Raw genomic sequence first — 72,089 nt, 5'->3', positions numbered from 1 at the left:
ATGCGCAGTGCGCTCTGGCCGCCACGCAGGCGCAGTGCGCCTTCGCCGCCACGAATGCGCAGTACGCTCTGTCGCCACGCATGCGCAGTGCGCCTTGGCCGCCACGCATGCGATGTGCGCTCTGGCCGCCACGCATGCGCAGTGCTCTCTGGCCGCCGGGCATGCGCAGTGTGCTCTGCCCGCCATGCATGCGCAATGCGCTCTGGCCACCACGCATGCGCAGTGCGCTCTGGCCGCCACGCATGCGCAGTGCGCTCTGGCCGCCACGCATGCGCAGTGCGCTCTGGCCGCCACGCATGAGAAAGAACAACAACCCGGGTAATAGCAGTCCCCATATGAGGTGGCGCTCATCTATTGGCTCTCACCAATCACCCCATATGAGGTGGTGCTCATCTATTGGCTCCCGCCAATCACCCCATATAGGTCACTATGTCATGGCCACCACGCATGCGAAATGCGCTCTGGCCACCACGCATGAGAAAGAACAACAACCCGGGTAATGGCAGTCCTTATATAGCCTGGTTGCCCCGCCTCTGACGTGGTCTATTGTTTTTCGACAATCACCCCACATGAGGTCGCGCTCATCTATTGGTTCCCGCCAATCACCCCATATGAGGTCACTCTGTCATGGCTACCAAGTATGCGCAATGCGCTCTGGCCGCCACGCATGCGCAATGCGCTCTGGCCCCCACGCATGCGCAATGCGCTCTGGCCGACCACGAATGCTCAGTGCGCTTTGGCTGCCACGCATGCGCAGTACGCCTTGGCCGCCACGAATGCGCAGTGCGCTCTGGTCGCCACGCATGTGCAGTGCGCCTTGGCCAACACGCATGCGCAGGGCTCTCTGGCCGCCACGCATGCGCAGTGCGCTCTGGCCGCCATGTATGCGCTGTCTGCTCTGGCCGACACGAATGCGCAGTGCGCTCTGGACCCAACGCATGCGCAGTGCGCCTTGGCCAACAGGCAAGCGCAGTGCGCTCTTGCGGCCACGAATGCGCAGTGCGCTCTGGCCGTCACGAATGCGCAGAACGGTCTGGCCGACATGAATGCGCAGTGCTCTCTGGCCCCCACGCATGCGCAGTCTGCTTTGGCCCGAACGCATGAGCAATGCGCTCTGGCCGCCATGCATGCGCAGTGCGCTCTGGCCGCCACGCATGCGCTGTCTACTCTGGCCGACACGCATGCGCAGTGCGCTCTGGCCGCCACGCATGCGCAGTGTGCTCTGGCCCCCACGCATGCGCAGTGCGCGCTGGCCGCCACGCATGCGCAGTACGCCTTGGGCGCCACGAATGCGCAGTGCGCTCTGGTCGCCACGCATGCGCAGTGCGTCTTGGCCAACACGCATGCTCAGTGCTTTCTGGCAGCCACGCATGCGCAGTGCGCTCTGGCCGTCACGCATGCGCAGTGCGCTCTGGCCGACATGAATGCGCAGTGCGCACTGGCCCCCACGCATGCTCAGTGCGCTCTGGCCGCCACGCTTGTGCAGTGCGCCTTGGCCAACACGCATGCTCAGTGCTTTCTGGCAGCCACGCATGCGCAGTGCGCTCTGGCCGTCACGCATGCGCAGTGCGCTCTGGCCGACATGAATGCGCAGTGCGCACTGGCCCCCACGCATGCTCAGTGCGCTCTGGTCGCCACGCATGCGCAGTGCGCCTTGGCCAACACGCATGCTCAGTGCTTTCTTGCAGCCACGCATGCGCAGTGCGCTCTGGCCGCTAGGCATGCGCAGTGCGCTCTGGCTGCCACGCATGCGCAGTGCGCTCTGGCCGTCACGCATGCGCAGTGCGCTCTGGCCGACATGCATGCGCAGTGCGCCTTGGACGCCTTGCATTCGCAGTGCGCTCTGGCCGACACGCATTCGCAATGCGCTCTGGCCGCCACACATGCGAAATGCGCTCTGGCCACCACGCATGAGAAAGAACAACAACCCGGGTAATGGTAGTTCTTATATAGCCTGGTTGCCCCGCTTCTGACGTGCTCTATTGGCTCTCGCCAATCACCCCATATGAGGTGGCGCTCATCAATTGGCTCTCGCCAATCACCCCATATGAGTTCGCGCTCATCTATTGGCTCCCGCCAATCACCCCATATGAGGTCTCTCTATCATGGCCACCACGTATGCGCAATGCGCTCTGGCCGCCACGCATGCGCAATGTGCTCTGGCCGCCACGCATGCGCAGTGCTCTTTGGCCGCCACGCATGCGCAGTGTGCTCTGGCAGCCACGCATGCGCTGTGCGCTCTGGCCGCCACGCATGCGCAGTGCGCTGTGGCCACCACGCATGCGCAGTGCGGTCAGGCCCCCACGCATGCGCAGTGCGCTCTGGCCTCCACACAAGCGCGGTGCGCTCTGGCCACCACGCATGCGCAATGCGCTCTGGCTGCCACGCATGAGAAAGAACAACAACCCGGGTAATGGCAGTCCTTATATAGCGTGGTTGCCCCGCCTCTGACGTGGTCTATTGGCTCTCGCCAATCACCCCATATGAGGTCTCTCTGTCATGTCCACCACATATGCGCAATGCGCTCTGGGCGCAAAGCATGCGCAATGCGCTCTGGCCGCCACGCATGCGCAGTGCGCTCTGGGCGCCACGCATGCTGAGTGCGCTCTGGCCGGCAGGCATTCGAAATGCGCTCTGGCCGCCACGCATGAGAAAGAACAACAACCCGGGTAATGGCAGTCCTTATATAGCCTGGTTGCCCCGCCTCTGACGTGGTCTATAGCTCTCGCCAATCACCCCACATGAGGTCGCGCTCATCTATTGGCTCCCGCCAATCACCCCATATGAGGTCACTCTGTCATGGCTACCAAGTATGCGCAATGCGCTGTGGCCGCCACGCATGCTCAATGCGCTATGGCCTCCACGCATGTGCAATGCACTCTGGCCGACATGAATGCGCAGTGCGCTCTGGCCTCCACGCATGCGCAGTGCGCCTTGGCCAACACGCATGCGCAGTGCGGTTTGGAGGCCACAAATGCGCAGTGCGCTCTGGCCGTCACGCATGCGCAGTACGCTCTGGCTGACATGAATGCGCAGTGCGCTCTGGCCCCCACGCATACGCAGTGCGCTTTGGCCCGATCGCATGAGCAATGCGCTCTGGCCGCCATGCATGCGCAGTGCGCTCTGGCCGCCACGCATGCGCAGTGCGCTCTGGCCGCCACGCATGCGCAGTGCTCTCTGGCCGCCACGCATGCGCAGTGCGATCTGGCCGCCACGCATGCGCTGTCTGCTCTGGCCGCCACGCATGCGCAGTGCACTCTGGCCGCCACGCATGCGCAGTGCGCTCTGGCCCCCACGCATGCGCAATGCGCTCTGGCCGCCACGCAAGCGCAGTGCGCCTTGGCCGCCACGAATGCGCAGTGCGCTCTGGTCGCCTCGCATGCGTAGTGCGCCTTGGCCAACACGGATGCGCAGTGCGCTCTGGCCGCCACGCATGCGCAGTGCGCCATGGCCGCCACGAATGCGCAGTCGCTCTGGTCGCCCCGCTTGCGCAGTGCGCCTTGGCCAACACGCATGCGCAGTGCGCCCTGGCCGCCACGCATGCGCGGTGCGCCTTGGACAACACGCATGCGCAGTGCGCTCTGGCGGCCACTCATGTGCAGTGCGCTCTGGCCATCACGCATGCGCAGTGCGCTGTGGCCGAAATGAATGCGCAGTGCGCTCTGGCCCCCACGCATGCGCAGTGCGTTCTGGCCACCAAGAATGCGCAATGCGCTCTGGCCGCCACGAATGCGCAGTGCGCTCTGGCCCCCACGCATTTGAAAGAACAACAACCCGGGTAATGGCAGTCCTTATATAGCCTGGTTGCCCCGCCTCTGACGTGGTCTATTGGCTTTCGACAATCACCCCACATGAGGTGGCGCTCATATATTGCCTCCCGCCAATCACCCCATATGAGGTCACTCTGTCATGGCTACCAAGTATGCGCAATGCGCTCTGGCCGACCACGAATGCGCAGTGCGCTTTGGCTGCCACGCATGCGCAGTACGCCTTGGCCGCCACGAATGCGCAGTGCGCTCTGGTCGACACGCATTCGCAGTGCACTCTGGCCGCCACGCATGCGCAGTGCACTCTGGCCGCCACGCATGCGCTATCTGCTCTGGCCGACACGAATGCGCAGTGCGATCTGGCTGCCACGCATGCGCAGTGCGCTCTCCTGCCACGAATGCGCAGTGCGCTCTGGCCGACATGCATGCGCAGTGCGCCTTGGCCGCCATGCATGCGCAGTGCGCTCTGGCCGACACGCATTCGCAATGCGCTCTGGCCGCCACACATGCGCAATGAGCTCCTACCACCACGCATGAGAAAGAACAACAACCCGGGTAATGGTAGTTCTTATATAGCCTGGTTGCCCCGCTTCTGACGTGCTCTATTGGCTCTCGCCAATCACCCCATATGAGGTGGCTCTCATCAATTGGCTCTCGCCAATTGACCCCATATGAGTTCGCGCTCATCTATTGGCTCCCGCCAATCACCCCATATGAGGTCTCTCTATCATGGCCACCACGTATGCGCAATGCGCTCTGGCCGCCACGCATGCGCAATGCGCTCTGGCCGCCACGCATGCGCAGTGCTCTTTGGCCGCCACGCATGCGCAGGGTGCTCTGGCAGCCACGCATGCGCTGTGCGCTCTGGCCGCCACGCATGCGCAGTGCGCTGTGGCCACCACGCATGCGCAGTGCGGTCAGGCCCCCACGCATGCGCAGTGCGCTCTGGCCTCCGCACAAGCGCGGTGCGCTCTGGCCACCACGCATGCGCAATGCGCTCTGGCTGCCACGCATGAGAAAGAACAACAACCCGGGTAATGGCAGTCCTTATATAGCGTGGTTGCCCCGCCTCTGACGTGGTCTATTGGCTCTCGCCAATCACCCCATATGAGGTCTCTCTCTCATGTCCACCACATATGCGCAATGCGCTCTGGCCGCAAAGCATGCGCAATGCGCTCTGGCCGCCACGCATGCGCAGTGCGCTCTGGGCGCCACGCATGCGGAGTGCGCTCTGGCCGGCAGGCATTCGAAATGCGCTCTGGCCGCCACGCATTAGAAAGAACAACAACCCGGGTAATGGCAGTCCTTATATAGCCTGGTTGCCCCGCCTCTGACGTGGTCTATAGCTCTCGCCAATCACCCCACATGAGGTCGCGCTCATCTATTGGCTCCCGCCAATCACCCCATATGAGGTCACTCTGTCATGGCTACCAAGTATGCGCAATGCGCTGTGGCAGCCACGCATGCGCAATGCGCTCTGGCCTCCACGCATGTGCAATGCACTCTGGCCCCGAAGCCTGCGCAGTGCGCTCTGGCCGCCACGCATGCGCAGTGCGCTCTGGCCGCCACGCATGCGCAGTGCGCTCTGCCCGCCACGCATGAGAAAGAACAACAACCCGGGTAATGGCAGTCCCCATATGAGGTGGTGCTCATCTATTGGCTCTTACCAATCACCCCACATGAGGTGGTGCTCATCTATTGGCTCCCGCCAATCACCCCATATGAGGTCACTATGTCATGGCCGCCACGCATGCGAAATGCGCTCTGGCCGCCACGCATGCACAATGCGCTCTGGCCGCCAGGCATGCGCATTGCGCTCTGGCCGCCACGAATGCGCAGTGCGCTCTGGCCCCCACGCATGCGCAATGCGCTCTGGCCGCCACGAATGCGCAGTGCGCTCTGTCCGCCACGCATGCGCAGTGCGCCTTGGCCGCCATACATGCGCAATGCGCTCTGGCCACCACGCATGTGCAGTGCGCTCTGGCCGCCACGCAAGCGCAGTGCGCCTTGGCCGCCTCGCATGCGCAGTGCGCTCTGGCCGCCACGCATGCGCAATGCTCTCTGGCCTCCACGCATGCGCTATACGCTCTGGTCACCACGCATGCGCAATGCGCTCTGGCCCCGACGCATGCGCAGTGCGCTCTGGCCGCCATGCATGCGCAGTGCGCTCTGGCCTCCATGCATGCGCAGTGCGCTCTGGCCGCCACGCATGCGCAGTGCGACTTAGCCGCCATGCATACGCAGTGCGCTCTGGCCGCCACGCATGCGCAGTGCACCTTGGCCGCCACGAATGCGCATTGCGCTCTGGTCGCCACGCATGCGCAGTGCGCCTTGGCTGCCACGCATGCAATGTGCGCCCTGGCCGCCACGCAGGCGCAGTGCGCTCTGGCCGCCATGCATGCGCAGTGCGCTCTGGCCGCCACGCATGCGCAATGCACTCTGGCCACCAGCATGCGCAATGCGCTCTGACCCCACGCATGCGCAATGCGCTCTGGCAGCCACGAATGCGCAGTGCGCTCTGGCCCCTACGCATGTCCAATGCGTTCTGGCCGCCATGAATGCGCAATGCGCTCTGGCCGCCAAGAATGTGCAGTGCGCTCTGGCCCACACGCATGCGAAATGCGCTCTGGCCGCCACGCATGAGAAAGAACAACAACCCGGGTAATTGCAGTCCTAATATAGCCTGGTTGCCCCGCATCTGACGTGGTCTAGTGGCTTTCGACAATCACCCCACATGAGTGCCATTCATCTCTTGGCTCCCACCAATCACCCCATATGAGGTCACTCTGTCATGGCTACCAAGTATGCGCAATGCGCTCTGGCCGCCACGCATGCGCAATACGCTCTGGCCCCCACGCATGCGCAATGAACTCTGGCCGCCACGAATGCGCAGTGCGCTCTGGCCCCCACGCATGCGCAATGTGCTCTGGCCGCCACGAATGCGCAGTGCGATCTGGCCGCCACGCATGCGCAGTGCGCCTTGGCCGCAATACATGCGCAGTGCGCTCTGGCCGCCACGCATGTGCAGTGCGCCTTGGCCGCTACGAATGCGCAGTGCGCTCTGTCGCCACGCATGCGCAGTGCGCCTTGGCCGCCACGCATTCGATGTGCGCTCTGGCCGCCACGCATGCGCAGTGCGCTCTGGCCGCCAGGCATGCGCAGTGTGCTCTGCCCTCCATGCATGCGCAATGCGCTCTGGCCCCCACGCATGCGCAGTGCGCCCTGGCCGCCACGCATGCAATGTGCGCCCTGGCCGCCACGCATGCGCAGTGCGCGCTGGCCGCCAGGCATGCGCAGTGCGCGCTGGTCGCCAGGCATGCGCAGTGCGCTCTGGCCGCCACGCATGCGCAGTGCGCTCTGGCGGCCACGCATGTGCAGTGCGCTCTGGCCGTCACGCATGCGCAGTGCGCTCTGGCCGACATGAATGCGCAGTGCGCTCTGGCCCTCACGCATGCGCAGTGCGCTCTGGCCGCCACGCTTGCGCAGTGCGCTCTGGCCGCCACGAATGCGCAGTGTGCTCTAGCCGACACGCATGCGCAGTGCGATCTGGCCGCCACGCATTCGCAGTGCGCTCTGGCCGCCACGCAGGAGAAAGAACAACAACCCGGGTAATGGCAGTCCCCATATGAGGTGGCGCTCATCTATTGGCTCTCACCAATCACCCCATATGAGGTGGTGCTCATCTATTGGCTCCCGCCAATCACCCCATATAGGTCACTATGTCATGGCCGCCACGCATGCGAAATGCGCTCTGGCCGCCACGCATGAGAAAGAACAACAACCCGGGTAATGGCAGTCCTTATATAGCCTGGTTGCCCCGCCTCTGACGTGGTCTATTGGCTTTCGACAATCACCCCACATGAGGTCGCGCTCATCTATTGGCTCCGGCCAATCACCCCATATGAGGTCACTCTGTCATGGCTACCAAGTATGCGCAATGCACTCTGGCCGCCACCATGCGCAATGCGCTCTGGCCGCCACGCATGAGCAGTGCGCTCTCGCTGCCACGCATGCGCAGTGCGCTCTGGCCCCCACGCATGCGCAGTGCGCTCTGGCCGCCACGCATGCGCAGTGCGCCTTGGCCGCCACGAATGCGCAGTGCGCTCTGGTCGCCACGCATGCGTAGTGCGCCTTGGCCAACACCATGCGCACTGCGCTCTGGCCGCCACGCATGCGCAGTGCGCCTTGGCCGCCACGAATGCGCAGTGCGCTCTGGTCGCCACGCATGCGTAGTGCGCCTTGGCCAACACGCATGCGCACTGCGCTCTGGCCGCCACGCATGCGCAGTGCGCCTTGGCCGCAACGAATGCGCAGTCGCTCTGGTCGCCACGCATGCGCAGTGCGCCTTGGCCAACACGCATGCGCAGTGCGCTCTGGCCGCCACGCATGCGCAGTGCGCCTTGGCCAACACGCATGAGCAGTGCGCTCTGGCCGCCACGCATGCGGAGTGCGTTCTGGACGCCAGGCATGCGCTGTCTACTCTGGCCGCCACGCATGCGCAGTGCGCCTTGGCCGCCACGAATGCGCAGTGCGCACTGGTCACCACGCATGCGCAGTGCGCCTTGGCCAACACGCATGCGCAGTGCGCTCTGGCGGCCACGCATGCGCAGTGCGCTCTGGCCGTCACGCATGCGCAGTGCGCTCTGGCCGTCACGCATGCGCAGTGCGCTCTGGCCAACATGAATGCGCAGTGCGCTCTGGCACCCACGCATGCGCAGTGCGCTCTGGCCGCCACGCTTGCGCAGTGCGCTTTGGCCGCTAGGCATGCGCAGTGCGCTCTGGCCGCCACGCATGAGAAAGAACAACAACCCGGGTAATGGCTGTCCACATATGAGGTGGCGCTCATCTATTGGCTCCCGCCAATCACCCCATATAGGTCACTCTGTCATGGCCGCCACGCATGCGAAATGCGCTCTGGCCGCCACGCATGAGAAAGAACAACAACCCGGGTAATGGCAGTCCTTATATAGCCTGGTTGCCCCGCCTCTGACGTGGTCTATTGGCTTTCGACAATCACCCCACATGAGGTCGCGCTCATCTATTTGCTCTCACCAATCACCCCATATGAGGTCACTCTGTCATGGCTACCAAGTATGCGCAATGCGATCTGGCCGCCACGCATGAGCAATACGCTCTGGCCGACCACGAATGCGCAGTGCGCTCTGGTCGCCACGCATGCGCAGTGCGCCTTGGCCAACACGCATGCGCAGTGCTCTCTGGCCGCCACGCATGCGCAGTGCGCTCTGGCCGCCGTGTATGCGCTGTCTGCTCTGGCCGACACGAATGCGCAGTGCGCTCTGGACCCAACGCATGCGCAGTGCGCCTTGGCCAACTTGCATGCGCAGTGCGCTCTTGCGGCCACGAATGCGCAGTGCGCTCCTGCCGTCACGAATTCGCAGTACGGTCTGGCCGACATGAATGCGCAGTGCTCTCTGGCCCCCACGCATGCGCTGTCTACTCTATCCCACACGCATGCGCAGTGCGCTCTGGCCCCCACGCATGCGCGGTGCGCTCTGGCAACCACGCATGCGCAATTCGCTCTGGCTGCCACGCATGAGAAAGAACAACAACCCGGGTAATGGCAGTCCTTATATAGCCTGGTTGCCCCGCCTCTGACGTGGTCTATTGGCTCTCGCCAATCACCCATATGAGGTCTCTCTGTCATGTCCACCACATATGCGCAATGCGCTCTGGGCGCAAAGCATGCGCAATGCGCTATGGCCTCCACGCATGCGCAATGCAGTCTGGCCGACATGAATGCGCAGTGCGCTCTGGCCTCCACGCATGCGCAGTGCGCCTTGGCCAAAATTCATGCGCAGTGCGGTTTGGCGGCCACGAATGCGCAGTGCGCTCTGGCCGTCACGCATGCGCAGTACGCTCTGGCCGACATGAATGCGCAGTGCGCTCTGGCCCACACGCATATGCAGTGCGCTTTGTCCCGATCGCATGAGCAATGCGCTCTGGCCGCCATGCATGCGCAGTGCGCTCGGGCCACCACGCATGCGCAGTGCGCTCTGGACGCCACGCATGCGCAGTGCTCTCTGGCCGCCACGCATGCGCAGTGCGCTCTGGCCGCCACGCATGCGCAGTGCGCTCTGGCCCCCACGCATGCGCAATGCGCTCTGGCCGCCACGCAAGCGCAGTGCGCCTTGGCCGCCACGAATGCGCAGTGCGCTCTGGTCGCCCCGCTTGCGCAGTGCGCTCTGGCCACCAAGCATGCGCAGTGCTCTATTGCCGCCACGCATGCGCATTGCGCTCTGGCCGCCACGCATGCGCAGTGCGCTCTGGCCGCTACGCATGCGCTGTCTAATCTGGCCGACACTCATGCGCAGTGCGCTCTGGCCGCCACGCATGCGCAGAGCGCTCTGGCCCCCACGCATGCACAGTGCGCGCTGGCCGCCAAGCATGAGAAAGAACAACAACCCGGGTAATGGCAGTCCCCATATGAGGTGGCGCTCATCTATTGGCTCTCACCAATCACCCCATATGAGGTGGTGCTCATCTATTGGCTCCCGCCAATCACCCCATATAGGTCACTCTGTCATGGCCGCCACGCATGCGAAATGCGCTCTGGCCGCCACGCATGAGAAAGAACAACAACCCGGGTAATTTCAGTCCTTATATAGCCTGGTTGCCCCGCCTCTGACGTGGTCTATTTTCTTTCGACAATCACCGCACATGAGGTCGCGCTCATCTATTGGCTCCCGCCAATCGCCCCATATGAGGTCACTCTGTCATGGCTACCAAGTATGCGCAATGCGCTCTGGCCGCCACGCATGCGCAATGCGCTCTGGCCGCCACGCATGCGCAATGCACTCTGGCCACCACGCATGCGCAATGCGCTCTGGCCGCCACGAATGCGCAGTGTGCTCTGGCCGACACTCATGCGCAGTGCGCCTTGGCCGCCATGCATGCGCAGTGCGCTCTGGCCGCCACGCATGCACAGTGCGCCTTCGCCGCCACAAATGCGCAGTGCGCTCTGGTCGCCACGCATGCGCATTGCGCCTTGGCCGCCACGCATGCGATGTGCGCTCTGGCCACCACGCATGCGCAGTGCTCTCTGGCAGGCCAGCATGCGCTGTGCGCTCTGGCCGCAACGCATGCGCAATGCGCTCTGGCCCCCACGCATGCGAAGTGTGCTCTGGCCGCCACTCATGCGCAGTGCGCTCTGGACGCCACGCATGCGCGGTGCGCTCTGGCCGCAACGCATGCGCAATGAGCTCTGGCCGCCACACATGCGAAATGCGCTCTGGCCGCCATGCATGCGCAGTGCGCTCTGGCCGCCACGCATACGCAATGAGCTCTGGCCTCCACGCATGCGCAATATTCTCTGGGCGCCACGCATTCGCAGTGCGCTCTGGCCGCCACGCATTCGCAATGCGCTCTGGCCGCCACTCATGCGCAATGCGCTCTGGCCACCACGCATGATAAAGAACAACAACCCGTGTAATGGTAGTTCTTATATAGCCTGGTTGCCCCGCTTCTGACGTGCTCTATTGGCTCTCGCCAATCACCCCATATGAGGTGGCGCTTATCAATTGGCTCTCGCCAATCACCCCATATGAGTTCGCGCTCATCTATTGGCTCCCGCCAATCACACCATATGAGGTCTCTCTATCATGGCCACCACGTATGCGCAATGCGCTCTGGCCGCCACGCATGCGCAATGCGCTCTTGCCACCACGCTTGCGCAGTGCTCTCTGGCCGCCACGCATGCACAGTGTGCTCTGGCCTCCACGCATGCGCTGTGTGCTCTGGCCGCCATGCATGCGCAGTGCGCTGTGGCCACCACACATGCGCAGTGCGGTCGGGCCCCCACGCATGCGCAGTGCACTCTGGCCGCCACACAAGCGCGGTGCGCTCTGGCCACCACGCATGCGCAGTGCGCTCTTGTCGCCACGCATGCGCAGTGCGCTCTGGCCGCCACGCATGCGCAATGCGCTATGGCAGCCACGCATGCGCAATGCGCTCTGGCCACCACGCATGTGCAGTGCGCTCTGGCCGCCACGCAAGCGCAGTGCGCCTTGGCCGCCACGCATGCGCAGTGCGCTCTTGTCGCCACGCATGCGCAGTGCGCTCTGGCCGCCACGCATGCGCAATGCGCTCTGGCCGCCACGCATGCGCAGTGCGACTTTGCCGCCATGCATACGCAGTGCGCTCTGGCCGCCACGCATGCGCAGTGCACCTTGGCAGCCACGCATGCAATGTGCGCCCTGGCCGCCACGCATGCGCAGTGCGCGCTGGCCACCAGGCATGCGCAGTGCGTGCTGGCCGCCAGGCATGCGCAGTGCGCTCTGGCCGCCACGCATGCGCAGTGCGCTCTGGCCTCCACGCATGCGCAGTGCGCTCTGGCCACCACGCATGCGCAGTGCGCTCTGGCCCCCACGCATGCGCAATGCACTCTGGCCACCAGCATGCGCAGTGCACTCTGGCCACCACGCATGCGCAGTGCGCTCTGGTCGCCACGCATGCGCAATGCGCTCTGGCCCCCACGCATGCGCAATGCGCTCTGGCCGACACGAATGCGCAGTGCGCTCTGGCCCCTACGCATGTCCAATGCGTTCTGGCCGCCATGAATGCGCAATGCGCTCTGGCCGCCAAGAATGTGCAGTGCGCTCTGGCCCCCACGCATGCGAAATGCGCTCTGGCCGCCACGCATGAGAAAGAACAACAACCCGGGTAATTGCAGTCCTAATATAGCCTGGTTGCCCCGCCTCTGACGTGGTCTAGTGGCTTTCGACAATCACCCCATATGAGGTGCCATTCATCTCTTGGCTCCCACCAATCACCCCATATGAGGTCACTCTGTCATGGCTACCAAGTATGCGCAGTGCGCTCTGGCCCCCACGCATGCGCAATGCGCTCTGGCCGCCACGAATGCGCAGTGCGCTCTGTCCGCCATGCATGCGCAGTGCGCCTTGGCCGCCATACATGCGCAATGCGCTCTGGCCACCACGCATGTGCAGTGCGCTCTGGCCGCCACGCAAGCGCAGTGCGCCTTGGCCGCCTCGCATGCGCAGTGCGCTCTGGCCGCCACGCATGCGCAATGCTCTCTGGCCTCCACGCATGCGCAATGCGCTCTGGTCACCACGCATGCGCAATGCGCTCTGGCCCCGACGCATGCGCAGTGCGCTCTGGCCGCCATGCATGCGCAGTGCGCTCTGGCCTCCATGCATGCGCAGTGCGCTCTGGCCGCCACGCATGCGCAGTGCGACTTGGCCGCCATGCATACGCAGTGCGCTCTGGTCGCCACGCATGCGCAGTGCGCCTTGGCTGCCACGCATGCAATGTGCGCCCTGGCCGCCACGCAGGCGCAGTGCGCTCTGGCTGCCATGCATGCGCAGTGCGCTCTGGCCGCCACGCATGCGCAATGCACTCTGGCCACCAGCATGCGCAATGCGCTCTGGCGGCCACGAATGCGCAGTGCGCTCTGGCCCCTACGCATGTCCAATGCGTTCTGGCCGCCATGAATGCGCAATGCGCTCTGGCCGCCAAGAATGTGCAGTGCGCTCTGGCCCACACGCATGCGAAATGCGCTCTGGCCGCCACGCATGAGAAAGAACAACAACCCGGGTAATTGCAGTCCTAATATAGCCTGGTTGCCCCGCCTCTGACGTGGTCTAGTGGCTTTCGACAATCACCCCACATGAGTGCCATTCATCTCTTGGCTCCCACCAATCACCCCATATGAGGTCACTCTGTCATGGCTACCAAGTATGCGCAATGCGCTCTGGCCGCCACGCATGCGCAATACGCTCTGGCCCCCACGCATGCGCAATGAACTCTGGCCGCCACGAATGCGCAGTGCGCTCTGGCCCCCACGCATGCGCAATGTGCTCTGGCCGCCACGAATGCGCAGTGCGATCTGGCCGCCACGCATGCGCAGTGCGCCTTGGCCGCAATACATGCGCAGTGCGCTCTGGCCGCCACGCATGTGCAGTGCGCCTTGGCCGCCACGAATGCGCAGTGCGCTCTGTCGCCACGCATGCGCAGTGCGCCTTGGCCGCCACGCATTCGATGTGCGCTCTGGCCGCCACGCATGCGCAGTGCGCTCTGGCCGCCAGGCATGCGCAGTGTGCTCTGCCCTCCATGCATGCGCAATGCGCTCTGGCCCCCACGCATGCGCAGTGCGCCCTGGCCGCCACGCATGCAATGTGCGCCCTGGCCGCCACGCATGCGCAGTGCGCGCTGGCCGCCAGGCATGCGCAGTGCGCGCTGGTCGCCAGGCATGCGCAGTGCGCTCTGGCCGCCACGCATGCGCAGTGCGCTCTGGCCGCCACGCATGCGCAGTGCGCTCTGGCCTCCACGCATGCGCAGTGCGCTCTGGCCACCACGCATGCGCAGTGCGCTCTGGCCCCCACGCATGCGCAATGCACTCTGGCCACCAGCATGCGCAGTGCACTCTGGCCACCACGCATGCGCAGTGCGCTCTGGTCGCCACGCATGCGCAATGCGCTCTGGCCCCCACGCATGCGCAATGCGCTCTGGCCGACACGAATGCGCAGTGCGCTCTGGCCCCTACGCATGTCCAATGCGTTCTGGCCGCCATGAATGCGCAATGCGCTCTGGCCGCCAAGAATGTGCAGTGCGCTCTGGCCCCCACGCATGCGAAATGCGCTCTGGCCGCCACGCATGAGAAAGAACAACAACCCGGGTAATTGCAGTCCTAATATAGCCTGGTTGCCCCGCCTCTGACGTGGTCTAGTGGCTTTCGACAATCACCCCATATGAGGTGCCATTCATCTCTTGGCTCCCACCAATCACCCCATATGAGGTCACTCTGTCATGGCTACCAAGTATGCGCAGTGCGCTCTGGCCCCCACGCATGCGCAATGCGCTCTGGCCGCCACGAATGCGCAGTGCGCTCTGTCCGCCACGCATGCGCAGTGCGCCTTGGCCGCCATACATGCGCAATGCGCTCTGGCCACCACGCATGTGCAGTGCGCTCTGGCCGCCACGCAAGCGCAGTGCGCCTTGGCGGCCTCGCATGCGCAGTGCGCTCTGGCCGCCACGCATGCGCAATGCTCTCTGGCCTCCACGCATGCGCTATACGCTCTGGTCACCACGCATGCGCAATGCGCTCTGGCCCCGACGCATGCGCAGTGCGCTCTGGCCGCCATGCATGCGCAGTGCGCTCTGGCCTCCATGCATGCGCAGTGCGCTCTGGCCGCCACGCATGCGCAGTGCGACTTGGCCGCCATGCATACGCAGTGCGCTCTGGCCGCCACGCATGCGCAGTGCACCTTGGCCGCCACGAATGCGCATTGCGCTCTGGTCGCCACGCATGCGCAGTGCGCCTTGGCTGCCACGCATGCAATGTGCGCCCTGGCCGCCACGCAGGCGCAGTGCGCTCTGGCCGCCATGCATGCGCAGTGCGCTCTGGCCGCCACGCATGCGCAATGCACTCTGGCCACCAGCATGCGCAATGCGCTCTGACCCCATGCATGCGCAATGCGCTCTGGCGGCCACGAATGCGCAGTGCGCTCTGGCCCCTACGCATGTCCAATGCGTTCTGGCCGCCATGAATGCGCAATGCGCTCTGGCCGCCAAGAATGTGCAGTGCGCTCTGGCCCACACGCATGCGAAATGCGCTCTGGCCGCCACGCATGAGAAAGAACAACAACCCGGGTAATTGCAGTCCTAATATAGCCTGGTTGCCCCGCATCTGACGTGGTCTAGTGGCTTTCGACAATCACCCCACATGAGTGCCATTCATCTCTTGGCTCCCACCAATCACCCCATATGAGGTCACTCTGTCATGGCTACCAAGTATGCGCAATGCGCTCTGGCCGCCAGGCATGCGCAATACGCTCTGGCCCCCACGCATGCGCAATGAACTCTGGCCGCCACGAATGCGCAGTGCGCTCTGGCCCCCACGCATGCGCAATGCGCTCTGGCCGCCACGAATGCGCAGTGCGATCTGGCCGCCACGCATGCGCAGTGCGCCTTGGCCGCAATACATGCGCAGTGCGCTCTGGCCGCCACGCATGTGCAGTGCGCCTTGGCCGCCACGAATGCGCAGTGCGCTCTGTCGCCACGCATGCGCAGTGCGCCTTGGCCGCCACGCATTCGATGTGCGCTCTGGCCGCCACGCATGCGCAGTGCGCTCTGGCCGCCAGGCATGCGCAGTGTGCTCTGCCCTCCATGCATGCGCAATGCGCTCTGGCCCCCACGCATGCGCAGTGCGCCCTGGCCGCCACGCATGCAATGTGCGCCCTGGCCGCCACGCATGCGCAGTGCGCGCTGGCCGCCAGGCATGCGCAGTGCGCGCTGGTCGCCAGGCATGCGCAGTGCGCTCTGGCCGCCACGCATGCGCAGTGCGCTCTGTCGCCACGCATGCGCAGTGCGCCTTGGCAGCCACGCATTCGATGTGCGCTCTGGCCGCCACGAATGCGCTGTGCGCTCAGGTCGCCACGCATGCGCAGTGCGCCTCGGCCAACACGCATGCGCAGTGCTCTCTGGCCGCCACGCATGCGCAGTGCACTCTGGCCGCCACGCATGCGCTGTCTGCTCTGGCCGACACGAATGCGCAGTGCGCTCTGGCCGCCACGCATGCGCAGTGCGCTCTGGCCACCACGAATGCGCAGTGCTCTCTGGCCACCACGCATGCGCAGTGCGCTCTGGCCGCCACGCATGCGCTGTGCGCTCTGGCCGCCACGCATGCACAGTGCGCTCTCTCCGCCACGCATGCGCAGTGCGCTCTGGCCTCAACGCATGCGCAGTGTGCTCTGGCTGCCACGCATGCGCAGTGCGCTCTGGCCGCCACGCATGCGCAGTGCGTTCTGGCCGCCACGCATGCGCAGTGCGCTCTGGCAGCCACGCTGCGCAATGCGCTCTGGCCGCCACGCATGAGAGAGAACAACAACCCGGGTAATGGCAGTCCTTATATAGCCTTGTTGCCCCGCCTCTGACGTGGTCTATTGGCTCTCGCCAATCACCACATATGAGGTGGCGCTCATCTATTGGCTCTCGCTAATCACCCCTATGAGGTCGCGCTCATCTATTGGCTCCCGCCAATCAACCCATATGAGGTCTCTCTGTCATGGCCACCATGTATGCTCAATGCGCTCTGGCCGCCACGCATGCGCAATGAGCTCTGGCCACCACGAATGCGCAATGCGCTCTGTCCGCCACGCATGCGCAATGCGCTCTGGCCGCCACTCATGAGAAAGAACAACAACCCGGGTAATGGCAGTGCTTATATAGCCTGGTTGCCCCGCCTCTGACGTGGTCTATTGGCTCTCGCCAATCACCCCATATGAGGTCTCTCTGTCATGGCCACCACGTATGGGCAATGCGCTCTGGCCGCTAAGTATGCGCAATGCTTTCTGGCCGCCACGCAGCGCAAAGCGCTCTGGCCTCCACGCATGAGCATTGCGCTCTGGCCGCCAGGCATGCGCCGTGCGCTCTGGGGCCATGCATCCTCAGTGCGCTCTGGCCGCCACGCATGCATAGTGCGCTCTGGCCTCCAAGCATGCGCAGTGCGCTCTGGTCGCCACGCATGAGCAGTGCGCTCTGGCCGCCACGCATGCGCTGTCTGCTCTGGCCGACACGTATGCGCAGTGCGCTCTGGCCGCCAGGCATGCGCAGTGCGCTCTGGCCCCCACGCATGCGCAGTGCTCTCTGGCCACCACGCATGCGCAGTGCGCTCTGGCCGCCACGCATGAGCTGTGCGCTCTGGCCACCACGCATGCACAGTGCGCTCTGGCCGCCACGCATGCGAAGTGCGCTCTGGCCGCCACGCATGCGCAGTGCGTTCTGGCCGCCACGCATGCGCAGTGCGCTCTGGCCCCAACGCATGCGCAGTGCGCCTTGGCCAACACGCATGCGCAGTGCGCTCTGGCGGCCACGAATGCGCAGTGCGCTCTGGCCATCACGCATGCGCAGTACGCTCTGGCCGACATGAATGCGCAGTGCGCTCTGGCCCCCACGCATGCGCAGTGCGCTTTGGCCCGATCGCATGAGCAATGCGCTCTGGCCGCCATGCATGCGCAGTGCGCTCTGGCCGGCAAGCATGCGCTGTGCGCTCTGGCCGCCACGCATGCGCAGTGCTCTCTGCCCGCCACGCATGCGCAGTGCGCTCTGGCCGCCACGCAAGCGCAGTGCGCCTTGGCCGCCACGAATGCGCAGTGCGCTCTGGTCGCCACGCATGCGTAGTGCGCCTTGGCCAACACGCATGCGCAGTGCGCTCTGGCCGCCACGCATGCGCAGTGCACATTGGCAGCCACGTATGCGCAGTCGCTCTGGTCGCCACGCATGCACAGTGCGCCTTGGCCAACACGCATGCGCAGTGCGCTCTGGCCGCCACGCATGCATAGTGCGCTCTGGCCACCATGCATGCGCAATGCGCTCTGGCCGCCACGCATGAGAAAGAACAACAATCCGGGTAATGGCAGTCCTTATATAGCCTGGTTTCCCCGCCTCTGACGTGGTCTATTGGCTCTCGCCAATCACCCCATATGAGGTCTCTCTGTCATGTCCACCACGTATGCGCAATGCGCTCTGGCCGCGAAGCATGGGCAATGCGCTCTGGCCGCTACGCAAGCGCAATGCTCTCTGGCCGCCACGCATGCGCAGTGCGCTCTGGGCTCCACACATGCGCAGTGCGCTCTGGCCGCCATGCATGCGCAATGCGCTCTGGCCGCCATGCATGCGCAGTGCGCTCTGGCCGCCACGCATGCGCAATGCACTCTGGCCACCAGCATGCGCAATGCGCTCTGACCCCATGCATGCGCAATGCGCTCTGGCGGCCACGAATGCGCAGTGCGCTCTGGCCCCTACGCATGTCCAATGCGTTCTGGCCGCCATGAATGCGCAATGCGCTCTGGCCGCCAAGAATGTGCAGTGCGCTCTGGCCCACACGCATGCGAAATGCGCTCTGGCCGCCACGCATGAGAAAGAACAACAACCCGGGTAATTGCAGTCCTAATATAGCCTGGTTGCCCCGCATCTGACGTGGTCTAGTGGCTTTCGACAATCACCCCACATGAGTGCCATTCATCTCTTGGCTCCCACCAATCACCCCATATGAGGTCACTCTGTCATGGCTACCAAGTATGCGCAATGCGCTCTGGCCGCCACGCATGCGCAATACGCTCTGGCCCCCACGCATGCGCAATGAACTCTGGCCGCCACGAATGCGCAGTGCGCTCTGGCCCCCACGCATGCGCAATGCGCTCTGGCCGCCACGAATGCGCAGTGCGATCTGGCCGCCACGCATGCGCAGTGCGCCTTGGCCGCAATACATGCGCAGTGCGCTCTGGCCGCCACGCATGTGCAGTGCGCCTTGGCCGCCACGAATGCGCAGTGCGCTCTGTCGCCACGCATGCGCAGTGCGCCTTGGCAGCCACGCATTCGATGTGCGCTCTGGCCGCCACGCATGCGCAGTGCGCTCTGGCCGCCAGGCATGCGCAGTGTGCTCTGCCCTCCATGCATGCGCAATGCGCTCTGGCCCCCACGCATGCGCAGTGCGCCCTGGCCGCCACGCATGCAATGTGCGCCCTGGCCGCCACGCATGCGCAGTGCGCGCTGGCCGCCAGGCATGCGCAGTGCGCGCTGGTCGCCAGGCATGCGCAGTGCGCTCTGGCCGCCACGCATGCGCAGTGCGCTCTGGCGGCCACGCATGCGCAGTGCGCTCTGGCCGTCACGCATGCGCAGTGCGCTCTGGCCGACATGAATGCGCAGTGCGCTCTGGCCCTCACGCATGCGCAGTGCGCTCTGGCCGCCACGCTTGCGCAGTGCGCTCTGGCTGCCACGAATGCGCAGTGTGCTCTAGCCGACACGCATGCGCAGTGCGATCTGGCCGCCACGCATGCGCAGTGCGCTCTGGCCGCCACGCAGGAGAAAGAACAACAACCCGGGTAATGGCAGTCCCCATATGAGGTGGCGCTCATCTATTGGCTCTCACCAATCACCCCATATGAGGTGGTGCTCATCTATTGGCTCCCGCCAATCACCCCATATAGGTCACTATGTCATGGCCGCCACGCATGCGAAATGCGCTCTGGCCGCCACGCATGAGAAAGAACAACAACCCGGGTAATGGCAGTCCTTATATAGCCTGGTTGCCCCGCCTCTGACGTGGTCTATTGGCTTTCGACAATCACCCCACATGAGGTCGCGCTCATCTATTGGCTCCGGCCAATCACCCCATATGAGGTCACTCTGTCATGGCTACCAAGTATGCGCAATGCACTCTGGCCGCCACGCATGAGCAGTGCGCTCTCGCTGCCACGCATGCGCAGTGCGCTCTGGGCGCCACGAATGCGCTGTCTGCTCTGGCCGACACGCAGGCGCAGTGCGCTCTGGCGGCCACTCATGCGCAGTGCGCTCTGGCCCCCACGCATGCGCAGTGCGCTCTGGCCGCCACGCATGCGCAGTGCGCCTTGGCCGCCACGAATGCGCAGTGCGCTCTGGTCGCCACGCATGCGTAGTGCGCCTTGGCCAACACCATGCGCACTGCGCTCTGGCCGCCACGCATGCGCAGTGCGCCTTGGCCGCCACGAATGCGCAGTGCGCTCTGGTCGCCACGCATGCGTAGTGCGCCTTGGCCAACACGCATGCGCACTGCGCTCTGACCGCCACGCATGCGCAGTGCGCCTTGGCCGCAACGAATGCGCAGTCGCTCTGGTCGCCACGCATGCGCAGTGCGCCTTGGCCAACACGCATGCGCAGTGCGCTCTGGCCGCCACGCATGCGCAGTGCGCCTTGGCCAACACGCATGAGCAGTGCGCTCTGGCCGCCACGCATGCGGAGTGCGTTCTGGCCGCCAGGCATGCGCTGTCTACTCTGGCCGCCACGCATGCGCAGTGCGCCTTGGCCGCCACGAATGCGCAGTGCGCACTGGTCACCACGCATGCGCAGTGCGCCTTGTCCAACACGCATGCGCAGTGCGCTCTGGCGGCCACGCATGCGCAGTGCGCTCTGGCCGTCACGCATGCGCAGTGCGCTCTGGCCGTCACGCATGCGCAGTGCGCTCTGGCCAACATGAATGCGCAGTGCGCTCTGGCACCCACGCATGCGCAGTGCGCTCTGGCCGCCACGCTTGCGCAGTGCGCTTTGGCCGTTAGGCATGCGCAGTGCGCTCTGGCCGCCACGCATGAGAAAGAACAACAACCCGGGTAATGGCAGTCCACATATGAGGTGGCGCTCATCTATTGGCTCTCACCAATCACCCCATATGAGGTGGTGCTCATCTATTGGCTCCCGCCAATCACCCCATATAGGTCACTCTGTCATGGCCGCCACGCATGCGAAATGCGCTCTGGCCGCCACGCATGAGAAAGAACAACAACCCGGGTAATGGCAGTCCTTATATAGCCTGGTTGCCCCGCCTCTGACGTGGTCTATTGGCTTTCGACAATCACCCCACATGAGGTCGCGCTCATCTATTTGCTCTCACCAATCACCCCATATGAGGTCACTCTGTCATGGCTACCAAGTATGCGCAATGCGATCTGGCCGCCACGCATGAGCAATACGCTCTGGCCGACCACGAATGCGCAGTGCGCTCTGGTCGCCACGCATGCGCAGTGCGCCTTGGCCAACACGCATGCGCAGTGCTCTCTGGCCGCCACGCATGCGCAGTGCGCTCTGGCCGCCGTGTATGCGCTGTCTGCTCTGGCCGACACGAATGCGCAGTGCGCTCTGGACCCAACGCATGCGCAGTGCGCCTTGGCCAACTCGCATGCGCAGTGCGCTCTTGCGGCCACGAATGCGCAGTGCGCTCTGGCCGTCACGAATGCGCAGTACGGTCTGGCCGACATGAATGTACAGTGCTCTCTGGCCCCCACGCATGCGCTGTCTACTCTATCCGACACGCATGCGCAGTGCGCTCTGGCCCCCACGCATGCGCGTTGCGCTCTGGCAACCACGCATGCGCAATTCGCTCTGGCTGCCACGCATGAGAAAGAACAACAACCCGGGTAATGGCAGTCCTTATATAGCCTGGTTGCCCCGCCTCTGACGTGGTCTATTGGCTCTCGCCAATCACCCATATGAGGTCTCTCTGTCATGTCCACCACATATGCACAATGCGCTCTGGGCGCAAAGCATGCGCAATGCGCTATGGCCTCCACGCATGCGCAATGCAGTCTGGCCGACATGAATGCGCAGTGCGCTCTGGCCTCCACGCATGCGCAGTGCGCCTTGGCCAAAATTCATGCGCAGTGCGGTTTGGCGGCCACGAATGCGCAGTGCGCGCTGGCCGTCACGCATGCGCAGTACGCTCTGGCCGACATGAATGCGCAGTGCGCTCTGGCCCACACGCATATGCAGTGCGCTTTGTCCCGATCGCATGTGCAATGCGCTATGGCCGCCATGCATGCGCAGTGCGCTCGGGCCACCACGCATGCGCAGTGCGCTCTGGACGCCACGCATGCGCAGTGCTCTCTGGCCGCCACGCATGCGCAGTGCGCTCTGGCCGCCACGCATGCGCAGTGCGCTCTGGCCACCACGCATGCGCAATGCGCTCTGGCCGCCACGCAAGCGCAGTGCGCCTTGGCCGCCACGAATGCGCAGTGCGCTCTGGTCGCCCCGCTTGCGCAGTGCGCTCTGGCCACCAAGCATGCGCAGTGCTCTATTGCCGCCACGCATGCGCATTGCGCTCTGGCCGCCACGCATGCGCAGTGCGCTCTGGCCGCTACGCATGCGCTGTCTAATCTGGCCGACACTCATGCGCAGTGCTCTCTGGCCGCCACGCATGCGCAGAGCGCTCTGGCCCCCACGCATGCGCAGTGCGCGCTGGCCGCCAAGCATGAGAAAGAACAACAACCCGGGTAATGGCAGTCCCCATATGAGGTGGCGCTCATCTATTGGCTCTCACCAATCACCCCATATGAGGTGGTGCTCATCTATTGGCTCCCGCCAATCACCCCATATAGGTCACTCTGTCATGGCCGCCACGCATGCGAAATGCGCTCTGGCCGCCACGCATGAGAAAGAAAAACAACCCGGGTAATTTCAGTCCTTATATAGCCTGGTTGCCCCGCCTCTGACGTGGTCTATTTTCTTTCGACAATCACCGCACATGAGGTCGCGCTCATCTATTGGCTCCCGCCAATCGCCCCATATGAGGTCACTCTGTCATGGCTACCAAGTATGCGCAATGCGCTCTGGCCGCCACGCATGCGCAATGCGCTCTGGCCGCCACGCATGCGCAATGCACTCTGGCCACCACGCATGCGCAATGCGCTCTGGCCGCCACGAATGCGCAGTGTGCTCTGGCCGACACTCATGCGCAGTGCGCCTTGGCCGCCATGCATGCGCAGTGCGCTCTGGCCGCCACGCATGCACAGTGCGCCTTCGCCGCCACAAATGCGCAGTGCGCTCTGGTCGCCACGCATGCGCATTGCGCCTTGGCCACAACGCATGCGCAATGCGCTCTGGCCGCCACGCATGCGCAATGCACTCTGGCCACCACGCATGCGCAATGCGCTCTGGCCGCCACGTATGCGCAGTGTGCTCTGGCCGACACTCATGCGCAGTGCGCCTTGGCCGCCATGCATGCGCAGTGCGCTCTGGCCGCCACGCATGCACAGTGCGCCTTCGCCGCCACAAATGCGCAGTGCGCTCTGGTCGCCACGCATGCGCATTGCGCCTTGGCCACAACGCATGCGATGTGCGCTCTGGCCGCCACGCATGCGCAGTGCTCTCTGGCCGGCCGGCATGCGCTGTGCGCTCTGGCCGCAACGCATGCGCAATGCGCTCTGGCCCCCACGCATACGCAGTGTGCTCTGGCCGCCACTCATGCGCAGTGCGCTCTGGCCCCCACGCATGCGCAGTGTGCTCTGGCCGCCACTCATGCGCAGTGCGCTCTGGCCGCCACGCATGCGCAATGAGCTCTGGCCGCCACACATGCGAAATGCGCTCTGGCCGCCATGCATGCGCAGTGCGCTCTGGCCGCCACGCATACGCAATGAGCTCTGGCCTCCACGCATGCACAATATTCTCTGGGCGCCACGCATTCGCAGTGCGCTCTGGCCGCCACGCATTCGCAATGCGCTCTGGCCGCCACTCATGCGCAATGCGCTCTGGCCACCACGCATGATAAAGAACAACAACCCGTGTAATGGTAGTTCTTATATAGCCTGGTTGCCCCGCTTCTGACGTGCTCTATTGGCTCTCGCCAATCACCCCATATGAGGTGGCGCTTATCAATTGGCTCTCGCCAATCACCCCATATGAGTTCGCGCTTATCTATTGGCTCCCGCCAATCACACCATATGAGGTCTCTCTATCATGGCCACCACGTATGCGCAATGCGCTCTGGCCGCCACGCATGCGCAATGCGCTCTTGCCACCAGGCTTGCGCAGTGCTCTCTGGCCGCCACGCATGCGCAGTGTGCTCTGGCCTCCACGCATGCGCTGTGTGCTCTGGCCGCCATGCATGCGCAGTGCGCTGTGGCCACCACACATGCGCAGTGCGGTCGGGCCCCCACGCATGCGCAGTGCACTCTGGCCGCCACACAAGCGCGGTGCGCTCTGGCCACCACGCATGCGCAGTGCGCTCTTGTCGCCACGCATGCGCAGTGCGCTCTGGCCGCCACGCATGCGCAATGCGCTATGGCAGCCACGCATGCGCAATGCGCTCTGGCCACCACGCATGTGCAGTGCGCTCTGGCCGCCACGCAAGCGCAGTGCGCCTTGGCCGCCACGCATGCGCAGTGCGCTCTTGTCGCCACGCATGCGCAGTGCGCTCTGGCCGCCACGCATGCGCAATGCGCTCTGGCCGCCACGCATGCGCAGTGCGACTTTGCCGCCATGCATACGCAGTGCGCTCTGGCCGCCACGCATGCGCAGTGCACCTTGGCAGCCACGCATGCAATGTGCGCCCTGGCCGCCACGCATGCGCAGTGCGCGCTGGCCGCCACGCCTGCGCAGTGCGCTCTGGCCGCCACGCATGCGCAGTGCGCTCTGGCCACCACGCATGCGCAGTGCGTTCTGGCCCCCACGCATGCGCAATGCACTCTGGCCACCAGCATGCGCAGTGCACTCTGGCCACCACGCATGCGCAGTGCGCTCTGGTCGCCACGCATGCGCAATGCGCTCTGGCCCCCATGCATGCGCAATGCGCTCTGGCCGACACGAATGCGCAGTGCGCTCTGGCCACCACGCATGCGCAGTGCACCTTGGCCGCCACGCATGCGCAGTGCGCTCTGGCCACCACGCATGCGCAGTGCGCTCTGGCCCCCACGCATGCGCAATGCACTCTGGCCACCAGCATGCGCAGTGCACTCTGGCCACCACGCATGCGCAGTGCGCTCTGGTCGCCACGCATGCGCAATGCGCTCTGGCCGCCAAGAATGTGCAGTGCGCTCTGGCCCCCACGCATGCGAAATGCGCTCTGGCCGCCACGCATGAGAAAGAACAACAACCCGGGTAATTGCAGTCCTAATATAGCCTGGTTGCCCCGCCTCTGACGTGGTCTAGTGGCCTTCGACAATCACCCCATATGAGGTGCCATTCATCTCTTGGCTCCCACCAATCACCCCATATGAGGTCACTCTGTCATGGCTACCAAGTATGCGCAATGCGATATGGCCGCCACGCATGAGCAATACGCTCTGGCCCCCACGCATGCGCATTGAACTCTGGCCGCCACGAATGCGCAGTGCGCTCTGGCCCCCACGCATGCGCAATGCGCTCTGGCCGCCACGAATGCGCAGTGCGCTCTGGCCACCACGCATGCGCAGTGCACCTTGGCCGCATACATGAGCAGTGCGCTCTGGCCGCCACGCATGCGCAGTGCGCCTTGGCCGCCACGCATGCGATGTGCGCTCTGGCCGCCACGCATGCGCATTGCGCTCTGGCCGCCGGGCTTGCGCAGTGTGCTCTGCCCGCCATGCATGCGCTATGCGCTCTGGCCCCCACGCATGCGCAGTGCTCTCTGGCCGCCACGCATGCGCAGTGCGCTCTGGCCGCCACGCATGCGCAGTGCGCTCTGGCCGCCACGCATGAGAAAGAACAACAACCGGGTTAATAGCAGTCCCCATATGAGGTGGCGCTCATCTATTGGCTCTCACCAATCACCCCATATGAGGTGGTGCTCATCTATTGGCTCCCGCCAATCACCCCATATAGGTCACTATGTCATGGCCGCCACGCATGCGAAATGCGCTCTGGCCGCCACGCATGAGAAAGAACAACAACCCGGGTAATGGCAGTCCTTATATAGCCTGGTTTCCCCGCCTCTGACATGGTCTATTGGCTTTCGACAATCACCCCACATGAGGTCACGCTCATCTATTGTCTCCCGCCAATCACCCCATATGAGGTCACTCTGTCATGGCTACCAAGTATGCGCAATGCGCTCTGGCCGCCACGCATGCGCAATGCGCTCTGGCCGCCACGCATGAGCAGTGCGCTCTCGCCGCCACGCATGCGCAGTGCGACTTGGCCGCCATGCATGCGCAGTGCGCTCTGACCGCCACGCATGCGCAGTGCGCCTTGGCCGCCACGAATGCGCAGTGCGCTCTGGTCGCCACGCATGCGCAGTGCGCCTTGGCCGCCACGCATGCGCAGTGCGACTTGGCCGCCATGCATGCGCAGTGCGCTCTGGTCGCCACGCATGCGCAGTGCGCCTTGGCCGCCACGCATGCGCAGTGCGCTCAGGCCCCCACGCATGCGCAGTGCGCTCTGGCCGCCACGCATGCGCAGTGCGCTCTGGTCGCTAGGCATGCGAAATGCGCTCTGGCCGCCACGCATGAGAAAGAACAACAACCCGGGTAATGGCAGTCCTTATATAGCCTGGTTGCCCCGCCTCTGACGTGGTCTATTGTTTTTCGACAATCACCCCACATGAGGTCGCGCTCATCTATTGGCTCCCGCCATTCACCCCATATGAGGTCACTCTGTCATGGCTACCAAGTATGCGCAATGCGCTCTGGCCGCCACGCATGCGCAATGCGCTCTGGCCCCCACGCATGCGCAATGCGCTCTGGCCGACCACGAATGCGCAGTGCGCTTTGGCTGCCACGCATGCGCAGTATGCCTTGGCCGCCACGAATGCGCAGTGCGCTCTGGTCGCCACGCATGTGCAGTGCGCCTTGGGCAACACGCATGCGCAGTGCTCTCTGGCCGCCACGCATGCGCAGTGCGCTCTGGCCGCCATGTATGCGCTGTTGCTCTGGCCGACACGAATGCGCAGTGCGCTCTGGACCCAACGCATGCGCAGTGCGCCTTGGCCAACACGCATGCGCAGTGCGCTCTTGCGGCCACGAATGCGCAGTGCGCTCTGGCCGTCACGAATGCGCAGTACGGTCTGGCCGACATGAATGCGCAGTGCTCTCTGGCCCCCACGCATGCGCAGTGCGCTTTGGCCCGAACGCATGAGCAATGCGCTCTGGCCGCCATGCATGCGCAGTGCGCTCTGGCCGCCACGAATGTGCTGTCTACTCTGGCCGACACGCATGCGCAGTGCGCTCTGGCCGCCACGCATGCGCAGTGCGCTCTGGACCCCACGCATGCGCAGTGCGCGCTGGCCGCCACGCATGCGCAGTACGCCTTGGGCGCCACGAATGCGCAGTGCGCTCTGGTCGCCACGCATGCGCAGTGCGCCTTGGCAAACACGCATGCGCAGTGCGCTCTGGCAGCCACGCATGCGCAGTGCGCTCTGGCCGTCACGCATGCGCAGTGCGCTCTGGCCGACATGAATGCGCAGTGCGGTCTGGCCCCCACGCATGCGCAGTGCGCTCTGGCCGCCACGCATTCGCAATGCGCTCTGGCCGCCACACATGCGCAATCCGCTCTGGCCACCACGCATGAGAAAGAACAACAATCCGGGCAATGGTAGTTCTTATATAGCCTGGTTGCCCCGCTTCTGACGTGCTCTATTGGCTCTCGCCAATCACCCCATATGAGGTGGCGCTCATCAATTGGCTCTCGCCAATCATCCCATATGAGTTCGCGCTCATCTATTGGCTCCCGCCAATCACCCCATATGAGGTCTCTCTATCATGGCCACCACGTATGCGCAATGCGCTCTGGCCACCACGCATGCGCAATGCGCTCTGGCTGCCACGCATGCGTAGTGCGCTGTGGCCGCCACGCATGCGCAGTGCGCTCTGGCCGCCACGCATGCGCAGTGCGCTCTGGCCGCCACGCATGCGCAGTGTGCTCTGGCCGCCACGCATGCGCTGTCAGCTCTGGCCGCCACGCATGCGCAGTGCGTTCTGGCCACCACGTTTGCGCAGTGCGCTCTGGCCTCTAGGCATGCGCAGTGCGCTCTGGCCGCCACACATGAGAAAGAACAACAACCCGGGTAATGGCAGTCCCCATATGAGGTGGCGCTCATCTATTGGCTCTCACCAATCACCCCATATGAGGTGGTGCTCATCTATTGGCTCCCGCCAATCACCCCATATAGGTCAATCTGTCATGGCCGCCACGCATGCGAAATGTGCTCTGGCCGCCACGCATGAGAAAGAACAACAACCCGGGTAATGGCAGTCCTTATATAGCCTGGTTGCCCCGCCTCTGACGTGGTCTATTGGCTTTCGACATTCACCCCACATGAGGTCGCGCTCATCTATTGGCTCCCGCCAATCACCCCATATGAGGTCACTCTGTCATGGCTACCAAGTATGTGCAATGCGCTCTGGCCCCCACGCATGTGCAGTGCGCTCTGGCCCCCACGCATGCGCAGTGCGCTCTGGCCGCCACGCATGCGCAATGCGTTCTGACGCCACGAATGCGCAGTGCGCTCTGGCCCCCACGCATGCGCAGTGCGCTCTGGTCGCCACGCATGCGCAGTGCGCTCTGGCCCCCACGCATGTGCAATGCGCTCTGGCCCCCACGCATGCGCAATGCGCTCTGGTCGCCACGCATGCGCAATGCGCTCTGGCCCCCACGCATGCGCAATGCGCTCTGGCCACCACGAATGCGCAGTGCGCTCTGGCCCCACGCATGCGCAATGCGCTCTGGCCACCACGAATGCGCAATGCGCTCTGGCCGCCACGAATGCGCAGTGCGCTCTGGCCCCCACGCATTAGAAAGAACAACAACCCGGATAATGGCAGTCCTTATATAGCCTGGTTGCCCCGCCTCTGACGTGGTCTATTGGCTTTCGACAATCACCCCACATGAGGTGGCGCTCATATATTGGCTCCCGCCAATCACCCCATATGAGGTCACTCTGTCATGGCTACCAAGTATGCGCAATGCGCTCTGGCCGCCACGCATGCGCAATGCGCTCTGGCCCCCACGCATGCGCATTGCGCTCTGGCCACCATGCATGCGCAGTGCGATCCGGCTGCCACGCATGTGAAAGAACAACAACCCGGTTAATGGCAGTCCTTATATAGCCTGGTTGCCCCGCCTCTGACGTGGTCTATTTGCTGTCGCCAATCACCCCATATGATGTCTCTCTTTCATGGCCACCACGTATGCGCAATGCGCTCTGGCCGCCAAGCATGCGCAATGCGCTCTGGCCGCCACCCATGCACAGTGCGCTCTGGCCGCCACGCATGAGCAATGCGCTCTGGCCGCCACGCATGCGCAGTGTGCTCTGGCCGCCAAGCATGCGCATTGCGCTCTGGCTTCCACGCATGCGCAGTGCGCTCTGGCCGCCATGCATGCGCAGTGTGCTCTGGCTTCTGCGCATGCGCAATGAGCTCTGGCCGCCACACATGCGCAATGCGCTCTGGCCGCCATGCATGCGCAGTGCGCACTGTCCGCCACGCATGCGCAATGCGCTCTGGCCCCCACGCATGCGCAATGCGCTCTGGCCGCCATGCATGCGCAGTGCGCACTGTCCGCCACGCATGCGCAATGCGCTCTGGCCCACACGTATGCGCAATGCGCTCTGGCCGCCATTCATGCGCAGTGCGCTCTGGCCCCCACGCATGCGCAATGCGCTCTGGCCGAAACGAATGCGCAATGCGACTGGCCTCCACGCATGCGCAATTCGCTCTGGCTGCCACAATTCACAATGTAATCTGGCCGCCACGCATGAGAAAGTACAACAACCCGGGTAATGGCAGTCCTTATATAGCCTGGGTGCACCGCCTCTGACGTGATCTATTGGCTCTCGCCAATCTCCCCATATGAGGTGGCGCTCAACTATTGGCTCTCACCAATCACCCCATATGAGGTGGTGCTCATCTATTGGCTCCCGCCAATCACCTCATATGAGGTCACTCTGTCATGACCGCCACGCATGCGCAGTGCGCTCTGGCCGCCACGCATGCGCAGTTCGCTCTGGGCGCCACGCATGCGCAGTGCACTCTGGCCGCCACGCATGCGAAATGCGCTCTGGCCTTCAAGCATGAGAAAGAACAACAACCCCGGTAATGGCAGTCCTTATATAGCCTGGTTGCCCCGCCTCTGACGTGGTCTATATCTCTCGCCAATCACCCCACATGAGGTCGCGCTCATCTATTGGATCCCGCCAGTCACCCCATATGAGGTCACTCTCTCATGGCCGCCACGCATCGCAATGCACTCTGGGCGCCATGCATGCGCAGTGCGCTCTGGCCGCCACGCATGCGCAGTGCGACTTGGCCGCCATGCATGCGCAGTGCGCTCTGGCTGCCACACATGCCCAGTGCGCCGTGGCCACCACGAATGCGCAGTGTGCTCTGGTCGCCACGCATGCGCAGTGCGCCTTGGCCGCCACGCATGCGATGTGCGCTCTGGCCGACACGCATGCGCAGTGCGCCTTGGCCACCACGAATGCGCAGTGCGCCTTGGCCGCCACGAATTCGCAGTGCGCTCTGGTCACCACGCATGCGCAGTGCGCCTTGGCCAACACGCATGCGCAGTGCGCTCTGGCGACCATGCATGCGCAGTGCGCTCTGGCCGCCAAGCATGCGCAGTGCGCTCTGGCCGCCACGATGAGAAAGAAAAACAACCCGGGTAATGGCAGTCCCCATATGAGGTGGCGCTCATCTATTGGATCTACCAATCACCCCATATGAGGTGGTGCTCATCTATTGGCTCCCGCCAGTCACCCCATATAGGTCACTCTGTCATGGCCGCCACGCATGCGAAAAGCGCTCTGGCCCCAACGCATGCGCGGTGCGCTCTTGCCGCCACGCATGCGCAGTGCGCTCCTGCCGCTAGGCATGCGAAGTGCGCTCTGGCCGTCAAGCATGAGAAAGAACAACAACCCGGGTAATGGCAGTCCTTATATAGCCTGGTTTCCCCGCCTCTGACATGGTCTATTGGCTTTCGACAATCACCCCACATGAGGTCACGCTCATCTATTGTCTCCCGCCAATCACCCCATATGAGGTCACTCTGTCATGGCTACCAAGTATGCGCAATGCGCTCTGGCCGCCACGCATGCGCAATGCGCTCTGGCCGCCACGCATGAGCAGTGCGCTCTCGCCGCCACGCATGCGCAGTGCGACTTGGCCGCCATGCATGCGCAGTGCGCTCTGACCGCCACGCATGCGCAGTGCGCCTTGGCCGCCACGAATGCGCAGTGCGCTCTGGTCGCCACGCATGCGCAGTGCGCCTTGGCCGCCACGCATGCGCAGTGCGACTTGGCCGCCATGCATGCGCAGTGCGCTCTGGTCGCCACGCATGCGCAGTGCGCCTTGGCCGCCACGCATGCGCAGTGCGCTCAGGCCCCCACGCATGCGCAGTGCGCTCTGGCCGCCACGCATGCGCAGTGCGCTCTGGTCGCTAGGCATGCGAAATGCGCTCTGGCCGCCACGCATGAGAAAGAACAACAACCCGGGTAATGGCAGTCCTTATATAGCCTGGTTGCCCCGCCTCTGACGTGGTCTATTGTTTTTCGACAATCACCCCACATGAGGTCGCGCTCATCTATTGGCTCCCGCCATTCACCCCATATGAGGTCACTCTGTCATGGCTACCAAGTATGCGCAATGCGCTCTGGCCGCCACGCATGCGCAATGCGCTCTGGCCCCCACGCATGCGCAATGCGCTCTGGCCGACCACGAATGCGCAGTGCGCTTTGGCTGCCACGCATGCGCAGTACGCCTTGGCCGCCACGAATGCGCAGTGCGCTCTGGTCGCCACGCATGTGCAGTGCGCCTTGGGCAACACGCATGCGCAGTGCTCTCTGGCCGCCACGCATGAGCAGTGCGCTCTGGCCGCCATGTATGCGCTGTTGCTCTGGCCGACACGAATGCGCAGTGCGCTCTGGACCCAACGCATGCGCAGTGCGCCTTGGCCAACACGCATGCGCAGTGCGCTCTTGCGGCCACGAATGCGCAGTGCGCTCTGGCCGTCACGAATGCGCAGTACGGTCTGGCCGACATGAATGCGCAGTGCTCTCTGGCCCCCACGCATGCGCAGTGCGCTTTGGCCCGAACGCATGAGCAATGCGCTCTGGCCGCCATGCATGCGCAGTGCGCTCTGGCCGCCACGAATGTGCTGTCTACTCTGGCCGACACGCATGCGCAGTGCGCTCTGGCCGCCACGCATGCGCAGTGCGCTCTGGACCCCACGCATGCGCAGTGCGCGCTGGCCGCCACGCATGCGCAGTACGCCTTGGGCGCCACGAATGCGCAGTGCGCTCTGGTCGCCACGCATGCGCAGTGCGCCTTGGCAAACACGCATGCGCAGTGCGCTCTGGCAGCCACGCATGCGCAGTGCGCTCTGGCCGTCACGCATGCGCAGTGCGCTCTGGCCGACATGAATGCGCAGTGCGGTCTGGCCCCCACGCATGCGCAGTGCGCTCTGGCCGCCACGCATTCGCAATGCGCTCTGGCCGCCACACATGCGCAATCCGCTCTGGCCACCACGCATGAGAAAGAACAACAATCCGGGCAATGGTAGTTCTTATATAGCCTGGTTGCCCCGCTTCTGACGTGCTCTATTGGCTCTCGCCAATCACCCCATATGAGGTGGCGCTCATCAATTGGCTCTCGCCAATCATCCCATATGAGTTCGCGCTCATCTATTGGCTCCCGCCAATCACCCCATATGAGGTCTCTCTATCATGGCCACCACGTATGCGCAATGCGCTCTGGCCACCACGCATGCGCAATGCGCTCTGGCTGCCACGCATGCGTAGTGCGCTTTGGCCGCCACGCATGCGCAGTGCGCTCTGGCCGCCACGCATGCGCAGTGCGCTCTGGCCGCCACGCATGCGCAGTGTGCTCTGGCCGCCACGCATGCGCTGTCAGCTCTGGCCGCCACGCATGCGCAGTGCGTTCTGGCCACCACGTTTGCGCAGTGCGCTCTGGCCTCTAGGCATGCGCAGTGCGCTCTGGCCGCCACACATGAGAAAGAACAACAACCCGGGTAATGGCAGTCCCCATATGAGGTGGCGCTCATCTATTGGCTCTCACCAATCACCCCATATGAGGTGGTGCTCATCTATTGGCTCCCGCCAATCACCCCATATAGGTCAATCTGTCATGGCCGCCACGCATGCGAAATGTGCTCTGGCCGCCACGCATGAGAAAGAACAACAACCCGGGTAATGGCAGTCCTTATATAGCCTGGTTGCCCCGCCTCTGACGTGGTCTATTGGCTTTCGACATTCACCCCACATGAGGTCGCGCTCATCTATTGGCTCCCGCCAATCACCCCATATGAGGTCACTCTGTCATGGCTACCAAGTATGTGCAATGCGCTCTGGCCCCCACGCATGTGCAGTGCGCTCTGGCCCCCACGCATGCGCAGTGCGCTCTGGCCGCCACGCATGCGCAATGCGTTCTGACGCCACGAATGCGCAGTGCGCTCTGGCCCCCACGCATGCGCAGTGCGCTCTGGTCGCCACGCATGCGCAGTGCGCTCTGGCCCCCACGCATGTGCAATGCGCTCTGGCCCCCACGCATGCGCAATGCGCTCTGGTCGCCACGCATGCGCAATGCGCTCTGGCCCCCACGCATGCGCAATGCGCTCTGGCCACCACGAATGCGCAGTGCGCTCTGGCCCCACGCATGCGCAATGCGCTCTGGCCACCACGAATGCGCAATGCGCTCTGGCCGCCACGAATGCGCAGTGCGCTCTGGCCCCCACGCATTAGAAAGAACAACAACCCGGATAATGGCAGTCCTTATATAGCCTGGTTGCCCCGCCTCTGACGTGGTCTATTGGCTTTCGACAATCACCCCACATGAGGTGGCGCTCATATATTGGCTCCCGCCAATCACCCCATATGAGGTCACTCTGTCATGGCTACCAAGTATGCGCAATGCGCTCTGGCCGCCACGCATGCGCAATGCGCTCTGGCCCCCACGCATGCGCATTGCGCTCTGGCCACCATGCATGCGCAGTGCGATCCGGCTGCCACGCATGTGAAAGAACAACAACCCGGTTAATGGCAGTCCTTATATAGCCTGGTTGCCCCGCCTCTGACGTGGTCTATTTGCTGTCGCCAATCACCCCATATGATGTCTCTCTTTCATGGCCACCACGTATGCGCAATGCGCTCTGGCCGCCAAGCATGCGCAATGCGCTCTGGCCGCCACCCATGCACAGTGCGCTCTGGCCGCCACGCATGAGCAATGCGCTCTGGCCGCCACGCATGCGCAGTGTGCTCTGGCCGCCAAGCATGCGCATTGCGCTCTGGCTTCCACGCATGCGCAGTGCGCTCTGGCCGCCATGCATGCGCAGTGTGCTCTGGCTTCTGCGCATGCGCAATGAGCTCTGGCCGCCACACATGCGCAATGCGCTCTGGCCGCCATGCATGCGCAGTGCGCACTGTCCGCCACGCATGCGCAATGCGCTCTGGCCCCCACGCATGCGCAATGCGCTCTGGCCGCCATGCATGCGCAGTGCGCACTGGCCGCCACGCATGCGCAATGCGCTCTGGCCCACACGTATGCGCAATGCGCTCTGGCCGCCATTCATGCGCAGTGCGCTCTGGCCCCCACGCATGCGCAATGCGCTCTGGCCGAAACGAATGCGCAATGCGACTGGCCTCCACGCATGCGCAATTCGCTCTGGCTGCCACAATTCACAATGTAATCTGGCCGCCACGCATGAGAAAGTACAACAACCCGGGTAATGGCAGTCCTTATATAGCCTGGGTGCACCGCCTCTGACGTGATCTATTGGCTCTCGCCAATCTCCCCATATGAGGTGGCGCTCAACTATTGGCTCTCACCAATCACCCCATATGAGGTGGTGCTCATCTATTGGCTCCCGCCAATCACCTCATATGAGGTCACTCTGTCATGACCGCCACGCATGCGCAGTGCGCTCTGGCCGCCACGCATGCGCAGTTCGCTCTGGGCGCCACGCATGCGCAGTGCACTCTGGCCGCCACGCATGCGAAATGCGCTCTGGCCTCCAAGCATGAGAAAGAACAACAACCCCGGTAATGGCAGTCCTTATATAGCCTGGTTGCCCCGCCTCTGACGTGGTCTATATCTCTCGCCAATCACCCCACATGAGGTCGCGCTCATCTATTGGATCCCGCCAGTCACCCCATATGAGGTCACTCTCTCATGGCCGCCACGCATCGCAATGCACTCTGGGCGCCATGCATGCGCAGTGCGCTCTGGCCGCCACGCATGCGCAGTGCGACTTGGCCGCCATGCATGCGCAGTGCGCTCTGGCTGCCACACATGCCCAGTGCGCCGTGGCCACCACGAATGCGCAGTGTGCTCTGGTCGCCACGCATGCGCAGTGCGCCTTGGCCGCCACGCATGCGATGTGCGCTCTGGCCGACACGCATGCGCAGTGCGCCTTGGCCAACACGAATGCGCAGTGCGCTCTGGCGGCCACGCATGCACAGTGTGCTCTGGCGGCCACGCATACGCAGTGCGCGCTGGCCGCCAGGCATACGCAGTGCGATCTGGCCGCCACGCATGCGCTGTGCGCTCTGACCGCCACGCATGCGCAGTGCGCTCTGGCCCCCACGCATGCGCTGTGCGCTCTGGCCGCCACAGAGGCGCTGTGCGCTCTGGACACCACGCATGTGCAGTGCGCTCTGGCCTCCGCACATGCGCAGTGCGCTCTGGCCGCCACGCATGCGCTGTCTGCTCTGGCCGCCACGCATGCGCAGTGCGCCTTGGCCACCACGAATGCGCAGTGCGCCTTGGCCGCCACGAATTCGCAGTGCGCTCTGGTCACCACGCATGCGCAGTGCGCCTTGGCCAACACGCATGCGCAGTGCGCTCTGGCGACCATGCATGCGCAGTGCGCTCTGGCCGCCAAGCATGCGCAGTGCGCTCTGGCCGCCACGATGAGAAAGAAAAACAACCCGGGTAATGGCAGTCCCCATATGAGGTGGCGCTCATCTATTGGATCTACCAATCACCCCATATGAGGTGGTGCTCATCTATTGGCTCCCGCCAGTCACCCCATATAGGTCACTCTGTCATGGCCGCCACGCATGCGAAAAGCGCTCTGGCCCCCACGCATGCGCGGTGCGCTCTTGCCGCCACGCATGCGCAGTGCGCTCCTGCCGCTAGGCATGCGAAGTGCGCTCTGGCCGTCAAGCATGAGAAAGAACAACAACCCGGGTAATGGCAGTCCTTATATAGCCTGGTTGCCCCGCCTCTGACGTGGTCTATTGGCTTTCGACAATCACCCAACATGAGGTCGCGCTCATCTATTGGATCCCGCCAATCACCCTGTATGAGGTCACTCTGTCATGGCTACCAAGTATGCGCAATGCGCTCTGGCCGCCACGCATGCGCAATGTGCTCTGGCTGCCACATATGCGCAATGCACTCTGGCCGCCACGCATGCGCAATGCGCTCTGGCCCCCACGCATGCCCAATGCGCTCTGGCCGCCACGAATGCACAGTGCGCTCTGGCCGCCACGCATGCGCAGTGCGCCTTGGCCGCCATGCATGCGCAATGCGCTCTGGCCCCCACGCATGCCCAATGCGCTCTGTCCGCCACGCATGCGCAATGCGCTCTAGCCGCCACGCATGCGCAATGCACTCTGGCCGCCACGCATGCGCAATGCGCTCTGGCCCTCACGCATGCGCAATGCACACTGGCCGCCACGCATGAGAAAGAACAACAACCCGGGTAATGGCAGTCCTTATATAGCCTGGTTGCCCCGCCTCTGACGTGCTCTATTGGCTCTCACCAATCACCCCATATGTGGTGGCGCTCATCTATTGGCTCTCGCCAATGACACCAATGAGGTCGTGCTCATCTATTGGCTCCCGCCAATCACCCCATATGTGGTCTCTGTGTCATGGCCACCACGTATGCGCAATACGCACTGGCTGCCAGGTATGCGCAGTGAGCTCTGGCCGCCACGCATGAGAAAGAACAACAACCCGGGTAATGGCAGTCCTTATATAGCCTGGTTGCCCCGCCTCTGACGTGGTCTATTGGCTCTCGCCAATCACCCCACATGAGGTCTCTCTGTCATGTCCACCACGTATGCGCAATGCGCTCTGGCCCCGAAGCATGCGCAATGAGCTCTGGCCGCCACGCATTCGCAATGCGCTCTGGCCGCCACGCATGAGCAATGCGCTCTGGCCGCCACGCATGCGCAGTGCGCTCTGGCCGCCATGCATGCGCAGTGCGCTCTGGGCGCCACGCATGCGCAGTGCGCTCTGGCCGCCACGCATGCGCAATGCGCTCTGGCCCCGAAGCATGCGCAGTGCGCTCTGGCCGCCACGCATGCGCAGTGCGCTCTGGCCACCACGCATGCGCAGTGCGCTCTGGCCCCTACGCATGCGCAATGCGCTCTGGCCGCCATGCATGCGCAGTGCGATCTGGCTGCCACGCATGAGAAAGAACAACAACCCGGGTAATGGCAGTCCTTATATAGCCTTGTTGCCCCGCCTCTGACGTGGTCTATTGGCTCTGGCCAATCACCCCATATGATGTCTCTCTGTCATGGCCACCACGCATGCGCAGTGCGCTCTGGTCGCCAAGCATGCGCAATGCGCTCTGGCCGCCACACATGCGCAGTGCGCTCTGGCCGCCACGCATGAGCAATGCGCTCTGGCTTCCACGCATGCGCAATGAGCTCTGGCCGCCAAACATGCGCAATTCGACTGGCCCCCACGCATGCGCAATGCGCTCTGGCCGCCACGCACGCGCAGTGCGCTCTGGCCGCCAAGCATGCTCATTGCGCTCTGGCTTCCACGCATTCGCAGTGCGCTCAGGCCGCCAAGCATGCGCAGTGCGCTCTGGTCACCACGCATGCGCAGTGCGCTCTGGCCGCCACTCACGCGCAGTGCGCTCTGGCCGCCACGCACGCGCTGTGCGCTCTGGCCGCCAAGCATGCGCATTGCGCTATGGTTTCCACGCATGCACAGTGCACTCTGACCGCCACGCATGCGCAGTGCGACTTGGCCGCCATGCATGCGCAGTGCGCTATGGCTGCCACACATGCCCAGTGCGCCGTGGCCGCCACGCATGCGCAGTGCGCTCTGGTCGCCACGCATGCGCATTGCGCCTTGGCCGCCACGCAAGCGATGTGCGCTCTGGCCGACACGCATGCGCAGAGCGAGCTGGCCGCCAGGCATGCGCAGTGCGCTCTGGCCGCCACGCATGCGCAATGCGCTCTGGCCCCCACGCATGCGCAGTTCGCTCTGGCCGCCACGCATGCGCAGTGCGCTCTGGCCCCACGCATGCGCAGTGCGCTCTGGCCGCCACGCATGCGCAATGTGCTCTGGCCGCCACGCATGCTCAATGCGCTCTGGCCGCCATGCATGCGCAGTGCGCTCTGGCCGCCACGCATGCGCAATGAGCTATGGCCTCCACTCATGCGCAATGTGCTCTGGGCATCACGCATGCGCAGTGCGCTCTGGCCGCCACGCATTCACAATGCGCTCTGGCCGCCACACATGTGCAATGCGCTCTGGCCACCACGCAAGAGAAAGAACAACAACCCGGGTAATGGTAGTTCTTATATAGCCTGGTTGCCCCGCTTCTGACGTGCTCTATTGGCTCTCGCCAATCACCCCATATGAGGTGGCGCTCATCAATTGGCTCTCGCCAATCACCCCATATGAGGTCGCTCTCATCTATTGGCTCCCGCCAATCTCCCCATATGAGGTCTCTCTATCATGGCCACCACGTATGCGCAGTGCTCTCTGGCCACCACGCATGCGCAGTGCGCTCTGGCAGCCACGACTGCGCTGTGCGATCTGGCCGCCACGCATGCGCAGTGCGCTGTGGCCGCCACGCATGCACAGTGCGGTCTGGCCCCCACGCATCCGCAGTTGGCTCTAGCCGCCAGGCAAGCGCGGTGCGCTCTGGCCACCACGCATGCACAGTGCGCTCTCGCCGCCACGGATGCGCAGTGTGCTCTGGCCCCACGCATGCGCAGTGCGCTCTGGCCGCCACGCATGCGCAATGTGCTCTGGCCGCCACGCATGCTCAATGCGCTCAGGCCGCCATGCATGCGCAGTGCGCTCTGGCCGCCACGCATGCGCAATGAGCTCTGGCCTCCACGCATGCGCAATGTGCTCTGGGCATCACGCATGCGCAGTGCGCTCTGGCCGCCACGCATTCACAATGCGCTCTGGCCGCCACACATGTGCAATGCGCTCTGGCCACCACGCAAGAGAAAGAACAACAACCCGGGTAATGGTAGTTCTTATATAGCCTGGTTGCCCCGCTTCTGACGTGCTCTAATGGCTCTCGCCAATCACCCCATATGAGGTGGCGCTCATCAATTGGCTCTCGCCAATCACCCCATATGAGGTCGCTCTCATCTATTGGCTCCCGCCAATCTCCCCATATGAGGTCTCTCTATCATAGCCACCACGTATGCGCAATGCGCTCTGGCCGCCACGCATGCGCAATGCGCTCTGGCCGCCACGCATGCGCAGTGCTCTCTGGCCACCACGCATGCGCAGTGCGCTCTGGCAGCCACGACTGCGCTGTGCGATCTGGCCGCCACGCATGCGCAGTGCGCTGTGGCCGCCACGCATGCACAGTGCGGTCTGGCCCCCACGCATCCGCAGTTGGCTCTAGCCGCCAGGCAAGCGCGGTGCGCTCTGGCCACCACGCATGCACAGTGCGCTCTCGCCGCCACGGATGCGCAGTGCGCTTTGTCTGCCACGCATGCGCAGTGCGCTCTGGCCGCCACGCATGCGCTGTGCGCTCTGGCCCCCACGCATGCGCAGTGCGCTCTGGCCCCCACGCATGCGCAGTGGGCTCTGGCCCCCACGCATGCGCAATGCGCTCAGGCCGCCACGCAAGCGCAGTGCGCATTGGCCGCCACGAATGCGCAGTCGCTCTGGTAGCCACGCATGCGCAGTGCGCTTTGGCCAACACGCATGCGCAGTGCGCTCTGGCCGCCACGCATGCGCAGTGCGCCTTGGCCAACACGCAAGCGCAGTGTGCTCTGGCCGCCACGCATGCGCAGTGCGCCTTGGCCACCACGAATGCGCAGTGCGCTCTGGTCGCCACGCATGCGCAGTGCGCCTTGGCCACCACGCATGCGCAGTGCGCCTTGGCCGCCACGAATGCGCAGTGCGCTCTGGTCACCACGCATGCGCAGTGCGCCTTGGCCAAAACGCATGCGCAGTGCGCCTTGGCCGCCATGAATGCGCAGTGCGCTCTAGTCACCACGCATGAGCAGTGCGCTCTGGCCAACATGAATGCGCAGTACGCTCTGGCCCCCACGCATGTGCCGTGCGCTCTGGCCCGAACGCATGAGCAATGCGCTCTGGCCGCCATGCATGCGCAGTGCCCTCTGGCCGACACGCATGCGCAGTGCGCTCTGGCCGCCACGCATGCGCAGTGCTCTCTGGCCGCCACGCATGCGCAGTGCGCTATGGCTGCCACGCATGCGCCGTCTGCTCTGGCCGACACGCATGCGCAGTGCGCTCTGGCCGCCACGCTTGCGCAGTGCGCTCTGGCCGCCACGCATGCGCAGTGCGCTCTGGCCGTCACGCATGCGCAGTGCGCTCTGGCCGACACGCATGCGCAGTGCGCTCTTGTCGCCAACATGCGCAGTGCGCCTTGGCCAACACGCATGCGCAGTGCGCTCTGGTCGCCACGCATGCGCAGTGCGCCTTGGCCAACACGCATTCGCAGTTTGCACTGGTCGCCACGCATGCTCAGTGCGCCTAGGCCACCACACATGCGCAGTGCGCCTTGGCAGCCACGAATGCGCAGGGCGCTCTGGTCACCACGCATGCGCAGTGCGCCTTGGCCAACACGCATGCACAGTGCTCTCTGGCCGCCACGCATGCTCAGTGCGCTCTGGCCGCCACGCATGCGCTGTCGGCTCTGGCCGACACGCATGCGCAGTGCGCTCTGGCCGCCACGCATGCACAGTGCGCTCTGGCCCCCACGCATGCGCAGTGCGCTCTGGCCGCCACGCATGCACAGTGCGCCTTGGCCGCCACAAATGCGCAGTGCGCTCTGGTCCCCACGCATGCGAAGTGAGCCTTGGCCAACACGCATGCGCAGTGCGCTCTGGCGGCCACGCATGCGCAGTGTGCTCTGTCCATCACGCATGCGCAGTGCGCTCTGGCCGACATGAATTCGCAGTGCGCTCTGGCCCCCACGCATGCGCGGTGCGCTCTGGCCGCCACGCATGAGCAGTGCGCTCTGGCCGCTAGGCATTCGAAGTGCGCTCTGGCCGTCACGCATGAGAAAGAACAACAAACCGGGTAATGGCAGTCCCCATATGAGGTGGCGCTCATCTATTGGCTCTCAGCAAGCACCACATATGAGGTGGTGCTCATCTATTGGCTCCCGCCAATCACCTCATATGAGGTCACTCTGTCATGGCCGCCACGCATGCGAAATGCGCTCTGGCCGCCACGCATGAGAAAGAACAACAACCCGGGTAATGGCAGTCCTTATATAGCCTGGTTGCCCCGCCTCTGACGTGGTCTATTGGCTTTCGACAATCACCCCACATGAGGTCGCGGTCATCTATTGGCTCCCGCCAATCACCCCATATGAGGTCACTCTGTCATGGCTACCAAGTATGCGCAATGCGCTCTGGACGCCACGCATGCGCAATGCGCTCTGGCCCCACGCATGCGCAGTGCTCTCTGGCCGCCACGCTTGCGCAGTGCGCTCTGGCCGCCACGCATGCGCAATGAGCTCTGGCCGCCACACATGCACAATGCGCCCGCCCGCCATGCATGCGCAGTGCGCTCTGGCCGCCATGCATGCGCAATGAGCTCTGGCCTCCACACATGCGCAGTGCGCTCTGGCCGCCACGCATGCGCAAAGCGCTCTGGCCACCAGGCATGCGCAGTGCGCTCTGGCCGCCACTCATGCGCAATGCGCTCTGGCCCCCACGAATGCGCAATGAGCTCTGGCCGCCACACATGCGCAATGCGCTCTGGCCGCCACGCATGCGCGGTGCGCCTTGGCCGCCACGCATGCGATGTGCGCTCTGGCCGCCACGCATGCGCAGAGCGCTCTGGACGCCACGCATACGTAGTGCGCTCTGGCCGACACGCATGCGCAGTGCGCTCTGGCGGCCACGCATGCGCAATGAGCTCTGGCCGAAGCACATGCGCAATGCGCTCTGGACACCATGCATGCGCAGTGACTCTGGCCGCCACGCATGCGCAGTGCGCCTTGGCCACCACGAATGCGCAGTGCGCTCTGGTCGCCACGCATGCGCAGTGCGCCTTAGACAACACGCATGCGCAGTGCGCTCTGGCGGCCATGCATGCGCAGTGCGCTCTGGCGGCCATCAATGCGCAGTGGCTCTGGCCGTCACGCATGCGCAGTGCGCTCTGGCTGCCACGCATGAGAAAGAACAACGACCCGGGTAATGGCAGTCCCCATATGTGGTGGCTCTCATCTATTGGCTCTCACCAATCACCCCATATGAGGTGGTGCTCATCTATTGGCTCCCGCCAATCACCCCATATAGGTCGCAATGTCATGGCCTCCACGCATGCGCAATGCGCTCTGGCAGCCACAATTCGCAATGCGCTCTTGCCACCACGCATGAGAAAGAACAACAACGCGGGTAACGGCAGTCCTTATATAGCCTGGTTGCCCCAGCCTCTGACGTGGTCTATTGGCTTTCGACAATCACCCCACATGAGGTCACGCTCATCTATTGGCTCCCGCCAATCACCCCATACGAGGTCACTCTGTCATGGCTACCAAGTATGCGCAATGCGCTCTGGCCGCCACGCATGTGCAATGCGCTCTGGCCGCCACGCATGCGCAATGAGCTCTTGCCGCCACGAATGCGCAGTGCGCTCTGGCCTCCATGCATGCGCAATGCGCTCTGGCCCCGACGCATGCGCAGTGCGCTCTGGCCGCCACGCATGCGCAATGAGCACTGGCCGCCACACATGCGCAATGCGCTCTGGCCGCCATGCATGTGCAGTGCGCTCTGGCTGCCACGCATGCGCAATGAGCTCTGGCCTCCACGCATGCGAAATGTGCTCTGGGCGCCACGCATGCACAGTGCGCTCTGGCCGCCACACATTCGCAATGCGCTCTGGCCGCCATGCATGTGCAGTGCGCTCTGGCCACCACACATGCGCAATGCGCTCTGGCCACAACGCATGAGAAAGAACAACAACCCGGGTAATGGTAGTTCTTATATTGACTGGTTGCCCCGCTTCTGACGTGCTCTATTGGCGCTCGCCAATCACCCCATATGAGGTGGCGCTCATCAATTGGCTCTCGCCAATCACCCTATATGAGATCGTGCTCATCTATTGGCTCCCGCCAATCACCCCATATGAGGTCTCTCTATCATGGCCACCACGTATGCGCAATGCGCTCTGGCCGACACGCATGCGCAATGCGCTCTGGCCGCCACGCATGCGCAGTGCGCTCTAGCCCCCACGCATGCGCAGTGCGCTCTGGCCGCCACGTATGCGCTGTGCGCTCTGGCCGCCACGCATGCGCAGTGCGCTCTGGCCGCCACGCATGCGCAGTGCGCTCTGGCCCCCACGCATGCGTAGTGCGCTCTGGCCGCCACGCAAGCGCAGTGCGCTCTGGCCGCCACGAATGCGCCGTGCGCTCTGCCAACATGAATGCGCAGTGCGCTCTGGCTCCCACGCATGTGCCGTGCGCTCTGGCCCGAACGCATGAGCAATGCGCTTTGGCCGCCATGCATGCACAGTGCGCTCTTGCCGCCACGCATGCGCAGTGCGCTCTGGCCGCCACGCATGCGCAGTGCTCTCTGGCCGACAAGCATGCGCAGTGCGCTCTGGCCGCCACGCATGAGCTGTCTGCTCTGGCCGCCAAGCATGCACAGTGCGCTCTGGCCGCCACGCATGCGCTGTCTGCTCTGGCCGACACGCTTGCGCAGTGCGCCTTGGCCGCCACGAATGCGCAGTGCGCTCTGGTCGCCACGCATGCGCAGTGCGCCTTGGCCAACATGCAGGCGCAGTGCGCTCTGGCCGCCACGCATGCGCAGTGCGCCTTGGCCGCCACGAATGAGCAGTCGCTCTGGTCGCCACGCATGCGCAGTGCTCCTTGGCCAACACTCATGCACAGTGCGCTCTGGCCGCCACGCATGCGCAGTGCGCCTTGGCCAACACGCATCCGCAGTGCGCTCTGGCTGCCACGCATGTTCAGTGCGCCTTGGCCACCACGAATGCGCAGTGCGCTCTGGTCGCCACGCATGCGCAGTGCGCCTTGGTCAACACGCATTCGCTGTGCGCTCTGGTCGCCACGCATGCGCAGTGCGCCATGGCCACCATGCATGCGCAGTGCGCCTTGGCCGCCACGAATGCGCAGGGCGCTCTGGTCACCACGCATGCGCAGTGAGCCTTGGCCAACACGCATGCGCAGTGCGCTCTGGCGGCCACGCATGCGCAGTGCTCTCTGGCCGTCACGCATGCGCAGTGCGCTCTGGCCGACATGAATGCGCAGTGCGCTCTGGCCCCCACGCATGCGCAGTGCGCTCGGGCCGCCACGCATGCGCAGTGCGCTCTGGCCGCTAGGCATGCGAAGTGCGCTCTGGCCGCCACGAATGAGAAAGAACAACAACCAGGGTAATGGCAGTCCCCATATGAGGTGGCGCTCATCTATTGGCTCTCAGCAAGCACCCCATAAGAGGTGGTGCTCATCTATTGGCTCCCGCCAATCACCCCATATAGTTCACTCTGTCATGGCCGCGACGCATGCGAAATGCGCTCTGGCCGCCACGCATGAGAAAGAACAACAACCCGGGTAATGGCAGTCCTTATATAGCCTGGTTGCCGCGCCTCTGACGTGGTCTATTGGCTCTCGCCAGTCACCCCATATGAGGTCTCTCTGTCATGTCTACCACGTATGCCCAATGCGCTCAAGCCGCGAAGCATGCGCAATGCGCTCTGGCCGCCACGCATGCGCAATGCGCTCTGGCCGCCACGCATGCGCAGTGCGCTTTGTCCACCACGCATGCGCAGTGCGCTCTGGCCCCCACGCATGCGCAGTGCGCTCTGGCCGTCACGCATGCGCTGTGCGCTCTGGCCGCCACGCATGGACAGTGCGCTCTGTCCGCCACGCATGCGCAGTGCGATCTGGCCCACACGCATGCGCAGTGCGCTCTCGCCGCCACACAAGCGCAGTGCGATCTGACCGCCACGCATGTCAGTGCGCTCTGGCCGCCACGCATGCGCAGTGCGCTCTGGCCGCCACGCATACGCAGTGCGCTCTGGTTGCCACGCATGCGCAATGCGCACCGGCAGCCACTCATGCGCAATGCGCTCTGGCCGCCACGCATGAGAAAGAACAACAACCCGGGTAATGGCAGTCCTTATATAGCATGGTTGCCCCGCCTCTGACGTGGTCTATTGGCTCTCGCCAATCACCCCATATGAGGTGGCGCTCATCTATTGGCTCTCGCCAATCACACCTATGAGGTCGCGCTCATGTATTGGCTCCCGCCAATCATCCCATATGAGGTCTCTCTGTCATGGCCACCACGTATGCGCAATGCACTCTGGCCGCCACGCATGCGCAATGCTCTCTGGCCGCCATGCATGCGTAATGCGCTCTGGCCGCCACGCATGAGAAAGAACAACAACCCGGGTAATGGCAGTCCTTATATAGCCTGGTTTCCCCGCCTCTGACGTGGTCTATTGGCTCTCACCAATCACCCCATATGAGGTCTCTCTGTCATGTCCACCACGTATGCGCAATGCGCTCTGGCCGCGAAGCATGAGCAATGCGCTCTGGCCGCCACGCATGCGCAATGCTCTCTGGCCGACACGCATGCGCAATGCGCTCTGTCCACCACGCATGCGCAGTGCGCTATGGGCGCCACGCATGCGCAGTGCGCTATGGCCGCCATGCATGCGCAATGCGCTCTGGCCCCGACGCATGCGCAGTGCGCTCTGGCCGCCACGAATTTGCAGTGCTCTCTGGCCGCCACGCATGCGCAGTGCGCTCTGGCCGCCATGCATGCGCTGTGCGCTCTGCCCGCCACGCATGCACAATGACCTCTGGCCTCCACGCATGCGCAGTGCGCTCTGGCCCCACGCATGCGCAGTGCGCTCTGGCCGCCACGCATGTGCTGTCTACTCTGGCCGACACGCAAGCGCAGTGCGCTCTGGCCGCCACGCCTGCGCAGTGAGCTCTGGCCACCACGCATGCGCAGTGCTCTATTGCCGCCACGCATGCGCATTGCGCTCTGGCCGCCACGCATGCGCAGTGCGCTCTGGCCGCCACGCATGCGCAGTGTGCTCTGGCCGCCACGCATGCGCTGTCAGCTCTGGCCGCCACGCATGCGCAGTGCGCCTTGGCCGCCACGAATGCGCAGTGCGCTCTGGTCGCCACGCATGCGCAGTGCGCCTTGGCGGCCACGCATGCGCAGTGCTCTCTGGCCGCCACGCATGCGCAGTGCTCTCTGGCCGCCACGCATGCGCTGTATGCTCTGGCCGCCACGCATGCGCTGTGCGCTCTGGCCGCCATGCATGCGCAGTGCGCTGTGGCCACCACGCATGCACAGTGCGGTCGGGCTTCCACGCATGCGCAGTGCGCTCTGGCCGCCACACAAGCGCGGTGCGCTCTGGCCACCACGCATGCGCAGTGCGCTCTGGCCGCCACGCATGCGCAGTGCGCTCTGGCCGCCACGCAGCGCAATGCGCTCTGGCCGCCACGCATGCGCAATGAGTTCTGGCCGCCAGACATGCGCAATGCGCTCTGGCCGCCATGCATGCGCAGTGCGCTCTGGCCGCCACGCATGCGCAATGAGCTCTGGCCTACACGCATGCGCAATGTGCTCTGGGCGCCACGCATGCGCAGTGCGCTCTGGCCGCCATGCATTCGCAATGCACTCTGGCCGCCACACATGCGCAATGCGCTTGGCTACCACGCATGAGAAAGAACAACAACCCGGGTAATGGTAGTTCTTATATAGCCTGGTTGCCCCGCTTCTGACGTGCTCTATTGGCTCTCGCCAATCACCCCATATGAGGGGGCGCTCATCAATTGGCTCTCGCCAATCACCCCATATGAGGTCGCACTCATCTATTGGCTCCCGCCAATCACCCCATATGAGGTCTCTCTATCATGGCCACCACGTATGCGCAATGCGCTCTGGCCGCCACGCATGCGCAATGCGCTCTGGCCGCCACGCATGCGCAGTGCTCTCTGGCCGCCACGCATGCGCAGTGCGCTCTGGCCGCCACGCATGCGCAGTGCGCTCTGACCGCCACGCAAGCGCGGTGTGCTCTGGCCACCACGCAGGCGCAGTGTGCTCTGGCCGCCACTTATGCGCAGTGCGCTCTGGCCGACACGCATGCGCAGTGCGCTCTGGCCGCCACGCATGCGCTGTGCACTCTGGCCGCCACGCATGCGCAGTGCGCTCTGGCCCGAACGCATGAGCAATGCGCTCTGGCCGCCATGCATGTGCAGTGCGCTCTGGCCGCCACGCATGGGCAGTGCGCTCTGGCCGCCACGTATGCGCAGTGCGCTCTGGCCGCCACGCATGCGCAGTGCGCTCTGGCCGCCACGCATGCACTGTCTGCTCTGGCCGACACGCATGCGCAGTGCGCTCTGGCCGCCACGCATGCGCAGTGCGCTCTGGCCGCCACGCAAGCGCAGTGCGCCTTGGCCGCCAGGAATGCGGAGTGCGCTCTGGTCGCCACGCATGCGCAGTGCGCCTTGGCCAACACGCATGCGCAGTGCGCTCTGGCCGCCACACATGCGCAGTGCGCCTTGGCCGCCACCAAAGCGCAGTCGCTCTGGTCGCCACGCATGCGCAGTGCGCCTTGGCCAACACGCATTTGCAGTGCGCTCTGGTTGCCACGCATGCGCAGTGCTCTCTGGCCGCCACGCATGCGCAGTGCGCACTGGCTGCCACGCATGCGCTGTCTGCTCTGGCCGACAAGCATGCGCAGTGCGCTCTGTCAGCCACGCATGCGCAGTGCGCTCTAGCCCCACGCATGCGCAGTACGCTCTGGCCGCCACGCATGCGCAGTGCGCCTTGGCCGCCACGCATGCGATGTGCGCTCTGGCCGCCACGCATGCTCAGAGCGCTCTGGCCGCCAGGCATGAGCAGTCCGCTCTGGCCGCCACGCATGCGCAGTGCGCTCTGTCCGCCACGCATTCGCAATGCGCTCTGGCCGCCACTCATGCGCAATGCTCTCTGGCCACCACGTATGAGAACGAACAACAACCCGGGTAATGGATGTCCTTATATAGCCTGTTTGCCCCGCCTCTGACGTGGTCTATTTTCTTTCGACAATCACCGCACTTGAGGTCGCGCTCATCTATTGGCTCCTGCGAATCGCCCCATATGAGGTCACTCTGTCATGGCTACCAAGTATGTGCAATGCGCTCTGGCCACCACGCATGCGCAATGCGCTCTGGCCGCCACGCATGCGCAATGCGCTCTGGCCCCCACGCATGCGCAATGCGCTCTGGCCCCCACGCATGCGCAATGCACTCTGGCCACCACGCATGCGCAGTGCGCTCTGGTTGCCACGCATGCGCAATTCGCTTTGGCACCCACGCATGCGCAATGCGCTCTGGCCGCCACGAATGCGCAGTGCGCTCTGCCCCCACGCATGTCCAATGTGCTCTGGCCGCCATGAATGCGCAATGCGCTCTGGCCGCCAAGAATGCTCAGTGCGCTCTGGCCCCCACGCATGCGAAATGCGCTCTGGCCGCCACGCATGAGAAAGAACAACAACCCGGGTAATGGCAGTCCTAATATAGCCTGGTTGCCCCGCCTCTGACGTGGTCTAGTGGCTTTCGACAATCACCCCACATGACGTGCCATTCATCTCTTGGCTCCCACCAATCACCCCATATGAGGTCACTCTGTCATGGCTAACAAGTATGGGCAATGCGCTCTGGCCGCCACGCATGCGTAATACGCTCTGGCCCCCACGCATGCGCATTGTGCTCTGGCCGCCACGAATGCGCAGTGCGCTCTGGCCCCCACGCATGCGCAATGCGCTCTGGCCGCCACGAATGCGCAGTGCGCTCTGGCCGCCACGCATGCGCAGTGCGCCTTGGCCGCCATACATGCGCAGTGCGCTCTGGCCGCCACGCATGCGCAGTGCGCCTTGGCCGCCACAAATGCGCAGTGCGATCTGTCGCCACGCATGCGAAGTGCGCCTTGGCCGCCACGCATGCGCAGTGCGCTCTGGTCCCCACGCATGTGCAGTGTTCTCTGGCCGCCACGCATGCGCAACGCCCTCTGGCCGCCACGCATGCGCAGTGCGCTCTGGCCGCCACGCATGCGCAGTGCGCTCTGGCCGCCACGCATGGGCAGTGCGCTCTGGGCGCCACGCATGCGCAATGAGCTCTGGCCACCACACATGCGCAATGCGCTCTGGCCGTCACGCATGCGCATTGCACTCTGGCCTCCAAGCTTGCGCAGTGCGCTCTGGCCGGCATGCATGCGCAGTGCGCTCTGGACACCACGCATGCGCAGTGCGCTCTGGCCGCCACGCAGGGGCAGTGCGCTCTGGGCGCCACGCATGCGCAGTGCGCTCTGGCCGCCACGCATGCGAAATGCGCTCTGGCCGCCACGCATGAGAAAGAACAACAACCCGGGTAATTGCAGTCCTTATATAGCCTGGTTGCCCCACCTCTGACGTGGTCTATAGCTCTCGCCAATCACACCACATGAGGTCGCGCTCATCTATTGGCTCCCGCCAATCACCCCATATGAGGTCACTCTGTCATGGCTACCAAGTATGCGCAATGCGCTGTGGCCGCCACGCATGCGCCATGCGCTCTGGCCTCCACGCATGCGCAGTGCGCTCTGGCCGCCACGCAAGCGCAGAGCGCCTTGGCCAACACGCATGCGCAGTGCGCTCAGGCCGCCACGCATGCGCAGTGCGCCTTGGCCGCCACGAATGCGCAGTGCGCTCTGGTCGCCACGCATGCGCATAGCGCCTTGGCCAACACGCATGCGCAGTGCGCTCTGGCGGCCATGCATGCGCAATGCGCTCTGGCCTCCACGTATGCGCAGTGCGCTCTGGTCGCCACGCATGCGCAGTGCGCCTTGGCCGCCACGCATGCGCAGTGCGCCTTGGCCGCCACGAATGCGCAGTGCGCTCTGGTCTCCACGCATGTGCAGTGCACCTTGGCCAACACGCATGTGCAGTGCTCTCTGGTCGCCACGCATGCGCAGTGCGCTCTGGGGGCCACACATGCGCTGTCTGCTCTGGCCGACACGCATGCGCAGTGCGCTCTGGCCCCCACGCATGCGCACTGCGCTCTGGCCGCCACGCATGCGCAGTGCGCCTTGGCCTCCACGAATGCGCAGTGCGCTCTGGTCGCCACGCATGCGCAGTGCGCCTTGGCCAACACGCATGTGCAGTGCTCTCTGGTCGCCACGCATGCGCAGTGCGCTCTGGCCGCCCGCATGCGCAATGAGCTCTGGCCGCCACGGATGCGCAGTGTGCTCTGGCCCCCATGCATGCGCAGTGCGCTCTGGCCGCCACGCATGCGCTCTGCGCCTTGGCCGCCACGAATGCGCAGTGCGCTCTGGTCGCCACGCATGCGCAGTGCGCCTTGGCCAACACGCATCCGCAGTGCTCTCTGGCCGCCACGCATGCGCAGTGCGCTCTGGCCGCCACGCATGTGCAGTGTGCTCTGGCCCCCACGCATGCGCAGTGCGCTCTGGCCACCTCGCATGCGCAGTGCGCTCTGGTCGCCACGCATGCACAATGCGCTCTGGCAGCCAGGCAAGCGCGGTGCGCTCTGGCCATCACGCATGCGCAGTGCGCTCTGGCCGCCACGCATGCGCAGTGCGCTCTGGCCGCCACGAATGCGCAGTGCGCTCTGGCCCCCACGCATTCGCAGTGCGCTCTGGCCGCCACGCATGCGAAATGCGCTCTGGCAGCCATGCATGCGCAATGCGCTCTGGCCGCCACGCATGCGCAATGCACTCTGGCCGCCACCCATGAGAAAGAACAACAACCCGGGTAATGGCATTCCTTATATAGCCTGGTTGCCCCGCCTCTGACGTGGTCTATTGGCTCTCGCCAATCACCCCATATGAGGTGGCGCTCATCTATTGGCTCTCGCCATTGACACCTATGAGGTCGTGCTCATCTATTGTCTCCCGCCCATCACCCCATATGTCGTCTCTCTGTCATGGCCACCACGTATGCGCAATGCGCACAGGCCACCACGCATGTGCAATGCCCTCTGGCTGCCACGCATGAGAAAGAACAACAACCCGGGTAATGGCAGTCCGTATGTAGCCTGGTTGCCCCGCCTCTGACGTGGTCTATTGGCTCTCGCCAATCACCCCATATGAGGTCTCTCTGTCATGTCCATCACATATGCGCAATGCGCTCTGGCCGCGAAGCATGCGCAATGCGCTCTGGCCGCCACGCATGCGCAGTGCTCTCTGGGCGCCACGCATGCGCAGTGCGCTCTGGCCGCCACGCATTAGAAAGAACAACAACCCGCGTAATGGCAGACCTTATATAGCCTGGTTGCCCCGCCTCTGACGTGGTCTATAGCTCTCGCCAATCACCCCAAATGAGGTCGCGCTCATCTATTGGCTCCCGCCAATCACCCCATATGAGGTCACTCTGTCATGTCTACCAAGTATGCGCAATGCGCTGTGGCCGCCACGCATGCGCAATGCGCTATGGCCTCCACGCATGCGCAATGCACTCTGGCCGACATGAATGCGCCGTGCGCTCTGGCCCCCACGCATGCGCAGTGCGCCTTGGCCAACAAGCAGGCGCAGTGCGCTCTGGCGGCCACGAAGGCGCAGTGCGCTCTGGCCGTCACGCATGCGCAGTACGCTCTGGCCGACATGAATGCGCAGTGCGCTCTGGCCCCCACGCATGCGCAATGCGCTCTGGCCGCCACGCATACGCAGTGCACTCTGGTCGCCACGCATGCGCAGTACGCTCTGGTCGCCTCGCATGCGTAGTGCGCCTTGGCCAACATGCATGCGCAGTGCACACTGGCCGCCACGCATGCGCAGTGCGCCTTGGCCGCCACGAATGAGCAGTGCGCTCTGGTCACCTCGCATGCGTAGTGCGCCTTGGCCAACACGCATGCGCAGTGCGCACTGGCCGCCACGCATGCGCAGTGCGCCTTGGCCGCCACGAATGCGCAGTCGCTCTGGTCGCCACGCTTGCGCAGTGCACCTTGGCAAACACTCATGCGCAGTGCTCTCTGGCCGCCACGCATGCGCAGTGCACTCTGGCCGCCACGCATTCGCTGTCTGATCTGGCCGACACGCATGCGCAGTGCGCTCTGGCCGCCACAAATGCGCAGTGCGCTCTGGCCCCCACGCATGCGCAGTGCGCTCTGGCCAGCACGCATGCGCAGTGCGCCTTGGCCGCCATGAATGCGCAGTGCGCTCTGGCCCCCACGCATGCGCAATGCGCTCTGGCCGCCACGAATACGCAGTGCGCTCTGGCCCCCACGCATGCGCAATGCGCTCTGGCCGCCACGAATGCGCAGTGCGCTCTGGCCCCCACGCATGCGCAATGCGCTCTGGCCGCAACGCATGCGCAGTTCGCTCTGGCCCCCACGCATGCGCAGTGCGCTCTGGCCGCCACGCATGCGCAATGCACTCTGGCCGCCACCCATGAGAAAGAACAACAACTCGGGTAATGGCATTCCTTATATAGCCTGGTTGCCCCGCCTCTGACGTGGTCTATTGGCTCTCGCCAATCACCCCATATGAGGTGGCGCTCATCTATTGGCTCTCGCCATTGACACCTATGAGTTCGTGCTCATCTATTGGCTCCCGCCCATCACCCCATATGTGGTCTCTCTGTCATGGCCACCACGTATGCGCAATGCGCACTGGCCGCCACGCATGCGCAATGCACTCTGGCTGCCACGCATGAGAAAGAACAACAACCCGGGTAATGGCAGTCCTTATATTGCCTGGTTGCCCCGCCTCTGACGTGGTCTATTGGCTCTCGCCAATCACCCCATATGAGGTCTCTCTGTCATGTCCATCACATATGCGCAATGCGCTCTGGCCGCGAAGCATGCGCAATGCGCTCTGGCCGCCACGCATGCGCAGTGCGCTCTGGGCGCCACGCATGCGCAGTGCGCTCTGGCCGCCACGCATTAGAAAGAACAACAACCCGGGTAATGGCAGACCTTATATAGCCTGGTTACCCCGCCTCTGACGTGGTCTATAGCTCTCGCCAATCACCCCACATGAGGTCGCGCTCATCTATTGGCTCCCGCCAATCACCCCATATGAGGTCACTCTGTCATGGCTACCAAGTATGCGCAATGCGCTGTGGCCGCCACGCATGCGCAATGCGCTATGGCCTCCACGCATGCGCAATGCACTCTGGCCGACATGAATGCGCCGTGCGCTCTGGCCCCCACGCATGCGCAGTGCGCCTTGGCCAACAAGCAGGCGCAGTGCGCTCTGGGGGCCACGAAGGCGCAGTGCGCTCTGGCCGTCACGCATGCGCAGTACGCTCTGGCCGACATGAATGCGCAGTGCGCTCTGGCCCCCACGCATGCGCAATGCGCTCTGGCCGCCACGCATACGCAGTGCACTCTGGTCGCCACGCATGCGCAGTGCGCTCTGGTCGCCTCGCATGCGTAGTGCGCCTTGGCCAACACGCATGCGCAGTGCGCACTGGCCGCCACGCATGCGCAGTGCGCCTTGGCCGCCACGAATGAGCAGTGCGCTCTGGTCACCTCGCATGCGTAGTGCGCCTTGGCCAACACGCATGCGCAGTGCGCCTTGGCCAACACGCATGCGTAGTGCACCTTGGCCAACACTCATGCGCAGTGCTCTCTGGCCGCCACGCATGCGAAGTGCACTCTGGCCGCGACGCATTCGCTGTCTGATCGGGCCGACACGCATGCGCAGTGCGCTCTGGCCGCCACAAATGCGCAGTGCGCTCTGGCCCCCACGCATGCGCAGTGCGCTCTGGCCAGCACGCATGCGCAGTGCGCCTTGGCCGCCATGAATGCGCAGTCCGCTCTGGCCCCCACGCATGCGCAATGCGCTCTGGCCGCCACGAATACGCAGTGCGCTCTGGCCCCCACGCATGCGCAATGCGCTCTGGCCGCCACGAATGCGCAGTGCGCTCTGGCCCCCACGCATGCGCAATGCGCTCTGGCCGCAACGCATGCGCAGTTCGCTCTGGCCCCCACGCATGCGCAGTGCGCTCTGGCCGCCACGCATGCGCAATGCACTCTGGCCGCCACCCATGAGAAAGAACAACAACTCGGGTAATGGCATTCCTTATATAGCCTGGTTGCCCCGCCTCTGACGTGGTCTATTGGCTCTCGCCAATCACCCCATATGAGGTGGCGCTCATCTATTGGCTCTCGCCATTGACACCTATGAGTTCGTGCTCATCTATTGGCTCCCGCCCATCACCCCATATGTGGTCTCTCTGTCATGGCCACCACGTATGCGCAATGCGCACTGGCCGCCACGCATGCGCAATGCACTCTGGCTGCCACGCATGAGAAAGAACAACAACCCGGGTAATGGCAGTCCTTATATTGCCTGGTTGCCCCGCCTCTGACGTGGTCTATTGGCTCTCGCCAATCACCCCATATGAGGTCTCTCTGTCATGTCCATCACATATGCGCAATGCGCTCTGGCCGCGAAGCATGCGCAATGCGCTCTGGCCGCCACGCATGCGCAGTGCGCTCTGGGCGCCACGCATGCGCAGTGCGCTCTGGCCGCCACGCATTAGAAAGAACAACAACCCGGGTAATGGCAGACCTTATATAGCCTGGTTACCCCGCCTCTGACGTGGTCTATAGCTCTCGCCAATCACCCCACATGAGGTCGCGCTCATCTATTGGCTCCCGCCAATCACCCCATATGAGGTCACTCTGTCATGGCTACCAAGTATGCGCAATGCGCTGTGGCCGCCACGCATGCGCAATGCGCTATGGCCTCCACGCATGCGCAATGCACTCTGGCCGACATGAATGCGCCGTGCGCTCTGGCCCCCACGCATGCGCAGTGCGCCTTGGCCAACAAGCAGGCGCAGTGCGCTCTGGGGGCCACGAAGGCGCAGTGCGCTCTGGCCGTCACGCATGCGCAGTACGCTCTGGCCGACATGAATGCGCAGTGCGCTCTGGCCCCCACGCATGCGCAATGCGCTCTGGCCGCCACGCATACGCAGTGCACTCTGGTCGCCACGCATGCGCAGTGCGCTCTGGTCGCCTCGCATGCGTAGTGCGCCTTGGCCAACACGCATGCGCAGTGCGCACTGGCCGCCACGCATGCGCAGTGCGCCTTGGCCGCCACGAATGAGCAGTGCGCTCTGGTCACCTCGCATGCGTAGTGCGCCTTGGCCAACACGCATGCGCAGTGCGCCTTGGCCAACACGCATGCGTAGTGCACCTTGGCCAACACTCATGCGCAGTGCTCTCTGGCCGCCACGCATGCGAAGTGCACTCTGGCCGCGACGCATTCGCTGTCTGATCGGGCCGACACGCATGCGCAGTGCGCTCTGGCCGCCACAAATGCGCAGTGCGCTCTGGCCCCCACGCATGCGCAGTGCGCTCTGGCCAGCACGCATGCGCAGTGCGCCTTGGCCGCCATGAATGCGCAGTCCGCTCTGGCCCCCACGCATGCGCAATGCGCTCTGGCCGCCACGAATACGCAGTGCGCTCTGGCCCCCACGCATGCGCAATGCGCTCTGGCCGCCACGAATGCGCAGTGCGCTCTGGCCCCCACGCATGCGCAATGCGCTCTGGCCGCCACGCATGCGCAGTTCGTTCTGGTCCCCACGCATGCGCAGTGCGCTCTGGCCGCCACGCATGCGCAATGCGCTCTGGCAGCCATGCATGCGCAATGCGCTCTGGCCGCCACGCATGCGCAATGCACTCTGGCCGCCACCCATGAGAAAGAACAACAACTCGGGTAATGGCATTCCTTATATAGCATGGTTGCCCCGCCTCTGACGTGGTCTATTGGCTCTCGCCAATCACCCCATATGAGGTGGCGCTCATCTATTGGCCCTCGCCATTGACACCTATGAGGTCGTGCTCATCTATTGGCTCCCGCCCATCACCCCATATGTGGTCTCTCTGTCATGGCCACCACGTATGCGCAATGCGCACTGGCCGCCACGCATGCGCAATGCACTCTGGCTGCCACGCATGAGAAAGAACAACAACCCGGGTAATGGCAGTCCTTATATTGCCTGGTTGCCCCGCCTCTGACGTGGTCTATTGGCTCTCGCCAATCACCCCATATGAGGTCTCTCTGTCATGTCCATCACATATGCGCAATGCGCTCTGGCCGCGAAGCATGCGCAATGCGCTCTGGCCGCCACTCATTAGAAAGAACAACAACCCGGGTCATGGCAGTCCTTATATAGCCTGGTTGCCCCGCCTCTGACGTGGTCTATAGCTCTCGCCAATCACCACACATGAGGTCGCGCTCATTTATTGGCTCCCGCCAATCACCCCATATGAGGTCACTCTGTCATGGCTACCAAGTATGCGCAATGCGCTGTGGCCGACACGCATGCGCAATGCGCTATGGCCTCCACGCATGCGCAATGCACTCTGGCCTACATGAATGCGCCGTGCACTCTCTCCCCCACGCATGCGCAGTGCGCCTTGGCCAAAACGCATGCGCAGTTCGCTCTGGCGGCCACGAATGCGCAGTGCGCTCTGGCCGTCACGCATGCGCAGTACGCTCTGGCCGAAATGAATGCGCAGTGCGCTCTGGCCCCCACGCATGCGCAGTGCGCTTTGGCCCGATCGCATGAGCAATGCGCTCTGGCCGCCATGCCTGCGCAGTGCGTTCTGGCCGCCACGCATGCGCAGTGAGCTCTGGCCGCCACGCATGCGCAGTGCTCTCTGGCAGCCACGCATGCGCAGTGAGCTCTGGCCGCCACGCATGCGCAGTGCGCCTTGGCCGCCACGAATGCGCAGTGCGCTCTGGTTGCCTCGCATGCGTAGTGCGCCTTGGCCAACACGCATGCGCAGTGCGCACTGGCCACCACGCATGCACAGTGTGCCTTTGCCGCCACGAATGCACAGTCGCTCTGGTCGCCAAGCTTGCGCAGTGCACCTTGGCCAACACTCATGCGCAGTGCGCTCTGAACGCAACGCATGCGCGGTGCGCCTTGGCCAACATGCATGCGCAGTGCGCTCTGGCCGCCACGCATGCGCAGTGCGCTCTGGCCGCCACGCATGCGCAGTGCGCTCTGGCCGCCACGCATGCGCAGTGCGCTCTGGACGCAACGCATGCGCAGTGCGCGCTGGCCGCCACGCATACGCAGTGCGCCTTGGCCGCCACGAATGCGCAGTGCACTCTGGTCACCACGCATGCGCAGTGCGCCTTGGCCAACACGCATGCGCAGTGCGCTCTGGCGGCCACGCATGCACAGTGCGCTCTGGCCGTCAGGCATGCGCAGTGTGCTCTGGCCAACATGAATGCGCAGTGCGCTCTGGCCCCCACGCATGCGCAGTGCGCTCTGGCCGCCACGCTTCCGCCGTGCGCTCTGGCCGCCACGCATGAGAAAGAACAACAACCCGGGTAATGGCAGTCCCCATATGAGGTGGCGCTCATCTATTGGCTCTCACCAATCACCCCATATGAGGTGGTGCTCATCTATTGGCTCCCGCCAATCACCCCATATAGGTCAATCTGTCATGGCCGCCACGCATGCGAAATGTGCTCTGGCCGCCACGCATGAGAAAGAAGAACAACCCGGGTAATGGCAGTCCTTATATAGCCTGGTTGCCCCGCCTCTGACGTGGTCTATTGGCTTTCGACATTCACCCCACATGAGGTTGCGCTCATCTATTGGCTCCCGCCAATCACCCAATATGAGGTCACTCTGTCATGGCTACCAAGTATGCGCAATGCGCTCTGGCCCCCACGCATGCGCAGTGCGCTCTGGCCCCCATGCATGCGCAGTGCGCTCTGGCCACCACGCATGTGCCGTGCGCCTTGGCGCCACGAATGCGCAGTGTGCTCTGGCCCCCACGCATGCGCAATGCGTTCTGGCCGCCACGAAAGCGCAGTGCGCTCTGGCCCCCACACATGCGCAATCCGCTCTGGCCGCCACGAATGCGCAGTGCGCTCTGGCCCCCACGCATGCGCAATGCGCTCTAGCCACCACGAATTCGCAATGCGCTCTGGCCGCCACGAATGCGCAGTGCGCTCTGGCCCCCGCGCATGAGAAAGAACAACAACCTGTGTAATGGCAGTCCTTATATAGCCTGGTTGCCCGCCTCTGACTTGGTCTATTGGCTTTCGACAATCACCCCACATGAGGTGGCGCTCATATATTGGCTGCCGCCAATCACCCCATATGAGGTCACTCTAACATGGCTACCAAGTATGCGCAATGCGCTCTGGCCGCCACGCATGCGCAATGCGCTCTGGCCCCCACGCATGCGCAATGCGCTCTGGCCAGCCGAATGCGCAGTGCGCTCTGGCCGCCACGCATGCGCAGTGCGCCTTGGCCGCCATGCATGCGCAGTGCGCTCTGGTCGCCAGGCATGCGCAGTGCGCCTTGGCTGCCACGCATGCGATGTGCGCTCTGGCTGCCAGGTATGCGCAGTGAGCTCTGGCCGCCACGCATGCGCAGTGCGCTCTGGCCGCCACGCATGAAAAAGAACAACAACCCGGATTAATGGCAGTCCTTATATAGCCTGGTTGCCCCGCCTCTGACGTGGTCTATTGGCTCTCGCCAATAACCCCATATGAGGTCGCGCTCATCTATTGGCTCCCGCCAATCATCACATATGAGGTCTCTCTGTCATGGCCACCACGTATGCGCAATGCGCTCTGGCCGCCACGCATGCGCAATGAGCTCTGGCCGCCACGCATGCGCAATGCGCTCTGGCCGCCACGCATGCGCAATGCGCTCTGGCCACCACGCATGAGAAAGAACAACAACCCGGGTAATGGCAGTCCTTATATAGCCTGTTTGCCCCGCCTCTGACGTGGTCTATTGGCTCTCGCCAATCACTCCTATGAGCTCGCGCTCATCTATTGGCTACCGCCAATCACCCCATATGAGGTCTCACTGTCATGGCCAGCACGTATGCGCAATGCGCTCTGGCCGCCACGCATGCGCAATGAGCTCTGGCCGGCACGCATGCGCAATGCGCTCTGGCCTGCACGCATGCACAATGCGCTCTGGCCGCCACGCATGAGAAAGAACAACAACCCGGGTAATGGCAGTCCTTATATTGCCTGGTTGCCCCGCCTCTGACGTGGTCTATTGGCTCTCGCCAATCACCCCATATGAGGTCTCTCTGTCATGGCCACCATGTATGCGCAATGCGCTCTGGCCGCCAAGCATGCACAATGCGCTCTGGCCGCCACGATGCGCAATGCTCTCTGGCCGCCACGCATGAGCAATGCGCTCTGGCCGCCACGCAGCGCAGTGCGCTTTGGCCCCGACGCATGCGCAGTGCGCTCTGGCCGCCACGCATGCGCACTGCGCTCTGGCCGCCACGCATGCGCAGTGCGCTCTGGCCGCCACGCATGCGCAATGCGCTCTGGCGCCCACGCATGCGCAATGCGCTCTGGCCACCATGTATGCGCAATGCGCTCTTTCCGCCACACGTGCGTAATGCGCTCTGGCCGCCACGCATGAGAAATAACAACAACCCAGTAATGGCAGTCCTTATATAGCCTGGTTGCCCCGCCTCTGACGTGGTCTATTGGCTCTCGCCAATCACCCCACATGATGTCGCGCTCATCTATTGGCTCCCGCCAATCACCCCATATGAGGTCATTCTGTCATGGCTACCACGCATGCGCAGTGTGCTCTGGCTTCCACGCATGCGCAATGAGCTCTGGCCGCCACACATGCGCAATGCGCTCTGGCCGCCATGCATGCGCAGTGTGCTCTGGTCGCCACCGATGCGCAATGCGCTCTGGCCTCCACGTATGCGCAATGCGCTCTGGCTGCCACAATTCGCAATGCGCTCTGGCCGCCACGCATGAGAAAGAACAACAACCCGGGTAATGGCAGTCCTTATATAGCCTGGTTGCCCCGCCTCTGACGTGGTCTATTGGCTCTCGCCAATCACCCCACATGATGTCGCGCTCATCTATTGGCTCCCGCCAATCACCCCATATGAGGTCAGTCTGTCATGGCTACCACGCATGCGCAGTGTGCTCTGGCTTCCACGCATGCGCAATGAGCTCTGGCCGCCACACATGCGCAATGCGCTCTGGCTGCCATGCATGCGCAGTGCGCTCTGGTCGCCACCGATGCGCAATGCGCTCTGGCCTCCACGCATGCGCAATGCGCTCTGGCCGCCACGCGTGCGAAATGCGCTCTGGCCGCCACGCATGAGAAAGAACAACAACCCGGGTAATGGCAGTCCTTATATAGCCTGGTTTCCCCGCCTCTGACGTGGTCTATTGGCTCTCGCCAATGACCCCACATGAGGTCACGCTCATCTATTGGCTCCCGCCAATCACCCCATATGAGGTCACTCTGTCGTGGCTACCACATATGCGCAATGCGTTCTGGCCGCCACACATGCGCAATGCGCTATTGATGCCACGCATGCGCAATTCGCTCTGGCTCCCACGCATGTGCAGTGCGCTTTGGCCACCACGCATGCGCAATGCGCTCTGGCCGCCACGCTTGCGCAGTGCGCTCTGGCCGCCACGCATGCGCAATGTGCTCTGGCCGCCACGCATGCGAAGTGCGCTCTGGCCGCCACGCATGCGCATTGCGCTCTGGCCGCCACGCACGCGCAGTGCGCTCTGGCCACCACGCATGCGCAATGCGCTCTGGCCGCCACGAATGCGCAGTGTGCTCTGCCGCCACGCATGCGCACTGCGCTCTGGCCCCCACGCATGCGCAATGCACTCTGGCCTACATGAATGCGTAGTGCACTCTGGCCCCCACGCATGCGCAGTGCGCCTTGGCCAACACGCATGCGCACTGCGGTCTTGCGGCCACGCATGCGCAGTGCGCTCTGGCCATCACGCATGCGCAGTACGCTCTGGTCGACATGAAAGCGCATTGCGCTCTGGCCCCCACTCATGCGCAGTGCGCTCTGGCCCGAACGCATGAGCAATGCGCTCTGGCCGCCATGCATGCGCAGTGCGCTCTGGCCACCACGCATGCGCAGTGCGCTCTGGCCGCCACGCATGCGCAGTGCGCCTTGGCCAACACGCATGCGCAGTACGCTCTGGTCGCCACGCATGCACAGTGCGCCTTTGCCAACACGCATGCGCAGTGCGCTCTGGCGGCCACGCATGCGCAGTGCGCTCTGGCCGACATGAATGCGCAGAGCGCCGGGCCAACACGCATGCGCAGTGCGCTCTGGCCGCCACCCATGCGCAATGCGCTCTGGCCCCCAGCATGCGCAGTGCGCTCTGGCCGCCACGCGTGCGCAATGAGCTCTGGCCGCCACACATGCGCAATGCGCTCTGGCCGCCATGCATGCGCAGTGCGCTCTCGCCGCCACGCATGCGCAATGAGCTTTGGCCTCCATGCATGCGCAATGTGCTCTGGGCGCCACGCATGCACAGTGCGCTCTGGCCCCCATGCATGCGCAGCGCACTCTGGCTGCCACACATGCGCACTGCTCCTTAGCCGCCAAGAATGCACAGTGCGCTCTGGTCGCCATGCATGCGCAGTGCGCCTTGGCCAACACGCATGCGCAGTGCGCTCTGGCGGCCACGCATGCGCAGTGCGCACTGGCCGTCACGCTTGCGCAGTTCGCTCTGGCCGACATGAATGCGCAGTGCGTTCTGGCCCCCACGCATGTGCAGTGCGCTCTGGCCGCCACGCATGCGCAGTGCGCTCTGGCCGCTGGCATGCGCAGTGCGCTCTGGCCACCACGCATGCGAAAAAACAACCCAGGTAATTGCCGTCCCCATATGAGGTGGCGCTCATCTATTGGCTCTCCCCAATCCCCCATATGAGGTGGTGCTCATCTATTGGCTCCCGGCAATCACCCTATATAGGTCACTCTGTCATGGCCGCCACGCATGCGAAATGCGCTCTGGCCACCACGCATGATAAAGAACAACAACCCGGGTAATGGCAGTCCTTATATAGCCTGGTTGCCCCGCCTCTGACGTGGACTATTGGCTTTCGACAATCACCCCACAGGAGGTTGCGCTCATCTATTGGCTCCCGCCAATCACCCCATATGAGGTCACTCTGTCATGACTACCAAGTATGCGCAATGCGCTCTGGCCGCCACGAATCCGCAATGCGCTCTGGCCGCCACGCATGCGCAATGCAATCTGGCCGCCACGCATGCGCAATGCACTCTGGCCCCCACGCATGCGCAATGCGCTCATGCCGCCACGAATGCGCAGTGCGCCTTGGTCGCCATGCATGCACAATGTGCTCTGGCCCCCACGCATGCGCAATGCGCTCTGGCACCCACGCATGCGCAATGCTCTCTGGCCGCCACGAATGCGCAGTGCGGTCTGGCCGCCACGCATGCGCAGTGCCCCTTGGCCGCCACGCATGAGCAATGCGCTCTGGCCCCCACGCATGCGCAATGCGCTCTGGCCGCCACGCATGCGCAATGCGCTCTGGCCGCCACGCATGCGCAATGCGCTCTGGCCGCCACGCAAGCGCAGTGCGCTCTGGCCCCCATGCATGCGCAGTGCGCTCTGGCCGACACGCATGCGCAGTGCGCCCTGGACGCCACGCATGCGCAGTGCGCTCTGGTCGCCACGCATGCGCAGTGAGCCTTGGCCGCCACGAATGCGATGTGCGCTCTGGCCGCCACGCATGCGCAGTGCGCCATGGCCGCTAAGAATGCGCAGTGCGCTCTGGTCGCCACGCATGCGCAGTGCGCCTTTGCCAACACGCATGCGCAGTGCTCTCTGGCCGCCACGCATGCGCAGTGCGCTCTGGCCGCCACGCATGCGCTGTCTGCTCTGGCCGACACGCATGCGCAGTGCGCTCTGGCCGCCACGCATGCGCAGTGCGCTCTGGCCTCCACGCATGCGCGGTGCGCCTTGGCCGCCAAGAATGCGCAGTGCGCTCTGACCCCCACGCATGCGCAATGCGCTCTGGCCGCCACGCATGCGCAGTGCGCTCTGGCCGCAACGCATGCGCAGTTCGCTCTGGGCGCCACGCATGCGCAGTGCACTCTGGCCGCCACGCATGCGAAATGCGCTCTGGCCGCCACGCATGAGAAAGCACAATAACCCGGGTAATGGCAGTCCTTATATAGCCTGGTTGCCCCGCCTCTGACGTGGTCTATAGCTCTCGCCAATCACCCCACATGAGGTCGTGCTCATCAATTGCCTCCCGCCAATCACCGCATATGAGGTCACTCTGTCATGGCTACCAAGTATGCGCAGTGCGCCTTGGCCGCCACGCATGCGCAGTGCGCTCTGGTCGCCACGCATGCGCAGTGCGCCTTGGACAACACGCATGCGCAGTGCGCTCTGGCCGCCACGCATGCGCAGTGCGCCTTGGCCGCCACGAATGCGCAGTCGCTCTGGTCGCCACGCATGCGCAGTGCGCCTTGGCCAACACGCATGCGCAGTGCGCTCTGGCCACCACGCATGCGCAGTGCGCCTTGGCCAACACGCATGCGCAGTACGCTCTGGTCGCCACGCATGCGCAGTGCGCCTTGGCCAACACGCATGCGTAGTGCGCTCTGGCGGCCACGCATGCGCAGTGCGCTCTGGCCGTCACGCATGCGCAGTGCGCTCTGGCCGACATGAATGCGCAGTGCACCGGGCAAACACGCATGCGCAGTGTGCTCTGGCCGCCACACATGCGCAATGCGCTCTGGCCCCCACGCATGCGCAGTGCGCTCTGGCCGCCACGCGTGCGCAATGAGCTCTGGCCGCCACACATGCGCAATGCGCTCTGGCCGCCATGCATGCGCAGTGCGCTCTCGCCGCCACGCATGCGCAATGAGCTTTGGCCTCCATGCATGCGCAATGTGCTCTGGGCGCCACGCATGCACAGTGCGCTCTGGCCCCCACGCATGCGCAGTGCACTCTGGCCGCCACACATGCGCAGTGCTCCTTAGCCGCCAAGAATGCACAGTGCGCTCTGGTCGCCATGCATGCGCAGTGCGCCTTGGCCAACACGCATGCGCAGTGCGCTCTGGCGGCCACGCATGCGCAGTGCGCTCTGGCCGTCACGCATGCGAGTACGCTCTGGCCGACATGAATGCGCATTGCGCTCTGGCCCCCACTCATGCGCAGTGCGCTCTGGCTCGAACGCATGAGCAATGGGTTCTGGCCGCCATGCATGCGCAGTGCGCTCTGGCCGCCACGCATGCGCAGTGCGCTCTGGCCGCCACGCATGCGCAGTGCTCTCTGGCCGCCACGCATGCGCTGTCTGCTCTGGCCGACTCGCAAGCGCAGTGCGCTCTGGCCGCCACGCATGCGCAGTGTCCTCTGGCCGCCACGCAAGCGCAGTGCGCCTTGGCCGCCACGAATGCGCATTGCGCTCTGGTCGCCACGCATGCGCAGTGCGCCTTGGACAACACGCATGCGCAGTGCGCTCTGGCCGCCACGAATGCGCAGTGCACCTTGGCCAACACGCATGCGCAGTCGCTCTGGTCGCCACGCATGCGCAGTGCGCCTTGGCCAACACGCATGCGCAGTGCGCTGTGGCCGCCACGCATGCGCAGTGCGCCTTGGCCAACACGCAAGCGCAGTACACTCTGGCGGCCACGCATGCGCAGTGCGCTCTGGCCGCCACGCATGCGCAGTGCGCCTTGGCCAACATGCATGCGCAGAGCGCTCTGGCCGTCACGCATGCGCAGTGCGCTCTGGCCGTCACGCATGCGCAGTGCGCTCTGGCCGACGCTCTGGCCGACATGAATGCGCAGTGCGCCGGGCCAACACGCATGCGCAGTGCGCTCTGGCCGCCACACATGCGCAATGCGGTCTGGCCCCCACGCATGCGCAGTGCGCTCTGGCCGCCACGTGTGCGCAATGAGCTCTGGCCGCCACACATGCGCAATGCGCTCTGGCCGCCATGCATGCGCAGTGCGCTCTCGCCGCCACGCATGCGCAATGAGCTCTGGCCTCCATGCATGCGCAATGTGCTCTGGGCGCCACGTATGCGCAGTGCGCTCTGGCCTCCACGATGCGCAGTGCACTCTGGCCGCCACACATGCGCAGTGCTCCTTGGCCGGCAAGAATGCACAGTGCGCTCTGCTCGCCATGCATGCGCAGTGCGCCTTGGCCAACACGCATGCGCAGTGCGCTCTGGCGGCCACGCATGCGCAGTGCGCTCTGCCCGTCACGCATGCGCAGTTCGCTCTGGCCGACATGAATGCGCAGTGCGCTCTGGCCCCCACGCATGCGCATTGCGCTCTGGCCGCCACGCATGCGCATTGCGCTCTGGCCGCCACGCATGCGCAGCGCGCACTGGACGCCAGGCATGCGCTGTGCGCTCTGGCCGCCACGCATGAGAAAGAACAACAACCCGGGTAATGGCCGTCCCCATATGAGGTGGCGCTCATCATTGGCTCTCACCAATCACCCCATATGAGGTGGTGCTCATCTATTGGCTCCCGCCAATCACCCTATATAGGTCACTCTGTCATGGCCGCCACGCATGCGAAATGCGCTCTGGCCACCACGCATGATAAAGAACAACAACCCGGGTAATGGCAGTCCTTATATAGCCTGGTTGCCCCGCCTCTGACGTGGTCTATTGGCTTTCGACAATCACCCCACATGAGTTCGCGCTCATCTATTGGCTCCCGCCAATCACCCCATATGAGGTCACTCTGTCATGGCTACCAAGTATACGCAATGCGCTCTGGCCGCCACGCATGCGCAATGCGCTCTGGCCGCCACGCATGCGCAATGCGCTCTGGCCCCCACGCATGGGCATTGAGCTCTGGCCTCCACGCATGCGCAATGTGCTGTGGGCACCACGGATGCGCAGTGCGCTCTGGCCGACACGCATTCGCAATGCGATCTGGCCTCCACACATGCGCAATGCGCTCTGGCCACCACGCATGAGAAAGAACAACAACCCGGGTAATGGTAGTTCTTATATAGCCTGGTTGCCCCGCTTCTGACGTGCTCTATTGGCTCTCGCCAATCACCTCATATGAGGTGGCGCTCATCAATTGCCTCTCGCCAATCACCACATATGAGTTCGCGCTCATCTATTGGCTCCCGACAATCACCCCATATGAGGTCTCTCTATCATGGCCACCACGTATGCGCAATGTGCTCTGGCCGCCACGCATGCGCAATGCGCTCTGGCCACCACGCATGCGCAGTGCTCTCTGGCCGCCACGCATGAGCAGTGCGCTCTGGCCGCCACGCAAGCGCAATGCGCTGTGGCCGCCACGCATGCGCATGGACTCTGGCCGACATGAATGCGCAGTGCGCTCTGGCCCCCACGCATGCGCAGTGCGCCTTGGCCAACACGCATGCGCAGTGCGCTCTGGTGGCCACGCATGCGCAGTGCGCTCTGGCCGTCACGCATGCGCAGTGCGCTCTGGCCGATATGAATGCCCAGTGCGCTCTGGCCCCCACGCATGCGCAGTGCGCTCTGGCCCGAAAGCATGAGTAATGTGCTCTGGCCGCCATGCATGCGCAGTGCGCTCTGGACGCCACGCATGCGCAATGCGCTCTGGCTCCCACGCATGCGCAGTCGCTCTGGCCGCCACGCATGCAATGCGCTCTGGCCGCCACGCTTGCGCTGTGCACTCTGGCCGCCACGCATGCGCAATGCGCTCTGGCCGCCACGCATGCGCAGTGCGCTCTGGCCGCCACGCATGCGCAATGCGCTCTGGCCGCCACGAATGTGCAGTGTGCTCTGCCGCCACGCATGCGCACTGCGCTCTGGCCACCACGCATGCGCAGTGCGCTCTGGCGGCCACGCATGCGCAGTGTGCTCTGGCAGCCACTCATGCGCAGTGCGCTCTGGCCGCCACGCATGCGCAGTGCGCTCTGGTCGCCATGCATGCACAGTGCGCTCTGGCCGCCACGCATGCGCAATGCGCTCTGGCTGCCACAATTCGCAATGCGCTCTGGCCGCCACGCATGAGAAAGAACAACAACCCGGGTAATGGCAGTCCTTATATAGCCTGGTTGCCCCGCCTCTGACGTGGTCTATTGGCTCCCGCCAATCACCCCATATGAGGTCTCTCTGTCATGTCCACCACGTATGCGCAATGCGCTCTGGCCGAGAAGCATGCGCAATGCGCTCTGGCCGCCACGTATGCGCAATGTGCTCTGGCCGCCACGCATAAGCAATGCGCTCTGGCCGCCACGCATGCGCAGTGCGCTCTGGCCGCCACGCATGCGCAGTTCGCTCTGGGCGCCACGCATGCGCAGTGCACTCTGGCCGCCACGCATGCGAAATGCGCTCTGGCCGCCACGCATGAGAAAGAACAATAACCCGGGTAATGGCAGTCCTTATATAGCCTGGTTGCCCCGCCTCTGACGTGGTCTATAGCTCTCGCCAATCACCCCACATGAGGTCGTGCTCATCAATTGCCTCCCGCCAATCACCCCATATGAGGTCACTCTGTCATGGCTACCAAGTATGCGCAATGCGCTGTGGCCGCCACGCATGCGCAATGCGCTCTGGCCTCCACGCATGCGCAATGCACTCTGGCCTTCATGAATGCGCAGTGCGCTCTGGCCCCCACGCATGCGCAGTGCGCCTTGGCCAACACGCATGCGCAGTGCGCTCTGGCCGCCACGCATGCGCAGTGCGCTCTGGCCATCACGCATGCGCAGTACGCTCTGGCCGACATGAATGCGCATTGCGCTCTGGCCCCCACTCATGCGCAGTGCGCTCTGGCCCGAACGCATGAGCAATGTGCTCTGGCCGCCATGCATGCGCAGTGCGCTCTGGCCGCCACGCATGCGCAGAGCGCTCTGGCCGCCACGCATGCGCAGTGCTCTCTGGCCGCCACGCATGCGCTGTCTGCTCTGGCCGACTCGCAAGCGCAGTGCGCTCTGGCCGCCACGCATGCGCAGTGCGCTCTGGCCGCCACGCAAGCGCAGTGCGCCTTGGCCGCCACGAATGCGCAGTGCGCTCTGGTCGCCATGCATGCGCCTTGCACCTTGGCCAACACGCATGCGCAGTGCGCTCTGGCGGCCACGCATGCGCAGTGCGCTCTGGCCGTCACGCATGCGCAGTATGCTCTGGCCGACATGAATGCGCATTGCGCTCTGGCCCCCACTCATGCGCAGTGCGCTCTGGCCCGAACGCATGAGCAATGGGCTCTGGCCGCCATGCATGCGCAGTGCGCTCTGGCCGCCACGCATGCGCAGTGCTCTCTGGCCGCCACGCATGCGCTGTCTGCTCTGGCCGACTCGCAATCGCAGTGCGCTCTGGCCGACACGCATGCGCAGTGCCCTCTGGCCGCCACGCAAGCGCAGTGCGCCTTGGCCGCCACGAATGCGCATTGCGCTCTGGTCGCCACGCATGCGCAGTGCGCCTTCGACAACACGCATGCGCAGTGCGCTCTGGCCGCCACGCATGCGCAGTGCACCTTGGCCAACACGCATGCGCAGTCGCTCTGGTCGCCACGCATGCGCAGTGCGCCTTGGCCAACACGCATGCGCAGTGCGCTCTGGCGGCCACGCATGCGCAGAGCGCTCTGGCTGTCACGCATGCGCAGTGCGCTCTGGCGGCCACGCATGCGCAGTGCGCTCTGGCCGTCACGCATGCGCAGTGCGCTCTGGCCGCCACACATGCGCAATGCGCTCTGGCCCCCACGCATGCGCAGTGCGCTCTGGCCGCCACGCGTGCGCAATGAGCTCTGGCCGCCACACATGCGCAATGCGCTCTGGCCGCCATGCATGCGCAGTGCGCTCTCGCCGCCACGCATGCGCAATGAGCTCTGGCCTCCATGCATGCGCAATGTGCTCTGGGCGCCACGCATGCGCAGTGAGCTCTGGCCTCCACGATGCGCAGTGCACTCTGGCCGCCACACATGTGCAGTGCTCCTTGGCCGCCAAGAATGCACAGTGCGCTCTGGTCGCCATGCATGCGCCGTGCACCTTGGCCAACACGCATGCGCAGTGCGCTCTGGCGGCCACGCATGCGCAGTGCGCTCTGGCCGTCACGCATGCGCAGTATGCTCTGGCCGACATGAATGCGCATTGCGCTCTGGCCCCCACTCATGCGCAGTGCGCTCTGGCCCGAACGCATGAGCAATGGGCTCTGGCCGCCATGCATGCGCAGTGCGCTCTGGCCGCCACGCATGCGCAGTGCTCTCTAGCCGCCACGAATGCGCTGTCTGCTCTAGCCGACTCGCAATCGCAGTGCGCTCTGGCCGCCACGCATGCGCAGTGCCCTCTGGCCGCCACGCAAGCGCAGTGCGCCTTGGCCGCCACGAATGCGCATTGCGCTCTGGTCGCCACGCATGCGCAGTGCGCCTTCGACAACACGCATGCGCAGTGCGCTCTGGCCGCCACGCATGCGCAGTGCACCTTGGCCAAAACGCATGCGCAGTCGCTCTGGTCGCCACGCATGCGCAGTGCGCCTTCGACAACACGCATGCGCAGTGCGCTCTGGCCGCCACGCATGCGCAGTGCGCCTTGGACAACACGCAAGCGCAGTACGCTCTGGTCGCCACGCATGCGCAGTGCGCCTTGGCCAACATGCATGCGCAGTGCGCTCTGGCGGCCACGCATGGGCAGTGCGCTCTGGCCGTCACGCATGCGCAGTGCGCTCTGGCCGACATGAATGCGCAGTGCGCCGGGCCAACACGCATGCGCAGTGCGCTCTGGCCGCCACACATGCGTAATGCACTCTGGCCCCCACGCATGCGTAGTTCGCCCTGGCCGCCACGCGTGCGCAATGAGCTCTGGCCGCCACACATACGCAATGCGCTCTGGCCGCCATGCATGCGCAGTGCGCTCTCGCCGCCACGCATGCGCAATGAGCTCTGGCCTCCATGCATGCGCAATGTGCTCTGGGCGCCACGTATGCGCAGTGCGCTCTGGCCTCCACGAGGCGCAGTGCACTCTGGCCGCCACACATGCGCAGTGCTCCTTGGCCGCCAAGAATGCACAGTGCGCTCTGGTCGCCATGCATGCGCAGTGCGCCTTGGCCAACACGCATGCGCAGTGCGCTCTGGCGGCCACGCATGCGCAGTGTGCTCTGGCAGCCACTCATGCGCAGTGCGCTCTGGCCGCCACGCATGCGCAGTGCGCTCTGGTCGCCATGCATGCACAGTGCGCTCTGGCCGCCACGCATGCGCAATGCGCTCTGGCTGCCACAATTCGCAATGCGCTCTGGCCGCCACGCATGAGAAAGAACAACAACCCGGGTAATGGCAGTCCTTATATAGCCTGGTTGCCCCGCCTCTGACGTGGTCTATTGGCTCCCGCCAATCACCCCATATGAGGTCTCTCTGTCATGTCCACCACGTATGCGCAGTGCGCTCTGGCCGCCACGCATGCGCAGTGCCCTCTGGCCGCCACGCAAGCGCAGTGCGCCTTGGCCGCCACGAATGCGCATTGCGCTCTGGTAGCCACGCATGCGCAGTGCGCCTTCGACAACACGCATGCGCAGTGCGCTCTGGCCGCCACGCATGCGCAGTGCACCTTGGCCAACACGCATGCGCAGTCGCTCTGGTCGCCACGCATGCGCAGTGCGCCTTGGCCAACACGCATGCGCAGTGCGCTCTGGCCGCCACGCATGCGCAGTGCGCCTTGGACAACACGCAAGCGCAGTACGCTCTGGTCGCCACGCATGCGCAGTGCGCCTTGGCCAACATGCATGCGCAGTGCGCTCTGGCGGCCACGCATGCGCAGTGCGCTCTGGCCGTCACGCATGCGCAGTGCGCTCTGCCCGACATGAATGCGCAGTGCGCCGGGCCAACACGCATGCGCAGTGCGCTCTGGCCGCCACACATGCGCAATGCACTCTGGCCCCCACGCATGCGTAGTTCGCCCTGGCCGCCACGCGTGCGCAATGAGCTCTGGCCGCCACACATACGCAATGCGCTCTGGCCGCCATGCATGCGCAGTGCGCTCTCGCCGCCACGCATGCGCAATGAGCTCTGGCCTCCATGCATGCGCAATGTGCTCTGGGCGCCACGTATGCGCAGTGCGCTCTGGCCTCCACGATGCGCAGTGCACTCTGGCCGCCACACATGCGCAGTGCTCCTTGGCCGCCAAGAATGCACAGTGCGCTCTGGTCGCCATGCATGCGCAGTGCGCCTTGGCCAACACGCATGCGCAGTGCGCTCTGGCGGCCACGCATGCGCAGTGTGCTCTGGCAGCCACTCATGCGCAGTGCGCTCTGGCCGCCACGCATGCGCAGTGCGCTCTGGTCGCCATGCATGCACAGTGCGCTCTGGCCGCCACGCATGCGCAATGCGCTCTGGCTGCCACAATTCGCAATGCGCTCTGGCCGCCACGCATGAGAAAGAACAACAACCCGGGTAATGGCAGTCCTTATATAGCCTGGTTGCCCCGCCTCTGACGTGGTCTATTGGCTCCCGCCAATCACCCCATATGAGGTCTCTCTGTCATGTCCACCACGTATGCGCAATGCGCTCTGGCCGAGAAGCATGCGCAATGCGCTCTGGCCGCCACGTATGCGCAATGTGCTCTGGCCGCCACGCATAAGCAATGCGCTCTGGCCGCCACGCATGCGCAGTGCGCTCTGGCCGCCACGCATGCGCAGTTCGCTCTGGGCGCCACGCATGCGCAGTGCACTCTGGCCGCCACGCATGCGAAATGCGCTCTGGCCGCCACGCATGAGAAAGAACAATAACCCGGGTAATGGCAGTCCTTATATAGCCTGGTTGCCCCGCCTCTGACGTGGTCTATAGCTCTCGCCAATCACCCCACATGAGGTCGTGCTCATCAATTGCCTCCCGCCAATCACCCCATATGAGGTCACTCTGTCATGGCTACCAAGTATGCGCAATGCGCTGTGGCCGCCACGCATGCGCAATGCGCTCTGGCCTCCACGCATGTGCAATGCACTCTGGCCTTCATGAATGCGCAGTGCGCTCTGGCCCCCACGCATGCGCAGTGCGCCTTGGCCAACACGCATGCGCAGTGCGCTCCGGCCGCCACGCATGCGCAGTGCGCTCTGGCCATCACGCATGCGCAGTACACTCTGGCCGACATGAATGCGCATTGCGCTCTGGCCCCCACTCATGCGCAGTGCGCTCTGGCCCGAACGCATGAGCAATGCGCTCTGGCCGCCATGCATG

Source organism: Sorex araneus, chromosome 6, assembly GCF_027595985.1.
Source record: "Sorex araneus isolate mSorAra2 chromosome 6, mSorAra2.pri, whole genome shotgun sequence".
Classification (NCBI taxonomy): domain Eukaryota; kingdom Metazoa; phylum Chordata; class Mammalia; order Eulipotyphla; family Soricidae; genus Sorex; species Sorex araneus.
This window is presented reverse-complemented; position numbering follows the sequence as displayed.